This window comes from Cnephaeus nilssonii, assembly GCF_951640355.1.
Source record: "Cnephaeus nilssonii genome assembly, chromosome: 18".
Taxonomy (NCBI): Eukaryota; Metazoa; Chordata; class Mammalia; order Chiroptera; family Vespertilionidae; genus Cnephaeus; species Cnephaeus nilssonii.
The window spans coordinates 9521961-9594049 of record NC_137089.1 but is presented as its reverse complement, the minus strand read 5'-3'; the positions used below and the strand labels follow the sequence as shown (position 1 = coordinate 9594049).

The 72089-nt window shown below is 43.0% G+C and overlaps 1 protein-coding gene across 3 annotated transcripts; it reads left to right on the top strand.

Moving 5' to 3' along the window:
- Window positions 1–40305: 40305 nt before the first annotated feature.
- CFAP418 (cilia and flagella associated protein 418) lies at window positions 40306–64031 on the top strand. Of its 3 annotated transcripts, XM_079796090.1 has the most exons (8): window positions 40306–40550; window positions 42597–42684; window positions 46038–46102; window positions 46647–46712; window positions 51862–51957; window positions 55434–55569; window positions 60407–62284; window positions 62426–64031. In XM_079796090.1, the coding sequence occupies exons 1-7, from the start codon at window positions 40357–40359 to the stop codon at window positions 60425–60427; spliced, it is 666 nt and encodes a 221-aa protein (XP_079652216.1). In that variant the 5' UTR covers window positions 40306–40356; the 3' UTR covers window positions 60428–62284; window positions 62426–64031. The 3 variants fall into 3 exon arrangements, with proteins under 3 accessions (XP_079652216.1, XP_079652217.1, XP_079652215.1); XM_079796089.1 differs by lacking the exon at window positions 40306–40550 and adding an exon at window positions 40561–41844 and having other exon boundaries at window positions 60407–64031; XM_079796091.1 differs by lacking the exons at window positions 60407–62284; window positions 62426–64031 and having other exon boundaries at window positions 40310–40550; window positions 55434–60348.
- The last annotated feature ends 8058 nt before the right edge of the window (window positions 64032–72089 follow it).

Below are 72089 nucleotides of genomic sequence, written 5' to 3'. Positions count from 1 at the left end.
TGGCTCAGTGGTTGAACATCAATCTATGAACCAGGAGGTCATGGTTTGATTCCAGTCAGGGCACATGCCTGGGTTATGGGCTCGATCCCCAGTAGGGAGTGTGCAGGAGGCAGCCAATCAATGATTCTCTCACGTCTTTGATGTTTCTATCTCTCTCTCCCTGTCCCTTCCTCTCTGAAATCAACCAATCAATAAATAAATATAAATAAATAAATTATCCCTAGGTACCTTTTTTTAAAAACAATTGTAAATGGAATTGTTTTCTTAGTATCCCTTTCTGATAGTTCATTGTTGGTATATAAAAATGAAACTCATTTCTGGATATTTATTTTGTATCCTGCTACTTTACTGAATTCATTTATCAGGTCTAGTGCTTTTTTGGTGGACTCTTTAGGGTTCTCTGTATATAGTACCATGTCATCTGCAAATAATGACAGTTTTACTTCTTCCTTTCCAATTTGGATTCCTTTTTATTTCTTCTTATTGTCTGATTGCCGTAGCTAGGACTTCAAGTACTATGTTGAATAAGAGTGGTGAAAGCAAAGATCCCTGTCTTATTCCTGATCTTAAAAGTTTTTAGTTTTGCCCATTGAGTACGATGTTTGTCATATATGGGTTTGTCATATATGGCCATTATCACATTGAAGCATGTTCTTTCTCTTCCTACTTTGCTGATAGTTTTTTTTTATAAATTGGTGCTGGATTTTGTCTATTGATATGATCATGTGATGTTTATCCTTCATTTTTTATGTAGTGTATCACATTTATTGATTTGCAAATAGTGTACTAATCTTGCATCCCTGAAATAAATTCCACTTGTTCATGGTGTATAGGTTATTTAATGTATTGCTAGATGCAGTTTGCTACTGTTTTGTTGAGGATTTTAGCATCTATGTTCAACATGGACATTGGGCTATAATTGTCTTTCTTTGTAGTGTCTTTATCTGTTTGGGGGATTAGGGTAATGCTGGCTTCCTCTTGAATTGAAAACAGGATCTCAACGAGATATCTGTACACCCTAGTTCACTAGAGCATGATTCATAATAGCCAGGGTATGGAAACAACCTAAGTGTGTCCATCAAAGAATGAATGAATAAAGAAAATGTGTGTATATATACAATAGTATTTTATTCAGCCACGAGGAAGAAGGAAATCCTGATATTTGCACCAACGTGGATGGATCTTGAGGGCACTGTGCTAAGTGAAATAAGCCAGACACAGAAAGACAAGTACTGTGTTATCTCACTAATGTGTGGAATCTTAAAAAAAAAGCTGAACTCATAGAAACAGACCACAGCTACCAGGGTCTGGGAGAACAGGAGGTGAGGAAAGGAGGAGATATTGGCCAAAGGTCACAAACTTTCAGCTACAAAAATGAATACATTCTGGGTATCTACTGTACAGCACAGTGATTACAGTTAATAATAGTGTATTGTATACTTGAAAGTTGCTACTAAGAGTGGATCTTAAACGTTCTCACCACAAAGAAAGACATAGTGATTGTGTGATATGATGCACACAGTTAGCTAATGCTACTCACGGTAATCATCTAATCAGCACATTGGACACAAATATGAGAATGTTACATGTCAACTGTATCTCAAAGCTGGGGAAAATGAATTTTTAAAGAAATCAAAAGGAATAAAGGCTGCCTTTTTTTTATATCCCATCTATATGCCACCTCTGGATTTGCTTTTTCACAATCATCCTACCAGCTCAGAGAGAGGTAGGTATTGTCATCACCAAGACGAGCCAGCAAGCCCAGAGAGGTGAACACTTGAGGATCACATAGCAAGGATCTACCAAAGGTGAGATTTAAACCCAGATCATGTACTTTTTACCACATCGGGCTGCTGCCTTTCAAGAAAGGAGGAGTGTCCCATCTATGGTCAACAACCAGCCAGAAGTTGCTTTCAGGCCCTTGCCTGAACCTATGAGAGAGTTTAGAACAAAGAGCTACAGTTATTGCCTTTAAAATGTGTTAGATCATCTAAGATGACAAAATCATTTTATTATTCTCACATAAAAAGATCACTGTTTGCACAAGACTCTATTATTTAAACAGGCTTTTTGGCTCAGTGGTCTACAGTCATTTGGTTCACCTTTGAGTAATATCCTGATGTTAAATGGTAAGGAATGGGGCAAGATTTTCAAACAGTGCATGGAAAGTTTGAGTAATATTGTTCCTTGTCTCGGGATTTGGATCATCTTGACTTTCCTGCAATTTCTCATAGTCTTTTCGCAGTGATTCTCAGTGAGCTTCTGATTAAGTCATTTGGTGTTTACCACATCCCTACCACCCTATGGTCTCTGTGCAGCCCTTATGGCTAATACAAAATATATGTGGCTGCTTGCATGATTTCCTTTCCAAATCATGTCAGAGAGACAAGACTTGAAAGTTAAACAGACTAGAACTCCACTACACAGCTGGTGAGTATGTAAGTGGGTACCAACCCGCTTGGGAATGTTTGCTTAGCAGTGTGTACTAAAGCCAAACACATGTATGCCTAATGACCCAGCAGCTCCATTCCTGAGTATATCTCCAACACTAAATGACATATAGGAATGTTGCTAGGAGCTTTATCATCATAGCCCAATACTGGAAACAACCAAAATACTCATCAACATTAGAATGAGTATATAAATTATGGTATTGTGTACAATAGGACATGACACAAATGAAAAAGAAAAAACTATGAATACTCTCAACAAAACGGAAGAATATCACAGATATAATGTTGAGTGGAAGAAGCTATACATAAAATACTACATACCATATGATTCCACGTATATGAAGTTTAAAAAGAGCTTAAACGAATCTGTCATAATAAAAGTCCAAGTAGTGGCTATCTTTAGAGAGATATTACCAGCGAGCACAAGGGAATTTTCTGGAGTGTTGGAAATGATCCAGGTGGTCATTACATCGTTTTATATACACATGTGAAAATTAAACGATTTAACCAATGTGAAATTTAAGTGGTATGTGCAGATGTATTGCTATATGTAAGTTATACTGCAGTTTAAAAAATGAAGTTCAGTAAGTTGTAAGATTTAGCTAAGATATACCAGGAGGCAAAGTAAGATAAATTGCTAAGAATATTGTACAAACAAACTCTGAGAATACAAATGATGGCGAGGGACCTCTGTGGCCGGGGTGGGGCGTGGAGGCCTCCACCTGAAAGGTGAGCTGGAGTTCTGTCTGTTCGAACAGGTACTGTTTGCACTGGCGGACTCATTCCCTCTGGTTTCATTTTCACAAACCCCTTTCGATTCATTGGCCCCGGCCTTGGATCCCTCCTTGGAAATCGGGACTCAGTTCACGTGGAAGGCTTGAAAATCTACAAGTTCTGAACCATCTGCCTACTGTTCCTCAGATGTGTGTGTGCAGCTCAGTCCTGGGGGTAGAGGCAGTAAAATGCTGATTTCCAGGCTCCCAGTTTTCTGATTTGATGAGTCTAGCTGTGATGGAATCTGAAATTCTGCATTTTTGACATGCATATCTCGTGTGTGCGTGCGTGCGTGCGTGTGTGTTTTAAAGGTGGCCACACTTTGAGAAACATTTTGTGACTCTTGCAAACTGGCCCCAAGCCATTTTGACCCAATTCTGAAAACTCCTAATCAGTTCTGAACTTGCTTTAGTGAAACCAAGCTATATGATTGTCTAATCAGAAGAAACTGTGCTGCCAAAAGGCAAGACAAGACCGATGCTCCTGGTGGAAAGTTCTAGTTAGATGGGGAAGTAGGTGAAAGCTCTGCTTGCCTCCTCCCACAACTACATCGAAATCACAACTAAACTGCAGAACAATAATCACTGAGCACCACCTGAAGTCTAGCTGAGCAGAAGTCCTATAACTAAGGATATACAGAAGAAGCCACATTGAGACTGATAGGAGCGGTGGAGATTCTTTGACGTCAAGTGGACCTGAATTTTATTATCAACCCCAATATGTACTCTTTGTGTGACCTCAGTCGTAGGCTCCTCTTCTAAAACATGGACATAAAATCTTCTATCACACTGTAAATTAATAGAGGTTAAATTTCTAAAGGTACACAGTAAAGGACTTAACACGGTGCCCAGCACATGTGACTGTCCACCAATGATTAGTCTTCTTACCCACCTGGCTTTTCCATTCACATCTTTTCTCAGCCATCTTTCCAGCCTGAAATTATCACTTCCCACCATCTACTCCACATAATCTAGGACAGGGGAAGCCTAAATTCTCCTGTAAGGAACATGCCCTAGCAAACCCTACTCCGACCCCATTTTGTTTTCCACATACTTTGCACCATCTAGTCTGGACCAACTACAAACTCATGCCCATGATCTCTGAATACTCTCTTTCAGCCTTTATCCCAGAATCCAGGAATATGCACACAGTGACCTTGCAATAACTGCTTGGGTGATTTTAATTGGTGAGAGTGGGAAGCACTGGTGAAAATACTGCAGGGTAAACACACTACCTGCTAGAATACTTTTTTTTAATTTAGATATTTTAATAAACAATCTATACTTCATTCATGCTAGCCCAAACCTCAAGAGAAAATAAAATAGCCTTTTTACTAAATTACAAGAGTAAAGAACTATTAGGATAATTATCCCATAACAAATGCCAGAAATAAGTGGCTATCTTGACTTAATTTTATAATCACTTTCCAAAGTATATACTCTAGCCTTACAAAATACAGAGAAGAGGCATTAATATTGCTCAAATCTTCCTAATCCATGAACTCCTGGGTAGAAAGCCCTAGGTTTATCTATAATGGAAACTGTCAGTGGACATAAAAGAAATTCAATTTCTCTGGTTACGTTTTTCCTCTGCTACCAGTGAGCAACAGGGAATGTTAAACTCCTGAAGGAAACCCATAAAAAAAAATCCATAATCCAGAGAAAACAAAATCCAGCTAGTTAAACTATCACCAATAAGAAGTTTAAACAGAAACCATTTTCATTTGCTTGGAATCAAAACTCAATTTTTAAAAAAAAACTTCAAAACAAGAGTTTACTGTTTCTCAGACAGCTGCAGTTGAAAAAAAAAAAAACCCACAAAAACAGTGCTGGAAAGTGCTGTAGTTTACTCATACTGAGCAATTTCCAGGTGTAAAGGGGATACTGGAACAGAATAAAAATAAAACAAACATGAACCAAGAGTTTTTTAGGGTCATATTTACATCTGACTTTCTGGTGGGTAACGTTTTGCATGTAAATGCAGCATGTGGGACTCTGTAGTGCTTGTTTGAGAAAACCCTTATCCTGGGGACTGTTTCAGGCAGATTTCCCTCTGACAGGCTCCATACAGACTGCTAGCTCAGAGACCCGTGGGGGAAGGACCGGCTTGGTATTATTTGTCATTGTCCTTCTGTCTGAAGCAGCAGGCAGAGTTAAGAGCCTTTGATGGTGAGTGCCGCAGTTTAAGAGCAGAAGTGCCAGGCAGCTGTGTGTGCTGTGGAACAAGCAATAAAAAGAAAAAAGCAGGAAGAGAATTGCCAACTTCTTGCAACATGGAGCCATAACTGTCGGAGCCAACCTGGTCATTTTTCCATCCAGCCAACCCCGAGGTTGGCATCTGACATTAGTGTGGAGAATGACATCAGAGAGTCTCCAACCACCTGCTTAACTACTAACAAGTTTGCTCAAGAAGTGCCAGGGAAGCCAGAGAGGCAAAAAAAGAGTCAGGAGAGGGAACTGATGTTCAAAAGGCTCTCGCTTTTTGTTAAACAGACTACTACTTCAACCAACTGAATAAAGCCAGCCTTACAGAACAACATGAAAAAAAAAGAAAAAAAAAAAGCATTTTCATTTCGGAGTTAAAAGGGGAAAATAAGACCAGCAAATTTAGGTTCATGCAAATCAGCTCAAGTTTCTAATTTGCAAACCAAACAATCTGACTTTGGATGGTGTTACAGACTGAATGTTTGTTCCCCTCTAAAATTCATATATTGAAGGGCTAATCCTAGTGTAGCTGTATTTGAAGAAGGCAATAAGGTTAAATGAGGCCATAAGGGTGGGGCCCTGATCCAATAGGATTAGTGTCCTTGTAAGAGACACCAGAGAGCTAACTTTCTCTCTACACCCATGTGCAGAGGAAAGACCATGTTAGCTCAAAGCAACTGTCTTCAAGACAGGAAGAAAGTCCTCACCAGAAACCATCCCCTTCCAACCTTGATCTTGGAACTTATCAGCCTCCAAGCCTATGAGGAAACAAGTTTCTATTATTTAAGCCACACAGTCTATGGTATCTTGTTGTGGCAGCCTGAGCAGACAAAGACAGCTGGCTAACTCCAACCAAAGGAAATGAAAGGCTCACAGAACTGACTAGAGCATAACAGCCAGCCTGAAAACAGGCAGAATCCAAGTCAGTTCCAGAGAATAAGGAATCAGGAACTGAGCACTGACCAGGACACCACTACTGGGTTAAGGAAATTCCAACTGTTTTCTCATTTTTTCCATCGCTCACTCAGAATTCAAAGTCCCAGGATGATGTGCCTAGGCCATGCAGCACTCCTGGCTATTCCAGATAGGGAGAGAGCATGTCCTTCTCACTTCCATAACAGCCTGTTGACATGGTAGGTTAAGTGAGGGATAGAGAAGGTAGTAAAGTAATAGAGATGCAGTTCCTCTCCTCTATAACCTTGGAAAACAGCAAAACCTACAAACTACATATATATATAAAATAACCAGAGTAAAAGTAGCAATATATGAACAAGGAGGAAATTATTATAAACTAATTATACCAATGTCAATGTATGTGGAACAGTCCTAGATGACGGTCTTAAATCTGTCAGTTGACTTCAGGCAAGTAATGACTTTTCTGGGCCTTAATTTCCTAACCTATTCAGTGAGGCCAGGATTAAACAACCCGTAAGGTAGCTTCCAGCTCAGAGATCATGTCAGCCAATGCTTTTATTTTTTATTATTTTATTGTTGTTAATCCTCAACCGAGGATATTTTTTTCCATTGATTTTTAGAGAGAGTGGAAGGGAGGGTGAGAGATAGAGACAAAAAAAGACATCCATGTGAGAGAGACACATTGATTGGTTGCCTCCCACACATGCCCGGACTAGGGCGGGAATCAAGCCCGAAACCCAGGTACGTGCCCTTGACCAAAATGGAACCTGTGAGCCTTCAGTCTGCAGACGATGCTCTACTGAGAAAAAAACAGCTAGGGCTGCTAATGCTTTTCATCTACTGAGTAAACAGATTGTGCTATAAATCAGGGAAGGTTTCTGGAAAGGGGGTAAATTTTCAACCTGTTATAAGACTCTCCACAAATTTTATTACACAAGAGCAATAAAGTCTCCTATGCCCACCTAGAGGCCAAATCCAATTCTTGGAGTTCCGTTCAGAACTTAGCTTATTTGATTCTACTGTTGCCTTTGCACTGCTGACCAGTTTGCCTTTCTTGAAATTTCTTCCTCCTGATGTCCCCAAGACTCTCCTCTCCTGGTCCTCTTCTGCGCTCCGCCAATCCTCCTCGGGCTCCTCTCTGACTCCTCTTCTTCCACCCCTGCTTAACGCTACTGATTCCTGAGCTCTGCCCTTGGCTTTTCTCTTGTTCTTCTACATAGTCCACCTGGGCAATTTCAGCCACACCTACGGCTACAGATACCAAACTGCATAGTCTCTCGCCTTTATCTCTAATGGTGCTTCCTTTCCCAAGTACCAGATCCATACATCACCCACCATCTAGCAAGATAACGTGTTCTCAAATGCCTCATTGTAACAGATGCAAAACTGAGCTCATCAATTTCCATTCACAATCTTGCCCTCCTTCTAATTCATTGAATGAATAATGCCACAAGCTACCTAGGCACCTTGAAGCCATCAAAGCCTCCCCTGCACGTAACTGGTCCTTAAGTCCTGTCATTCCACATATCTCACAAATCCAGCCTCTCCTTTTCATCCTCACTGTCATATCCCAGCATTAAGCTCTCAGCATCTCTCCCTCTGTTTCCCCCTCACCCCTTCCTTGATCACTCGACCTCCTTGCTCACCCGTGTCAAACACACCAGAGAAATATTTCTAGCATAGTCATGATTTCCCATCACCTGCTCCATAGTCTTCATATGTTATTGAACACTGATGAAATAAAATCTGAATTCCTTTGCAGGTCAAACATCATGCATAGTATTCATGGCATGCCACACCAATGTCCCTGCCTTCTTTATAACTTGCTTCGCACTGTGCTGTGCTGTAGCTGCCTGATTGTGCCCATTTCATCTTTCTATGCCCAGTGCTTAACACAATGCCTGGACAAAGGAGCTCGAGAAAACACCAATTGAACGAACCAATACAAACGATGAATGAGCCAAATTTCCCCCTTTATACAATTAATTATTTTTTTAATATTTTATTGATTTTTTTACAGAGAGGAAGGGAGAGGGATAGAGGGTTAGAAACATTGATGAGAGAGAAACATCGATCAGTTGCCTCCTGCACACTCCCTACTGAGGATGTACCCGCAACCAAGGTACATGCCCTTGACCGGAACTGAACCTGGGACCCTTGAGTCCGAAGGCTGACGCTCTATCCACTGAGCCAAACTGGTTACGGCCAATTAATTATTTTTATTGCCCATACCTTTAATAATACCATGCTAAAATAACAAAAGTAAAGCTATATGCAATTCTCTTTCATCTTAGAGTTTTAAATTAGTAAGACCTAAGTGAGCATGTAATTCAATGGTTCTCACACCTGGGTGCACATTAGAATTAAGTGAAGAGATTTTTTTTTTAAAAAGCCATCTCCAATCCAGACCAATGAAATGAAAATTCAGCCTGTGTATTTACTGGGATTATTCGAGTGTTTTCATTGCAGGGTGGGGGTGGACAGGGGGGAGGAAAGACCAACATTCATTAAACATTATACTTAATGCAGAAAATATTATACATGTTAATTTATATACTCTTTAAAACAATCTATGAAGTTGAATCCTCTTTTTACTTATGAGGCACCTGAAACTTGGTGATTACGTCACTTGAATGGGTCAAATCCAGAGCTGTCTGTTTCCAAAGAAGCCTCCACGAAGACAGTGTAAAACATGACAGGACAGGGAGAAGTGATGGAGGGAAAGGACCTTGGATTTGAACAGCCCTGTGGATCTTGTGGAGACAGCCTACAGTCACCCTGACTTGAGTGTGTGAGAGTGAACAATCCATCTGGACTTCCTGGAGTTTTAAAAAATATATATGACCATTTGGCCTGTTCCAGGCAAGACTTATAGATGCTTGTGAAGGTTAATTTTAAGTGTCAGCTTGACAGTCTCACGAGGCTCCCAGATTAAACATTATTTTTTTGTTGTGTCTGTGAGGATGTATCCATATGAGATCAGTGTTTGAGTCAGTGGACTAAGTAAAGTAGATCATCCTCCCCAGTGTGGGTGGGCGTCATCAAATCCGTCCAGGGCCTGAATAGAACAAAAAGTGGAGGAGGGAGGAATCGGCCCCTTTTTATTCCTGCCTGGCTGCCTGCCTAAGCCGGGATAGTAACCTCCTCCTGCTCTTCAACAGGGACCTGCTTCACCAGCTTCCCTGCATCTCAGGCCTTTGGACTCAGACTGTAACCATACCACCAGCTTTCCTGGGTCTCCAGTGGGCAGGTGTCAGTGTGTGGGACTTCTCAGCCTCCATAATCGCGTGAGCCCATACCTTATCGTGGACATACACACATCCTTTTGTTTCTATTTCTCTGGAGAACTCTAATACAATGCTGAAATTGGAGAATGAAGGAGAAAAGGGGTATTTACATAGTCTCAAAGGGTATCCCAGAAGAGGCTTCCTTACCAAGCAGAGAGGGGTAGCTTTGCAGTGCGAAAGCCTACAGACACCACCGTGACTGAGTAAGCAGACTTACTCTCACCAGCCATCAGTAATGCGGCAGATTGATACCATGTACCCCGATATGGTGTCCTGAAAAAGACCACGGCATCATGTCTATGACATTCTCGCCAAAAATCTACCACTTTGATTATGAGGAAACATCAGACAAACTCAAAATGAGGGAGAATCTACAAAATTAACTACCCAATCCTCTTCAAAAGTATCAAGATCACAGAGGACTAAGGAAACATTCCAAATTAAAGGCAACTAAGGAGATACAACAAAACGCAGTGTCTAGTCCTTAATTGAATTCTGGGTCACAAAAGGACATCGGTAGGGCAGTTTGTGAAATCTGAATGAGGTGTGTAGATTAGATAATAGTATTATATTCATGTTAATTTTCTGCCTTTGGGGTTATATAAGATGTTGATATTTGGGGACTTTGGATTGAAGGGTATGTGGAAAGTCTCTGAACTATTTTTGAAACTTTACTGTGAGTCTGAAATTATTTTAAATAAAAGCGATTTTTTTAATTAAAAGATGTTTAAAGTGTGACATAAAGTTATGAAACTGGTTTTTATCCATGAATCTGAAGGCAACTCTGAAAGGAGGACCAAGTTATTTTGAGCATGATGGGTGTCATGTACCTCTCAGGGCCAGTACATTTTAATGAGATGAGACACTTTTGCTTGTATAAAAAGCCACACTTGTTACATTACCAGTCTTTTTTTATTATAATCCCATGTGTATTCTTCTTCTTCAAACCCTATTGAAAAATTTTTCACATCCACTTCACTAGGTACCATTTGATATATCAGAAGCTAAGTGACTGCCCTGGCTCACAGCCGAGGGGACAGCCGCGGCAGAGCAGGAAGCAGGTGGCAGGTGTCTGCTCCCTGTTCGGAGCTCCTTCCACTTGACACCTGCCTCTTGGTCTTATTTCCCTTCTGCAGAGCCCGCAAGACCCATGTCCCAAGGCATTTGAGAGAGACCAGAGGGGCTGAAGTGGTGGGATAAGTATGACAGACTCCACTTATGTGAATTACTTTGCTTAAAGGGTCATCAGAATCTCTCTAAAGTTAAAAGAACGTTACAGTTAAAGTATGTTAGTCAAATATTTTACATTCTGGGGAAGGAGAGAACCCTAATCCTTTCCCCCCAAGAGCTGTAATAAGAGTGATAACAAGTAATACTTTCAACAATAAAGATCAATATTTTTAAAAGAGTGATAATGCTTAGCATTTGTTGAGCAATTACTATGGCTATCATTGCTCCAAGTTATACGTTAGCTCATTTCATCTTGAAACGACCCTATATTGTAGATGTACTACCCTTCCAGTTTCACGGATGAGAAAACTAAGGAACTGAGAGTTTAAGCACCTTCCCCACAATCACACAGCTCAAAGATGAAGAGAGAACTCAGTGAGATCAAAATGGTCCAGGCTCTTTTTTTCTAGAATATTCAGGATGCGTTTGCCTCTTCTATAAACACTCTCAAAGTTCTCTATGTCTTTTTAAAACCCACATCCCCTTGAAAACACTGTCCCCATCACCACAGCCTCTTTTCAGATCATTAAGAGGACTCATTTCAACTACTGAAAGCTAGAGCATCCTTTTGTCCATTTGAACACTTGATAGTGTTCACTCTGCCCAAAGAATCACACCTGAGAGACTAAAAGGAGACAGAATTTTTTAAATTGTGTATGTGTGTGTGTGTGTGTGTGTGTGTGTGTATATATATATATATGCAGTCCCTACTCTTTTAAGTGCTTATAATCTCATCAAAGAAATCCAATTTTTACTATGGGGGGAGGGGTTGGAAATTACTTTCTTCTCTGTTCATAAGGATTTGGTGGAGTGTGAATTAATATATTTTATCAGCCACAATTAGATACCAATCCTACACTTGCCAATGGTCAAGATGCATAATTCAACATCCAGGTTTAAAAAGAAATCTTGATTTGCTTGTTTAAAATTATAGTAAAATTATAGGATGATATATAATTTGTATATATGCATAAAATATCTCCAGAAAGCCATGGGGAAGGGAAATTGGTGCCTGGTAGAAAAGGGTGCGAGACTTCTTCTCTTTAACCTCTTTGTACCTTTTTATTTGAATAACCTCAACATATCCCCAACTGAAATGTAAATAATGTTGTTTGAAATTTTAAAAGTCCCAGTTTCAAAATCTGCCTTGGATTTTAGTTTTAGCATCTGTGACTCTTAAAAATCTATGATTTGTGTTCTCTTTACTTTCCATGGGTACCTCAATTTCCCTTTCTTGACTAAAAGAACTACGTGTCCCTTCATTTGATTTTATAATAAACTCGCTGCTGGCTTTAAGTTCAATTGCCCGAGTTCACAGTATCCAATAAAGTCAGACACACAAGATAGCTGCTTTCTAAGGTTTTAAAACACTCAGCTTTCACGTCTCTGGCTCCCTCACAGCTTCCAATTCGGGCTGCCAGATCCTTCTTTCGGTGGCCTAGCCAAAGGCACCATGGTCCCAGCGTGGTTGTGTGTGAACCATTCTTCCAGGCGCAATCATTAGGGCCCGGTGCTTTATGTCCAAGTACTAGGTCAGAATGTACCCCATATCCTTCAAGCTAAAACTTCCTTCTTTAGCTAATCTATCCCAAGAGCAACTGAGATCTTAAATGTATACATAATCAGTCTCTCAGCATGTATTATTGTAGGTAAAAAGTGTACTATTGTCGCTAGAATGGGTGTATTATGTTCCATACTTCACGTTCCAATCACTTTTTGTGGGTATGGAGGTGGGATAGTGCGGGGAATCTCACCCTGCAGTGCCCCCTACTGGTCATTTTAAGAAGAGTTTGAGAATGGAAGGAATGGCAGTAACTTTCTAAATGGTGCTGAGAGAATAATCATGTGGCAGGGTTGAGGGGTTTTTTTCCCCACCTACCCTTCAGATTGGGTATCTTTTTGGTACATATGCCATCTGGTCACAAGCTTACAGAGTATACTGAGTCACACTGGTGACAACCCAGTGTTAATAGAAGGGAGAGGCCCTTCAAAATATAGGGAGAGATAGAAAAGAACCCCTTCAGAGAGAGAACAGAATGCCTCAAATCTTAAGAGCTCCTCCCTCCTTGTTCCCAGTCCAGACACGGTGGCCACAATGGGACATAAGGTCGGTTTTATCTGCGGAAAACGCTATACTGAAATTTTCCTTGGATTTTTCCCCACCTCATGAATTTTCCTTGTCTTTCAAGGAAATAATAGCTCTGAGTTTTTCATTTGAGTTTATGTGGTTCCCTTGAACAGATTGGCTTTGTCTAACAACAACTTGGTTTGGGGTTAGGTTGAACTGAGAGCTTTAAGACTGGTATTACACAAAGAGCCCAGAGTCCTGGGGTCCAGCACACTCTGGGCAGCCAGGGGCAGCAGCAGGACCCTGAAAAATTCTGTTCACAAGCTCAGGTCCCAGAAGTTCCACTGTAGTTGGCTCATGATACTGGAATAGAGTCTTTGTGAGACCCCACAAAGGATAGCTCATTTCATCTTCCATGCTAGGAAACAGGACTTGGGAAGAATAACCACCAGTGTTTGAATAGCACTTTACAAACCACATTCACATATGTTATTTCCTCATTGAATTCCTATAACCATCCCTACTTTAAAGATGAGAAAACCGAGATTCAGAGAGGTAACTTGTGCCTGGGATTAGGCATACTAGTAAGTGAATTTGAACCTCGCCTATCTGACTCCAGGGTACTGAGTCAAGATACCATTCAGAAAACTCAGCTTCCAGCTTTTCTGGGGAAACTCTGGAAATTCCAATGGATATAAATGTGGGGGAGGAATAAACTTTCCTCTACCCTCAAGGTTCTTCTGTCTAGTCTAATAATCAAATAGATATTAGACAAATTAGCAAGGAGAAATAACCAAATTTAATACATACATATGTATGGGAACCCCACAAGCATGAGAGGTTCAGAGATAGAAAGGGGGGTTAGGTATATAAGACATCCTGAGCTAGGGATGAGGTAATGCAGCTTGGGGCTTCAAAGGGTCATTGTAGAAGCATAAAAAGAACAGACATTTCATGAATAGAAGTTTGCCCTGCATACAGATAGTACTTAAAGGGAAGGGCTGAGGTTTCTCTTGAGCTTGAAGCTAAAATTGCCTTTAGCTCAAAGTAATTTGCATACTACTGAGGCACATCTTAGGGTGGCTCATTCTGAACCCCCACACAAAGAATTTGGCACTTTATTTCCTAGCTACTAATCCATAAATACAATATGCTAGCTAAATATTATAAGCTGAGCCCACCAGCCAATAAATGCCCCTTTGAGACTACCCTAAAAATACTGATTTTTTTTCTGTGTCTTCTTAAATTCCCTTAGAACTCTCTTCTTGAGAATTATCATCTTCAACTATTTACACACAATTAGAAGGTCCCTTTCACCTGGTCAAGCTCTGGACCTCTCATTCTTTTCACCTTTTCTTGAGCCTGCCCATCAGTCTCTGGACCATTTCATTTCACAGGCACATATGATGTCCAGGGTTCCACCATGTTTATCCACAACCCACAGGAAGCTGTCAGTTGTTCCTCAAAGCTGAGTTGGGCTTTTTCACACTAACAAATCCCAGCACACGTTGTCTTCATAACAAACTCATTGTACTAATTTAACATTATATGTGAATTTTAATCATTTAGGTCTGGGGTATAGCTTTCACATTTTCTCAAACAGAATGGCAGATTTCATTAAATCAAATTATTTGCCAGCTTACCCTTGGGGGAAAAAAGGGGAGGGGGGGACATTGTAATACTTTCAACAATAAAGATAAATTTTTAATAATATATATTTTTATTGATTTCAGAGAGGGAGAGAGAGAGAGAAACATCAATGATGAGAGAAAATCATTGATCGGCTGCCTCCTGCATGCCCCCAAACTGGGGATTACACCCACAACCCAGGCATGTGTCCTGACCAGAAATCATTCATAGGTCAACGCTCAACCACTGAGCCACACCAGCTTGGCAAAGATAATTTTTTTTAAAAAAAAGAACGAAGACAAGTCTTAAATCCATAGGACAGGCTCTGAGGAAGGGTAGGCTGCATAGCTGAAAGTGCTATGCCCAGGCAAAACTACTTCTCTTCAAGGGGTTCAGGCTCACTGAATCAGAATCAAAACCCTGTGATAAGTAATGTAATAGAAATCAGTATAAAGCAAAAGTCCAATTTGCTAACGGTGGCTCATTCTTATAACCTATAAAAAATGTTTGCTTTTGTTTTCGAGTGAATAACTATCCAACCCAGTTTCACCTTAACCACAAATTTAATAAGCATGTTTTGTATTTTTGTCCAAATCGTTACTAATATTTTGATACTCAAAATCAATGCTCTTTGGGTTTGACTGTTTAATTATTGTAGCAGGTTAAATGACGGCTCCCAAAAAGATATGTTCACATCCTAACCCTGGGAACCTGTGAATGTGATCTTATTTTGAAAAAGGGTCTTTGCAGATGTAATTAATGTAAGGATCTCAAGATCACTTTGGATTCCCTGGATGGGTAATGACAAGGATCCCTGTAAGAGACACCCAGGGGAGACACAGAGAGAAGACCATGTGAAGATGGGGGCAGAGATTGGATTTATACAGACACAAACCAAGAAACGCATGGATTCCCCCCAGAAACCAGAAGAGTTAAGGAAGTATTCTCCCCTCGAGTCTTTGGAGGAAGGTCAATCCTGCAGACACTTTGATTTCAGACTTCTGCCTCCAGAACTGTGAGAGAATAGATTTCGGTTGTTTTGAGCCACCAAGTTTGGATAATTTGTTATGAAAAATTATCACTGTTTAAACACTGCTGTGTGTCTCTTTGTATTTATTCATAGGAGTTAGATGTTGTGTGAAGGGGGCCATCAAAGGAGCATACAGACCACCAGGACACAGGGTTAAGGATCAAGTTCAAGAGGAGAACTGTGACTAACAGGGTTTTTTAACCTTTTGCACTCGGATGTCGAGTGACTCGACACGGTTAGCATTAGAATAAAGGAATCGAGAAAAAAGCAAGCGGTTAAGGGTTAAGATTCAACTGGAAATAATGGGAAATATGAATGGGGTGTAAGCAGGGAGGGGTGGTTTCTGAAGTCAGGGTGCCATTTAGACAGTTTCCAGAGTCCAGACACAAGATGAAAACTGTGTCAGAGGAAGAACCAATGGGAATTAATACACTAAGAATAAAGATTTTCAACCAGGTATCAAACATTAGAGCAGGAAAAGGTAATGCCTCTATCCAACCTGAGAATGCTGGAAGGAAAAGCTAGTTCAAATGGCAGCTTAACCAATGGCCGTTTGAACTCCTGAGGCCTGCACACCCCTCAGGTGGCTCACCTAGAGGTGTTGAACACGTCAGCAATTTAACTTCCCAGTCCCGTCAGAGAGATCCAGGGGTTGTTAAGTCCTCAGCGGTGAACAGGATGTAGTCACACAAAAATACTAATAAGATGCAAAAGGTATAAAGGAAACTCTCACCTGCTCAATTGTATTGTAGCAGCATGAGCTAATAATACTTTCAGGAGTTAATTTTTCCTCTTTAAAAAAAAATTCAAAGGTCTTTGTGGTAATGAGAGAGTTCTGTATCTTGATCATGGTGGTGTTTAAACATACTAGTAGCTACACATGTGATAAAATGCACAGAACTAGTCTCACACACACACACAAATGAGTGCATGTAAAACTGGTGAACTCTGAGGAAGTCTGTGGGTTGTACCTGTGGCGAGCTGGCACGGCCATGGCATACTCAGCCCCGGGGCGCCTTATGTGCCACGCCAGCTCAGCCAGGTTCAGTGACCCTGAGAGGGGGCGGTGAAGGATTGAGAAAAGACAGACAAGAGAATGAAAGCTGGGTCTGGGTGGGACACAGCTCCCGGATGGAGAGACAGCACCACGGACTACAAGCCGTGTCTTTATTTTATAGCCAGATGCCACGAGGCAAAGTAAGGGCGTGGTCAAGATGTTTACAACATTCTCGTTGGTGTCAATCCTACTCAATTACATGCACCTGATCCAGCTTTGTTTACTTGCAGCCTATATCACTTAGGCACGTGGGGCCACGTGTTCAGACCACAGGTTCAAGCTCACAACTACAGCTGTTGGCTATAACTGTGCTGGGAGGGCTCTGCCCTCCAAGCTGGGACTTGCACGTGGCCACGAGAGGACTGTGCCCTCTCATTAGTCCAAGGCTTGAACCTGTCCAAACTCTATAGCCGCTCTCCAAGTACCAATGTCAATTTCCTGTTTTGATATTGTACTCTAGCTCGGTAAGATGTTACCTCTGGGGGGGGGGTGGGACTGGGTAAAGGACTTCTCTGTTCTATTTTTACAACTTCCTATAAATCTGTAATTGTTTTAAAGTAAAACTTTTTTTAAACGAATTTGAGAGTAAGGAGTGTTATTGTGACTCTGATCCATCCAAGAGAGAGAGGGTCTGCCTATGGGACCGCTGTCAGAATTCGAAGCACATCCCTGGAAGAAGGAAGGCTGGCCCATGCAGCTTCCTCCGAGCCCTAGAAATCAAGTCTCCTTGGCAGCTCCCTTCCTCCTCCCGGGATGCCCATTCTAGAGACACACATAAAAAGCCGTGGCAAACACTGGATTCTGGCTCAGGAAACCCTTCCCGAATGCCTCCCCATCGCCTGTTTGGAGCCTTCCCACACATCACACATGGTTCTCGGTTCTCTTGGCTCCTCACTTTGGCTCCCTCTCTGCTTGTTGCTTAGGGTGGAGCTGGTAATGGTGCCCCAGACTCTTGGCACTGACTTAAGGCTTTGTGGGAAAAGACTTAGGCATCACCTCTCAGCTCCAAAAACTAATGTGTCTCTGAAAAACAAAGCTGGGAGTTCAGAGGGATCAATGATGCTTCCTGGTTCCTTAACCATCCAATCTGGTGAATTATTTTTAATGTCTTTGTTCTGGTTTATGCTCAGCGAGCAACAACTGATCCTGATTTGGTCTTTCAAGTGATTTGCTCACTGGAAGAGAGTGACCAGAGAAAATAACCAACATGTATTATCATAGCTATTACATTTCTCTTTGTAAATAAACCAATCTCCATTGAACGAATTGATTGGTTTACTGGTTCCAAACAGCCTCAGCAATCTTAGGAAAGAAGAACAAAGTTGGAGGGATCACAATACCGTATATCAAACAAGGCCATTGTAATAAAAAACAGCCTGGTACTGGCACTAGAACAGGCATATAGACCAATGGAATAAAATAGAGACTCCAGAAATCAACCCATGACAATATGGCCAATTAACAGTTGACAAAGGAGGCAAGAACATACAATGGAGTAAAGACAGTCTCTTCAACAAATGGTGTTGGGAACATTGGATAGGTACATGCAAAAAAAAAAAAAGAAAGAAACTAGACCATCAACTTACACTATACACTAGAATAAACTCCATGTGGATAAAATGCTTACATATAAGTCACAAAGCCATACAAATCCTAGAGGAAAACACAGGCAGTAAAATCTCAGACCTCTCATATAGCTGTATTTTCACGGATACATCTCCTAGGCCAGTGGTCGGCAAACTCATTAGTCAACAGAGCCAAATATCAACAGTACAACGATTGAAATTTCTTTTGAGAGCCAAATTTTTTAAACTTAAACTTCTTCTAACGCCACTTCTTCAAAATAGACTCGCCCAGGCCGTGGTATTTTGTGGAAGAGCCATACTCAAGGGGCCAAAGAGCCACATGTGGCTCGCGAGCCGCGGTTTGCCGACCACTAGAGCAAGAGAAACAAAAAAATAAGCTAATGGTACTACATCAAACTAAAAAGCTTGTGCACAGCAAAAGAAACCACCAACAAAATGAAAAGGCAGCCCACTGTGTGGAAGAATATATTCACTAATGATACATCTGATAAGGGGTTAATTTCCAAATTATACAAAGAACCTATACAACTCAACACCAGGAAGAGAAACAATCCAATTAAAAGATGGACAAAGGACGTTAATTGACACTTCTCCAAAGAGGACATACAGATGGCCAAGAGACGTTTTAAAATACTCAATATCACTAATCATCAGAGAGATGCAAACTTAAAACTACATTGAGTTAGCACCTCAGACCTGCCAGAACGGCTACTGCCAATAAATCAACAAACAAGTGTTGGAGAGGATATGGAGAAAAGGGAACCCTCATACACTCCTGGTGGGAGTGCAGACGGGTGCAGCCACTGTGGAAAACAGTATGACGGTTCCTCAAAAAATTGAAAACGGAACTGCTGTTCGACCCAGCAATCCCACTTCTGGGAACATATCCTAAGAATTCCGAAACACCAACCAGAAAGAATGTATGCACCCCTATGTTCACAGCAGCACAATTTATAATAGCTAAGATCTGGAAATAGCCCAGGGCCCATCAGTTGATGAGTGAATGAAAAAGCTGTGGTACATTTACACAACGGAATACTATGCAGCTGTATAAAAGAAGGGTCTCTTACCCTTTGTGACAGCGTGAGTGGACCTGGAGATTGTTATGCCAGGCGAATAAGCCGGTTAGAGAAAGACAAATATCACATGATCTCCCTTATATGTGGAATCTAATGAACAAAATATACTGAAGAACGAAATAGGCCCAGAGGTATAGATGCGTGGAACAGAAGGACAGATCTCAGAGGGAATGGGGGTGGAGGGAACGGGAAGTGGTTAACCAAAGAACATATGTGCATAATCCATGGACACAGACAATAGTGTGGGGAAGGCCTGAGATAGGGCAGGGGTGGCCTGGAGGGGGGCAGAGAAAGGGGGGAAAGGGGACATCTGTAGTGCTGTCACCAGTAAATAATTTTTTTAAAAATACCCACCATGCATCACTCCCCCTTTCATGAACCTTGCTACAGCCTCTACCAAGTGACTACACCCACAGGGTGTAGTGCCTGGGAGGCAGGCATGGCACACACTGGAAAGCAGCTTCCCAGAGGCATATCAGAAAAATCAGACTGAATGACATGCAACTCCCCACGCAGCCCTGCCAAGTGAGCACGTGGGGGGCCCAGCCCAGGGTAAAGCGGACGAGCTCCCCCCCCCCCCCGCCCCCTCCTGTTTCAGAGAGATGCGTGTGGAAGAAGTTCAAGGGGGATAAAACCTGTTTGGCGCACAGAAAAGATCTCATCACAAGAAAAACTATATGCACCTGAAAATTAGAAGTAATTATCATTAGTGAGAAATGGAATAATTAGTCTGTTTTTGCAGCGGAAACCCAGAGAGGTGTCACCTTTCTGCTCTGAGCTCCTATTGGACGCCCCTAAGGGAGAGCCGGGCCTTTCCCGTCCTTTATCCCAGGAAGCGTAGTGTCCTGATCAGGGGAGGGCCGCACTACCCGAGTTACATGGGGCTTCCGGGGGAGAAGGAGCAGGACGCTGAGTGAGAAAAACTCCCACAAAACCTTTTAAAGGGTGGAACACGTGGAACACACCGAAGAGAAGGCCTCATTGGTGTGGGGTTGGAGAGTATTTCCTCCTTTTACTTGTCCTGATTCAAACACTGAGGGATGCCATGCAGAAATGAGAAAGCAGGGGGTTGGGGGAGGGAGGGTGCTGGTGGAGCTCGTGTATGAAACATATGGAATAAGTTATTGGAAAAGTGGCTCTAACGGAGTTTATAGAAGCTGAGGAGGGGCAGTTATGCTTCTTTTGGAGACAGAGAAGATTGAGGGTGTGGTGAAAAAATAGCAAAACCTAATTAAGATAAACCAAAAGCAGAGGAGAAATTTGGGCCAGATGACCTTTCACCTTCCCTAGGATGATTTATGTACTTAGGCATAGCTAGACTGGGCTGGATTTCTGGGGGTGGATGTTGCCGGTGAACCTGCATGAACCTGGCATTTCTGCAGGAATTCTGGGCAGAGCGATAGTTCTACCGGCCGTGCTAACGTCAAGCACTCGTGGTGATGAGGTTTCATACTTACGTAGGACAAACCATTACTATATCTTAGACTTGTACACCTCACTCTGACAAGAGGAAAAGATGAGTGATAGGGAAAAGGCAGGAGGTAAGAAGAAAAGGACAAAAAAAAATCCGATTGTACAGAAATCTGAAGAAAAAAATGACTTACTTTTTTAATGCCCTAATCTAGTCTTTTATCTCTATTGTAGAATAGTTTCTCTATTTGTGACTTACGGGTATTAGAGGTGAAGAGAGACCCAACTGGGCCTAAAGACCCAATCAGATCTAACCAGTGCAGTGATGGGCAACCTTTTGAGCTTGGTGTGTCAAACTTCGCCAAAAAACTGAGCATAACTCGGGTAGTGTGTCACTTTGAGGAAAAAACATTATTTAGCAAATGTTTCATCCTCAGGAGCAGCAAATGTTTCATCCTCGTGTCATCAGAAATGGCTACGCGTGTCAGTGCTGACACACGTGTCATAGGTTCGCGATCACTGAACCAGTGGATTGCATAGTAGCTTGAGCCAAAGAGGGTGGGGCTGAATAAAGACGTGCGACAAATGTCAGCGTATCTAACTGATGAACTGTCACAGGGAAAGCAGAAGCCAGGATCCCAAGGAGATGAAATGTCTGATGGAGAAGTTTTACTGGTGTCAGGTATGGGTGGGGAGATTGGGAGGATGCAGCGTCTAAGGCCCAACATGTCAGCTGAAGGTTGACCCTGAAAGCTCTCCTAAAGGTTGAGATCCATGGAAGGGTTCGGAAATCAACATAGTCCATTCTGCTCCAGAATTTTAAAAATAAGACAGGGCAGTGCCCTCGGCGGCCCCGGCTCCGCCTCCCGCTTCCACAGTGTTTGGGGGCACAGCCCCAGGGCCCCCCTGCCTCCAGCTTCCAGCCCCTCCTGCTCTCCTCCATCTCCACCTTCACCACCACCTGCGGGCCCAGCCCGCACCCCGGGTTCCCCCCTTCACCCCTCATTGCCGAACCCCCAGGAGCTCCCCATCCGCCAGAATGACCCCCCGAGGGGAGGCTGCCCCCCGCCTGGCAGCGGCCTCTGGGCCCGCACCCACCTCTCTCGGGGCTTCGTCTCCACCGCGAAGTGCGGCTCGGAGGTCACGGGCCGCCCCGCGAGTTGGCGGAGGAGCAGCTGAGGGCGCGGAGCCTCTGAGAGACGGACACCAGCGGGGCGTCCTCCTCCAGGCCGGGCCGAGGCCTCCCCAGTGCGGGGGCCACACGCAGGGCCATGGAGCCGCCTGGCCTGGGAGAGGGGCCTGACCCAGGCCGTGGGGAGCTGCAGGCCCTGGGTCTCCCTGCAGGCCCTCAGCTCCGGGACTTCCTGCAGAACCACTTCCGGGGCGAGGAGGTGCAGCTCATCAAGAAGAGGGGCCACACCTGAGTCCCCTCCGCAGGCGGCCGGCCCCAAGCTGGGCTGGGGAGTATCTCTTGGAAAGGCTCAGGCATTCCTAGTCAAGAGCATGGCTACTGCCCAGCTGGCGTGGCTCAGTGGTTGAGCGTCGACCTATGAACCAGGAGGTCACAGTTTGATTCCCAGTCAGGGCACATGCCTGGGTTGCAGGCTCCATCCCCAGTGAGGGGTGTGCAGAAGGCAGCCAGTCAATGATTCTCTCTCATCATTGGTGTTTCTATCTCTCTCTCCCTCTCCCTTCCTCTCTCTGAAATAAAATTTTTTTAAGAGCATAGCTACCAATAGTCTGGGGAAACACAACACCTGTGCGTGCTTTTATTTCTTCTAAATTATAAGGGAAAGGGAATGATGGAGGAGGAGTAAGAGGAAAGGGAGGTACTGCAGACAAACCTCTGCTTTGAGAATTACCTTGGGCTGGTCCTTCTGCTAAGGTGGACAACAGATTTGCAGTTAGAAGTCTCCATTTGGCCACCCACCTAACAGATTTTGGGTGATCATTCAATTTCCATAAGCCCTGGTTTTTCCTCTGTAAATTAGCACCAAATACTTGGAGTAAACCCTGGTGAGTGCCACCAGCATCCATTCCCTTCTGATTTCCTAACACAGTGGTCGGCAAACTGCGGCTCGAGAGCCACGGTTTGCCACTCTGTTGACTAATGAGTTTGCCGACCACTGGCCTAGTCCTAGACCCTCGATTCCAATAATTACAGGCTGTTATTGTTCCTTGTGATTAAGCCCCTATCAGAACAGACCGCTCTTTCATCCACCCCCTCCATGTGACCCAGAGGATCCAGCTCCATGCCCAGCTCTAGGAGTGACCTGATTGGTCTGCCAATCACAGTAATCCTCGACTTCCTTGCCAGTAATTGTCTCAGGAGCCCAAGTCAGTCACTGTAGGTCACCACCCCACCCCTGTGAGATGGACACATTACCTAAAATGACTAATTAGGAGAAGAGAAGGACTTTTCTTCCATGGTTGGGTGAGAGATGTTTCTTCGTTTGAGCTAGACATGAATAATGAGATGGGTAGCCCCAGATGCTACTGACAGAATTCTTGCTATCATGAGGGAAAGTAGCTTTGGCTGGAGCTGATGCCCTAGATCAGTGGTCGGCAAACCTCGGCTCTCGAGCCGCTGTTTGCCGCTCTGTTGACTAATGAGTTTGCCAACCACTGCCCTAGATGACGGAGTAGAAAGAGAGAACTACCTGAGTCCTCACAAACTTGATGGGTTAACAATCCTAAAACCATTGCACTTCAGGGTTTAGAATTAAGACAATTATAACTTTCCTTATTGTTGGATGACATTGGAGTCAGGTTTTCTGTTGCTTGCTGCTGACTGTATCACAGTACAGCAAAGCTAATGTGAAGATTAAATTAGGTTGTTTATGTAAAAAAACATTTTGTAGACTGCAGAAGCTTTATAAAAATGACAGTTTTTGCAAAATCCTAAAGTTTCAACTAAGATAAAAGGGTTTTTCTGAGAAAAATTCTTAGCTATTTTAAGCCTCAGCTTCTTTCTTTTGGGACATATTTGTTCTGTCCCTTGACCTCTGAATAAGGATGGTAGTCTCTGCAACACCTAGTATATTATCAACACTTAATAAAATGTTGTGTTAACTACAAATTGTCACCAGATGTTCTTAAGGCTTTAGAACCTTCAGGTGAAACTGATTGCACAAAATAGTGGTTTAATTGTTACATCATCTATCTCAATAATGGCGAGCATCTGACTGTCTTAGGGCTGAAACCTCAAGTTAGGCTGCCGTTGCAGGGTTTAAAATGTAAATGCTCAATATGTGGTCCCTGAAGGCAGATTTGGGGAAGAGTCTACAATCAGCTTCTCTCTGCATCACCATCTTGAATTATTTTGTTTAAAGCTCAACATCCGAAACAAGATGTCAAACAAGAGGAGGTCAGAAAAGAACTTTCTGGCTAAAATAAAGTTTAGGAAGACAAGTACTCCCAGCAGTTGCAGACAGGCAACCAGAAACATCATCCATAAGAGGTTAATTAGAAGACAGGGTGACAAGACTGTTAAGAAGAGCTAGAAGGAATTGTCTGCTCCTCTGAAGGGTACCAGGAAAGGAACTGGCATCCTGCATCCGCAGACAATGATCCTCCCATGCAGCAGGTCTCAACCCTGTTTATAGATTGTAATCACCTGGGGAGGTTTTGTTTGTTTTGTTTATTTGTTTATTTGTTTATTTGTTTGTTTTTAGTACCTTTTCCCAATTAAATTACAATTCCTGGGGAGTAGGTGGGACTGAATGGATAGACCCGTGGTCGGCAAACTGCGGCTCTCGAGCCACATGCGGCTCTTTGGCCCCTTGAGTGTGGCTCTTCCACAAAATACCACGGCCTGGGCGAGTCTATTTTGAAGAAGTGGCGTTAGAAGAAGTTTAAGTTTAAAAAATTTGGCTCTCAAAAGAAATTTCAATCGTTGTACTGTTGATATTTGGCTCTGTTGACTAATGAGTTTGCCCACCACTGGTATAGACCAACTTCATTAACATCACCTAGAAACTTGTTAGAAATGCGGAATCTCAAGCCCCACTCAAGATACCCTCTCAACGCCTACTGAATCAGGATTTGCAGTTTAGCAGGATCTCCAGGTGATTCTTGTGCCCATTAAAGAACAGAGAAGCTTGTTTTTCCTCACATAATAGTTCCTGGGGGGGAATCCAGGGTAGCAGGGAAGCTGGACTCCATGCAGTCATCTGTAGATGCTGCCTTTATGTTTCTGTGTCATTTCTAGGACGTTGCTAACATGTGCCCGGCCAAAGCTGGATTGCTATGGCTTCAACCAGCAGAAGGAAACAGAGTGTTGGAGAAGAACCTTCTATTGTCTTAAGGCCTAAAACCGGAAGTGCTACATGATGTTTCCGCTCTGAATTTAATCACAGAGACACAGCTAACTGAAAGGATGTTGGCGAAAGCTAGCCTAGTCACATGTTCAGGAAAAAGGGAAGAACAAATTTTGGTGAACAAAGATCAGTCTCCATGCCAGACACATAGTTAAGTGCCCGTAAAATGATAGCTATTATTCCAGCTATTAACTAGATGTATGCTTCACTAGCTTAGAATACAAACATGCTTCATTTCTTTTACTCTTCTAGTGAATTGCTTGAGGCCCAAACACTTTACTAGCAAAAAGTCTGAACTTCCTTCCATGAGGCCTTTCCTACTCTTTCATTCATGGCCCAACATCCTAGGGCCTTTCTCATTTATAAAAAGTCAAACACACTTCCAAATTCGAGGTGATAGAAACAACTAGAAAATTCTATTAGCTCACCGGTACACTGCTTTGATGACTACGTATGCATATACCAAACACTGGTCCCACCCAATCCAATGACTAATTACTCCTGCCATGGGGAAGTCCTTGTTTGTCCCAGTCCACAGGTGAGCCTCCACTCATACTTTTATGTCAAATGCATCTGCTCCGTCACCATCCCTAGGCATGAAACTGTGACAGGCTAGCTGGGTGTAGAAAGGACCTGCCTCAACCATCTGCTATGAAGAAACTACCCTTCACCATGAGATCTTTACCTAGGTCACCAGGCCAGACATGACCATGGTGAATTCCAGTCTAGGGCCCTTGGTGTTCTTTCTTTCCGTTAAATTCCAGTCTAGTCCATCTCAATACATCAGTGTCTAATAATATTAACCCTCAAAAGAGAAGGGCCAAGGACTTTCATCCTTTCCCCTTAAGAGGCTCCGTGGCTCCTTGGCAAAATTACCAGTTCCTATTCAGGACCAGTTCTACATAACAAGAGCTATGGTGAGGGGGCTACCATTGTCAGATCATAAACAAAAATCTCTTAATAATATTACCCCGAGGGTAAGAGGTATCTACTGCCTTATATCTAACGGATGTACTCAAGTGATTTTTCCTATTATAATAAAAATCTGCTCTGAAGCTGTCTGCTGGATATTAAATAGGCTGACACCATTTAAAAAATCTCATCTCACCTCTCTTCAATACAAGTATCATTATCTCTGTTTACCATTCTAGAAATGGAGAGTTTAAGAGACTCCCTAGTCTCAATGACCACAGAGCCAGGATTCAAAATCTGGTCTTTCAGGCTAATATTAATATAATATCTAACTTTTATTAAACACTTTTTATTCATCATGTACTTTTAAAAAGTGTTTAAAAATAATTTACATACAGAAAAGCTCACAAATCACAAGTATACAGCTTGGTGAATTTTCACAAAATGAATACATACCCACAAAAAGAAACACACTTCCAGCTCCTCAGAAACACTTCTCATGGCTACTTGCTACTTTCTAATCATTCTCCCCAGCCAGGTAGTTATTATTCCAGTTTCTGGTTTTGCCTGTTTTTTAACTGTATTTAACGGAGTTATCGAGTATTCACTGGCTTCTTTCACTCTACGTTACGCCTGGGAGATTCATCCATGTTGTTGAATGTAACCCCTTCCACCTGCCTGCCTGCTTCCTCACTATCAGGAGACTAACCTCCATCTAGCATCCCTCCCCAGGGCTCAAGCAAAGCAGTCTTTGATGTGTGGGTTTGTTTTAAAGTAACTAACTCCTCTCTGCTTGGTCCAGTGATTTGTCTGTTACAAAGCAGCGCCCTGGCTTTGGAGAAAAAACATTAGGCAAGCCCAGAGAGCTGCAAGGCAGCAAGGATGGTCTTTTCCTCTTGGAGTCACTGTTAGAAACCAACCTGGGTCTCTCAGTAGCTCCGCAGTTCTGTTGCCTCCAACGTGGGCTTCCATTCAGCCTTCACAACATTCCTGCCATTTAAGTACTGCATTGTTAACTCCATTTTTTTAAAAGATGAAGAAACTGATAGTCAGAGAAGATAATGCCTTCACGTACACCCCACCCTCAGCTAGTAAATGGGGGAAGTGAGATTGAATACCAGGCCCATGTGATTTCTAAAGGCATGTGTTCAGCACCATTAAATCATGTTTCCTTTAAATTCAAAAAGCTAAAACATTTATTTTAATTTGTTATACCATAGAAAGTATGGAAAGCACACGTATTTACTAGTCACAATTTACAAATAAGGAGACTGGAAAGCACGAAGAATAAATGTCTCACCCAAGATCATAATACAGTAAGAGAGCTAAAACTAAATAAAACCAAGGCTAGCAAGGTCAAGTGACAAATAAGAATTTTAGTCTCACTGTGCTTAGGAGTGGGGATATTGGTCTAGATTTCAGTGAGAGGCCAGTGTGTAAATTCATTGCACCACTTTTTCTTTGCAACATGGACTTTTCAGCTTTTCCTGGCTGATTGAATTTGGCATTTTCCTTCACACTCGCATCTCATCTTCTCTGTGGACACAGGATGGTTGCTGGAGAATGTTAAGAGAGTACAGACAGATTCTACTCACAGTGGGGAACTGAAATAACTGGGGAATAATGTGAACTGGCAAGAGTAGTATAAACTCATGTACACTGATCTGGAAAGATCCCCCATAAACAAGAATTTAAGAATTAAGTTGTCTGGTTGAATAAATTTGCCTGCCAACTCCTTAGAAGTAATTATAAAATCAAATTAAAGCAAATTCTTACCCTCACCTCAGTTTTTGTGTTTTGTTTTTTCAGTGAAGAGGAGAGAAGAAGACAACCTTAAGATAAATAATGCCAACATGTAAAATATAGTATGGCACAATAAAGTCAACCAAAGGGTACTGGGCTCGATTCCAGTCAAGGGCACATACCTCGGTTGCAGGCTCCTCGTAGGCCTGGGCCCAGAGCTCATACAGGAGGCAACCAATCAATGTGTTTCTCTCACATCGATGGTTCTCTCTGACTTTCCCTCTCTCTTCCACTCTCCCTAAAAATCAGTGGAAAAATATCCTCAGGTGAGGATTAAACAAAAAAAAAAATCAACATGGTTTTCGCTCTTAGACCCAATTTCATGACCCACATTGTACGACCTTATGCAACTAACTTTACCTCTCTGTCCCTATTTCTTCAGTTGTGACATTAAAGTTATATAAATAGCTCAGAATATGGTAAATGTCCAATAAATTAGATTATAGACATGAGAACCCTATACCCAACAACACAATCATGCCCTGAGGCATGCTGAGACCTCAATGCCAGGCTGACAGGAGGATGGAAACCATGCCAGTATGGCTTAGCCTAAGAGAGCTGACCTGACCCTGGCTCTATTTGGGGGGAAGGAGTCCCTCAAGCAAAAGAACAGTATTTAAAGGCAAGCTTGGATCTGATCCAGCCTGACACTTATACCCAAGTGGCTGGAACTGGAGGCTTGGAAAGGCAGTAAGACGGTGTGAGCTATGGATATACTCATAGTCAAGTGGACGACAGAATCTGATTCCGGACACACTCATTCATGTTAAAACATATCCTTAGCCAGAACTAAGAGAGACAGGGTGCAGTCTCCCAGGAAGAGGGGTCAGCATGGGCCAGAAGTTTGTCAGGCCTCTTGTAATAAGCTAAGAAATGATGCCCAAAAAAAGATATCCCTGTCAAATCGCTGAATATTACATTATTTGGGAAAAGGGCCTTTGCAGGTGTGATTAATGGAGAAGTTTATCCTAGGTAATCAGGGTGGACCCTAAAAGCAATCACATGTATCTTTATTTAAATAAACTCAGAGAGAGAGAGAGAGAGAGAGAGAGAGAGAGAGAGAGAGAGAGAGAGACCTGCAAAGGAGAAGGCAACGTGAAGACTGAGGCAAAGATTAGAGTGATGAGGCTATAAGCCAAGGAATGCTAATAGCCACCAGAAGCTAGAGAATGTAAGGAATTGATTGTCCCTTGGAACTTCCAAAGGGAATGTGGTCCTGAGGACATCTTCATTTCAGGTTTCTGGCCCCCAGAACTGAAAGAATAAATTTCTGTTGTTTGAAGCCACAAAGTTTGGCAATTTGTTATTGGCAGCCCTTAGAAACTACAAGAGCCCTGGGCAAGGGTTTAGGGTTTGGACACAGTTTCAGCCCAAAAATACAGGTGGAGTTCAATCTAAAGGTAGAGTACAAGTTCATTGCAGGGGATCATGGGGAAGACAGCAGTGTGGCACTTTGCTCACTGGATACCAGATGGAGGCTCTCCAGACCAATCCTGATTTAACAATGATGCAGAAGAACAAGAAGAAAGAAAAAAAAAAGTACAGAGAGAGAGAACAAGAAAATCCTAGTTTGGCTCAGAGGCTGGCAGATCTCATCCTGCAGGTAGGATATTTCAATACCCACAATCGAGCAGGGCAAACAGGCACTGACACAGTAACTAGTGGCGTTCTGCCAATAAATGGTAATGTCTAGTAGAACCTGGCCACATGCAGTCGGAGATGATGTTGGTTTCAGAAGAAAAAAAACAAAAGGCCAGAAAATATGCTTTTCCACGGGCCGGGCACATGCCAGCACTGAGGGTGCAGAGGTGAGCCCACACCTTGCCCCCCCAGAGCTCATGGTCTTCTTTGACTCTCCTCTGTAGCCCCCACAGCCTCTCCTAGCTCTGAGACCTCCCTGTATGCTCAAAGGAGACTAATCATCCTTTAGCCAACTTTGCCTTGACTGACCATTTTGCAGCTTATTAGTTAAAACTATCATTTATACAGGCTTCCAGCTCACAAGTTAGAGAATCAGCCTCACTGTTAGAATACAATGGGGTTCCCTAGCTCCCAGATGCCGTATGATAGGATTTTAATATAGATGTTCTCAAAAGATGCACTTCCCCCTCCCTTTCTAGGTATAATAGGAGAAAAAAATATGCATCAGTTACAGTCCTTCTCCTCATATGTAATACTAGAGGCCCGGTGCACAAAATTCATGCACGGGGGGGGTCCCTCAGCCAAGCCTGCACCCTCTCACAATCCAGGACTGCTGGCTCCCAAACACTTGCCTGCCTGCCCACTTCATTGCCCCTAACCGTTTCTGCCTGCCAACCTGATCACTCCCTAACCACTCCCCTGCCAGCCTGATCAACACCTAACTGCTCCCCTGCTGGCCCCATTGCCCCTAACTGCCCTCCCCTGCCAGCCTGGTCACCCCTAACTGTCCTCCCCTGCAGGCCTGGTTGCCCCCAACTGCCCTCCCCTGCAGGCCTGGTCCCCCCCGACTGCCCTCCCTGCAGGCCTGGTTCCCCCAACTGCCCACCCCTGCAGGCCTGGTTGCCCACAACTGCCCTCCCTGCTGGCCTGGTCCCCCCAAACTGCCCTCCCCTGCTGGCCCAGTCACCCCTAACTGCCCTCCCTTGCAGGCCTGATCGCCCCTAACTGCCCTCCCCTGCAGGCCTGGTCCCCCACAACTGCCCTCCCTTGCAGGCCTGGTCTCCCCCAACTGCCCTCCTCTACCAGCCTGATCCTCCTAACTGCCCTCCCCTGCAGGCCTGGTCGCCCCTAACTGCCCTCCCCTGCAGGCCTGGTCCCCCCGCAACTGCCTTTCCCTGCAGGCCTGGTCACCCCCAACTGCCCTCCTCTGCTGGCCATCTTGTGGCGGCCATCTTGTGTCCACATGGGGGCAGCCATCTTTGACCACATGGGGGTGGCCATCTTGTGTGTTGGAGTGATGGTCAATTTGCATATTACTCTTTTATTAGATAGGATGAGGTAATATGAGGTCTAGACATAGTCCTAAACTATAGAGTGATGGGTAAAGGATTCCCATGAAGTGGCAATCTGATATTAAATTTATATCATTAATCTATGGCCACTAGAAATAGTTTTATCCAGAAAAACCAGCATGAAAATGAAATAAGACTATGTAATACATGGTTGCAATGAAAATCTCCTAATAATCAAAGAATTTCTCATTTGTTTCACTTCTCCGGCCATGATTGCTTCATCTGTAAAGTGTAAGAGACTTATTTATATGCAATCACTAAAGTCCTTTCCAGCCCCTAATATTCTTTGGGAAGTTCATTATAAGCCTTATCCTTCCACGGTTCGGAAGTTCGGAGAACTTTCAGGTTTCAGAAACCTACAGGCCAGGCCATAAAGATTGGTTGACGTGTGGAAAAGTGACTGAGGACACAGAGCAAACTTGTCTGCTTAAAACCCTGGATTCCTCCCTAAGAGACAATATGGCCAATCGGGGAAATGGAAGACTGATAGGCCATAAGCCTAAGCCCAGAGCTGTGGGACATATCCCATAGCCTCCGTAATTTGGTCCACACTTTGCTTTCATTATAACGCCTAGCTGAAATTCCTACACCCCCTCTCTCGTCCCCCAACTGATCCTTTTTTTTTTTCCTTAAAGCAGGTTTAACTTTCCGAAGGTTGAAAATCATAAAGCAAAAAAAAATAATATGGAACAAAAAGGAGGAAAGAGAGAACTGTACTCTTATAACTGTAGAACTGAAAGAAACATTTTCAAGTTCAAGTCTCAAGAAAAGGCTGGACTACTAACTCCCCAGAGAGTTGACTGGCTTGAGCGGCAGACATTAGCACTTGCCTGCTCAAGCTGATCCGTTTGCTGGCTGCGAGGTGGGTGGTGATCAAATATCCTTTTGGGTGGGGTCAAACATTGTATTACACTCTCGCAGCACATCTATGAATACTGGCCTTTTGAACAAATGACTGTAGTTCCCTAGGCCTCCGCTGAAGAGCCTGCCTCCCAAATACCAACTTTGAACCTAGCCCTACCATATGGACACCTGGGGTCAATGAAAAATCATGTCCAAGGGGCCCCAAAGCATGAGGAGGTCTGGCGAAAAGTGATGGGTTTTATGCAGGCTGCTGAAGAGAAATGCACTGAGGATAGAAAGACAAGGGAGTTGCATGCCTTTGGAACGTGTCTGTGGATCAAAATACACCCTAACAGATTCTTGGGAGAGCCCCTGGTGGCCATGTTAACCCTGGCATTGTTATCATTAAGAGGCCATGCTCATTTCTGGCACCTAACATCGGACACATTGACAGCAATGGGGTTGATGGAAGAGGAAAGAATCTGTTTTGCAGTTTTAAAAGGAACAAAAAAAAAAAAAAAAAACAGTTCTCAGATTTCTCAGGCCACTTGAAATCACGCCAGAGAAATACTTGATTTCAGCATTCTTAAGCTCTGCGATGATGCTGTAAGTGGTGTCCCCCACGTGTGATGATGTATTTCAGGGCCAGAGTTTTCTCAAGATGTTCCAAGCCTGCAGGCTCCTGATCCTTTTTCAAATTATGAAGACGCTAGTATCCCAGGGAGAGTTGTGATTAGTCTAAACTCTCCGCAGCTGTGAAAGATGGATGTACAAATTCCAATAAAGATGCCGCGTGCTCTGGACTGCATTTACCTACATGACATCGAGGCCTAATTCAGGGACCACTTGAAAGAACCAGAGCCTCCTCAGCGCTACTACTCCCTTTCTTCCACAGCATCCGCTGCCAGGGGGTGGGGGGGGGGGGGGGCTGCTCTGCTCTGGGAGGAGGCCTCCCCTCACACCGCCGTCACTGCCCAGCAGTGGGTGTTTCTTTAGAAGGTCTGCGGCGTGTGGGAGAAAAGCAGGGCTGGGAACATTAAACCCAAGTGGATGGGAATTCAAAGAGGCCTTGCAATTTATTATGGGAAGAGCCAGGAGGAGGATAGAACACCTTCTAACTGAAGGGGCTGGCCTGAAGCTGTGTCGGACCATAGAACCAGGTGTGTGGCCACCCCTGCCTCGTTCAGGTGCTAGCAGGAAGGCAGGCTCCGAGCACGCTTCCGTTCCTTGGGAGAACCAACAGGGCTTTGGTTTCTCGTTTGGACACCTTTCCCCTAAAATACTTCCTTGGAACACCAACTAAATGTACTAATGCATGCCACGCCCCTTTTGCCACACTGACTACAGTAATGTGTCCTCAGAAGACACCTGGCTGAACTCCTTTATGAAACATCTGCTGCTCAGCATGCTTTCCAAGACTGATAAAGAATTAGGGGACAAGCTTTCACACCACCGTTACACACAGTAACAATTACAGAGGTAATGAATAAGATTCCGCACTTTGAGAAACGAAAGGAAAATACCAAAAAATATGAATGCAGTCCTTACCCCTTCTCCGTGATTTCACTTTCCACCCTTTCAGTTACTTGCAGTCAACTGTGGTCTAAAAACATTAAATGGAAAATTTCAGAAGTAAACAATTCACAAGGTTTAAACTGCACACTGTTCCGAGTAGTATGATAAAATTTCATACCAATCTGCTCCCACCCACCCACACCCAGGGTGTGAAACATCCCTTTGTCCACCACATCCATGCTGTATACGCTACCCACCCATTAGTCCAGTGGTTCTCAACCTTTCTAATGCCGCGATCCTTTAATACAGTTCCTCATGTTGTGGTGACCCCCAACCATCAAATTATTTTCGTTGCTACTTCGTAACTGTAATTTTGCTACTGTTATGAATCGTAATGTAAATATCTGTGTTTTCCGATGGTCTTAGGCGACCCTGCTAGCGGTTCTCAACCTGTGAGTCGCGACCCACAGGCTGATAACCACTGCTGTAGAGTCTAAGACCATCGGAAAACACAGATATTTACATTACGATTCATTAACAGTAGCAAAATTACAGTTACGAAGTAGCAACGAAAATAATTTGATGGTTGGGGGTCACCACAACATGAGGAACTGTATTAAAGGTTCGTGGCATTTAAAAGGTTGAGAACCACTGCATTAGTCACTTAATTATCAGATGACTATCAAGGTATCCCAGTGCTCATGTTCAAGGAGCCCTTATTACTTAATAAGGCACAAAAGTAGTGGTGCTAGGAACTCTGATACACCAAAGAGAAGCCATAAAGTGCTTCCTTTAAGTAAAAATATAAAAGTTCTTGACTTAATAAGGTATTTTATCACCCCACATCATCACAAGACAAGTGAGTACAGTACAACAAAATATCTTCAGAGAGAGAACCACATTCACCTAACTTTTATTACAGCCTATCATTATAATTATTATAACTGATTCCTTATTACTTACTGTTGTTAATCTCTTGCTGTGCCTAATTTTTAAATAAACTTCATATAGATATGCATGCATAGGAAAAAACATAGTAGATATAGGGTCTGGTACTATCTGGTTTCAGGTATCCGCTGGAGTCTTGAACATATCCTCAAGGGACTGCTATAATACAGTGTTTTTAAATTGTCTTCTAATATGATTTCATGAATGCAGAATCTTCTAAAGCCATGTATACTTATCGTGTACATCCACTTACATTGTTCAGAGTCCTCCGAAGCACACTAGGTATAACTCCTGACATCTGGAGAATTTTAGTCGTGCACTATCATTTTACAATTTATCACACAAACACATATGTGATATGTGGCATTTCTCCTTGTAAACACAGGCTTTTCTCTCTCTAAGGCACAGCAGACACAGAACACAACTGAAGTGAAAAGTCTCAGTGGAGAGTTGAATGGGCTAGAAATGAAATTCTGAAAACACCAGCTTCTAGATGATCTATTAAAATGGGGGTGGGCCCTAGCCGGTTTGGCTCAGTGGATAGAGCGTCAGCCTACGGACTAAAGGGTCCCGGGTTCAATTCAGGTCAAGGGCACATACCTGGTTGCAGGGCTCATCCAAGGAGGCATCCAATCAATGTACTTCTCTCACATCGATATTTCTCTCTGTCTTTCCCTCTTTTCCACTCTCTCTAAACACCAATGGAAAAATATCCTCAGTTGGGGATTAAAAATAAAATAAAAATTTTAAAAATGGGGGTGGGAGTAGAAGAAAACCAGCTGCAATTGTTTTTCCTAATAGTCATACAAACAAAACACACAACTAAAAGCATTTCCTCTTTTATCTTTTCACAGTCCTTTATGCAAATCTTCTACATGCTAATAGATTCTTTCTCCTACAGTTAACCTTTGAACAACATGAGTTTGAACCAAATAAGTCCACTTAAATGGGGAATTTTTTTTTTTTCAATAAACACTTGTACTGTTTTCCATCCGGGTTTGGGAGTCTGCAGATACAAAGAGCCAACTCTGTACATTGACCTACCTCGCCATTTTATATTTGTAAACTTGAGCATCCACAAATTTTGGTATCTGAGGGGGTCCTGGAACAAACCCCCTGAGGACATCAAAGAACAACTAAGTTTGGGATGAGTCAAAGTTATAGAGGAAGGTCTTTCTTTTTTAATAATTTTCTTACTTTTCAATTACAGTTGGCATACAATATTGTATTAGTTTCAGGGATACAGTCCAGCGATTAGACATTTATATAACTTATGAAGTTATCACTCTGATAAATCTGGCATCCTATAGTTATCGCAATACTATTGATATATTATTTTACATCCTCATTGCTGGGTCCTTCCTTTGTCTCTTGTTATAGCCTTTGTTTTACAGTTTTGTCGGGTGTAAATATTGCTACTCCAGCTTTTTTGTCTGTTTGTTTCCATTTTCATGAAATAGCTGTTTAATCCCTTTACTTTTCAGTCTTGACTTCTTTAAAGTAAAGATTTACTTCTTTAAGTCTAGGGCTTATAGATAGCATATGTAGGGGTCTTGTTTTCTTATCCATTCAGCCACCCTGTGTCTTTTGACTGGAGCATTTAATCCACGTGCATTTAAAGTAATTGTTGATCGATTTGTATGCTTTGACATTTTATTATTCATATTTTTTAATCTTTTTCTTTTCTTCTTAAAGTCATCCCTTTTATATTTCTTGTAACACTGGTTTGGTGGTGATGAACTCCTTTAGCATTTTCTTGTCTGGGAGCTTTTTATCTATCCTTCAATTCTAAATGATAGTTTTGCTGGGTAGAGTAATATTGGTTGTAGACCCTTACTTTTCATCACTTTAAATATTTTATGCCAATCCTTTTGGGTCTGCAATGTTTCTGTAGAGAAATCAGCTGACCGTCTTATGGTCACTTCCTTGTAGGTAACTAACTGCTTTTCTCTTGCTGTTTTTAATATTCTCCCTTTGCCTTTAACCTTTGGCATTTTACTTATAATGTGTCTTAGTGTGGACCTTTTGGGTTCATCTTGTTTGGAACTCACTGTGCTTCCTGGGCTTGTGTGTTTATTTCATCAAGTGAGGTGAGTTTTCAGTCATTTTTTTCAAATATGTTTTCAAATTCTTTCTTTCTCTCTCTCTCTTGCACCCCCCATGATGCAAATATTAGTATGATGTTGTCCCAGAAGCACCTTAAACTGCCCCATTTTTTAAAAAATTCTTGCTGCTTTTTGCTGTCCTAATCGGGTGTTTTCTATTAGCTTATCTTCTAAATTGCTGCTTTGATGCTCTGCTTCATCTCTTAAGTCCCTCTAGTGTATTCTTCATTTCAGTTGTTGTACTCTTCATTTTTGACTGGTCCTTTTTTTCTGTTTTCTATCTTGATTTTTGTTTCCTATATGTTTGCTGAAGTTCTCACTGAGTTGACCTATTCTTCCTCTAGGTTCGTTGATCATCCTTATGACCAGCATTTTAAATTCTGCATCTGATAGATTGCTTGTCTCCATTTTGTTTAGTTCTTTTCTGGAGTTTTGTCTTATTCTTTCATTTGGGACATGTTTCTTTGTCTCCTAATTTAGTTTGTTTCTATGTATTAGGTGAGTTGCTACAATCTCCCAGTCTTGGTAGCATGGCCTTATGTAGATGTCTTGCGAGGCCCAGTGGTAGAGCCTCCCAGGTTAACCAAGCAGGGTGCTCCAGGTAGTTGAGCTTTGATTGCCATTGGCTCATCAATGGCAGAGATTGACCCCCAGGCCGATTGGTTGCAAGGACCAGCCATGACTATAGGGGACGAGCTGCTATGCAGAAGCTGAGCCTATGGAACAGAACTCACTTCAGCAGGGCTCTGGTGCCCACAGTCTGTCTTTTTTTTTTTGTTTCTTTGCTAAACCTCACCTGGGGACATTTTTTCCCCTTGATTTTTAGAGCAAGTAGAAGGGAAAAGGGGGGAGAGAAGAAAGAGAGAGAAAGATTGATGTGAGACAGACACATTGAGTGGTTGCCTTCTGCACACACAACCCAGAGTCAGGGATCAAACCAGTAACCCAAGTACCTGCCCTTGACCGAGAACCGAATCTATGACCCTTCAGTTCACAGGCTGATGTTCTAACCACTGAGCACCATTGGCAGGGCCCAAGTCTGTCCTTTGAGTGTCTCACTCATGGAGGTGGTTGGGTGGTGCTCCAACATGGTCTAATGCTGGCTCCAGGGCATCCAGGAGGTGCAGGCCAAGGTCAGCCATTGCCTATGCCCTTCCTGGGGCATAAACAAAGTGATCTGTAGATGGTTACCACTCCGGCTGGCCTTGGATGCGTCTGGTAGAGGCCAAGCTGCAAACCAAGGCTGGCTGCCGCTAGGGGCTGTCCTGAGGCCACATAGCAAGAGGTACGGGGCACACTGAGGCCAGATGTTGCTTGTCTGAGGTTTGTGAACCTTTGGAAGATTTTAAGAAAGTTCACAGCAAAAGCCAAGATGGGCTATTTGTATGAAATAACCACTGGGAGTAGCTTGGGTGGGCCCAAAAATTGGGTGGGATGGGGTCTCAGGGAACCATCAGGATAGGGCAAACAGTGTTAGCCAGGTTGATGGAGACTCTGATATGGCCCTCACCTGTGCAGATAGAGGGAGGGCTCAGTAAAGGAACAATGGCCTCTGCCAGCACTTCTGTCTGAGGGAAAGCTGCCCCTCCAGCCCTTGCCCTGGAACCAGACAATTCAGTTCCCCTCCATATTTCCCTGGTGCTTTTTGAGCTGCTGCCCAGGTGCTGGAGCTCAGGGCAAGGGAGTTTGTCAGCAAGTGAGTCTGTGCGTGGGCCCTTTAAGAAGAACACCTGGGACTCCAGCAATCCTCCTTCTCACTCAACTGCAATCTACTCTGGTTTTCACCACCAGAAGTTATGGGGACCTCTCTTCCTGGCACTGGAACCCTAGGTTGGGAGTCTCGTGTGAGGCTGGGACCCCTCACTCAGGGGCAACCTCCACAGCTGAGCGGAACCTGCTCATTCCACATCTCAGCCTTTCCAACCAGTGTCCATGTGACTTCTACATATCCTTAGTTACAGAACTTCTGTTCAGCTAGACTTCAGGTGGTTCTCAACGGTGGTGGTTCTGCAGTTTCGTTGTAATTTTGAAGTTGTCACGGGAGGACGCAAGTACAACATTTACCTTCTCCACCATCTTCACCAAAAGCTGCCAAAAAATTATAGAGGATTTCCCACTGCGTAGAGGTCTGCACCCCTAATCCCTGTGCTGTTCAACAGTCAAATACTGACATATACCATCTCAGATTTCATCTTTTCTAGAGAAAAATCAAATCATTAACTTAAGCCCATTAAACTGGATGGCAACTATTCATTACTCCCCCTGGAACCAGGTTGGAAGGGCAACTTCAGTATCAAGTGGCTTATTCCTGTCTTTCTGCTGGGGGACAATTCCAAATACACTCACATGGCAAGGCAACTTGAGGGGGAGGGGGGGAGAAACACTTTGAAAAATTGAGTGGGCAATCATACAATATGCCAGGACGCTGGTCGCTCAAACAAAGCTGCAGGGAGAATAACCAGAGCAGCCCTGCGTGCAAGGGGAGTTTTGCCTTGCTTGGAATATTCAGGGTGGTCGATGGTAACATACGTGGCATGCCGGTACATGTTTCACAATCAGCTTTGAGGAAGAAAAAGCCATATTTTGTTGTATTTGCAAGTTCCTTAGTGTAAATGCACCCAGGAAGGCTAATTTCAAGTTACCCAAGTACATCACTGAATGGAAACTTAAGAAGAGATTCACAATAGCAAACCATTGCACAGTATTTCATATACAATAGATGTAAATGCCCTCAAGCATAAATTATAGTAAATGTAATGAAGTAAATTAGACCATGGTGATTTTTGAGTATTATTTTTGTTTTCATAGTTAATTTTATTATGCTTATGTAATTTAATTTTAATAATGTTTGCATTAGCAACTGGCACCCAAATTTGGGGAAAATGTAACAGTGGGATCTAATAAGCAGGTACCTTTCGCTCCAGCCCACTGCCGCAAGTTGCTGTTCGGGGTCATTAAAGTTGTTTTGAACAAACAACAAACCCAATAAATGAAGCTACTAAATCATCTGGATCAAACTATCTCGTTTCCAAGGGTGCCAATCTCTTTGCTACCCCACTTTAGAAATATTTAAAGTTCAGGTCACATTTGTGTCGTATTTATAGGAGTACCATTAAGTGACAATACCTTAACATTTGCTATCACCCATTACTCTTTTCAAAGTAGTGCTTTTATGGAACGGTGGGACATAACGAATTCATATCGGTGGGGAAATAGCATTTTAATACCCTAGTGGATGAAAAAAGAATTGTGGGAGCTGTTTGGTTAAGAGCGAGGTTGGGGGATGAAGCTGGGAGCAACGCCAGGAAGCTCAAAGGCTGGTCAGCCGCCCCAACGTTCCGGGTTCCCTCCTGGAAACGGCTCCATCGCTGTGCAAGCAAGTGGACAGCAGTGCTGGGATCTCCTCCCTCTCTCCTGTTTTCTAACTCTTAACTTTACAGTTTGACTAGAATTCAGTTTTTTCTGATGGCGGGGGGAAAAGTTTGGAGGGGAGATGCTCTAAGCGTCCCTTCAAAACGCTAAAATGATTAGAGCCAGAACATTCAAATATTCTCTTTAACAACGTTTTCTTCCTTGATCCGAATGTTACTGTAGCAGACACGTGCATAGGTTCCATATAGATTTCACTGCTAAAATTAGCAGAGGTAGTCGTGGCCGAGTGGTTAAGGCGATGGACTAGAAATCCATTGGGGTCTCCCCGCGCAGGTTCGAATCCTGCCGACTACGGGAACCGAACTTTTGCTACCGATATACTTGCTTGTTTTCCTTTCGGAGAGTTTTCCATTTTTCCCCGCAGATGATTTAAGGGCTGGGAGAACGGCTGGAGTACCACAGGGACCCCGCGGTAAGCCCGGAGGAGGAGCGGACGAAGGAGCTCGGGAGTCGTGTGAGTGTAGTGACAACCTGGACCCAGGAGGGGGAGACGCGACCGAAACGCGCCAGACACAACCTGGAACGAGCGAAAGCAAAGCGTCGCGAGGTCGCGCAGGAAGGGAGAGCTCGGATCTCAATCCACGGGAACCCCGGCGACGTCCGACGCGCGGACACGGAACTTAGTTCCGCGCGAGCGAGCGCGTCCGCGCCCCGCCAGCGCCGCCTCGGGAACACGCGCGCATGCGCAGAGGAGGGAGCGGGGGGGGGGAGGGCGCGCGCACGCGCGGCGCGTTCTCGCGTTGCCCCTGGAAACCGCTGGGCTGATGCCCCGAGGTGAGCGGAGAAAGACACAGCCTTTCAAGATGGCGAAGGACCTGGACGAGCTCTTGGATGAGGTTGAGTCCAAGTTTTGCAGACCAGACCCGCTGAGACTGGGCAGGGCCGAGCGACCCAAAGGCTACGGCGGCGGCATCCTCAGCCACGACCGGAACCGAGCCGAGGCGGAGGAGAAGCTCAGGTTACCGGGCGGGAGGAGAGGGGTGGGCTCTTCTGGGGAAGCCTGCTCCGAGCCCTGCAGCCTCCCTCCCAGCTCGTCTCCCCGTTCGGGCCACGGTTCTCAGTCCCCACCCCTGGGGCCGCGCACTCCCAGCTCCGTGGGCGTGAGGTTTCGGGCACCGCGGGCCCGGGCCTGACTCCGCCCCCGGCACGTCCCGGAGAGCTGGCCCCGCCCCGGGGGCCCGCGCCCTCCCGGAACCCAGTCCGCGCGTCCTCGTGGAGGTGGGGGGAGAGGGGGCCGCTCGGGGCCCTCGGTGACCCCCGGTGACCCCCGGTGAGGGGCCCGCCCGGAGAACTGAAGCCTGTTGCCTCTGACCCCATCCCCCAAGCAGAGTAATCCTGGCAACAATTGTTGCCAAAAAAATAATAATAATAATCATTCCGTTCTGTAGTCCTGAGCTGATTTTTGTTTTGCTTTGGCTCGGAGCATTTGGGGAAAGATTTTAAGTCGTTTTGGGTTTTGATCCGAAAAAACGACCGTTCGAATTGGCCGATCTTTTCCTTCTGTGTGGTCCTAAAAGGAGGGCTTCCTTCTTCGTCTCGTGTCCCGACCTCAACCCAAAAAAAAACAAAAAACACAAATTTTGTGTCTGAATGAGATGGCCCTTCCGAGGGAGCCGCTGCCGCTGCAGGAACCCTTGCTAGGCTCGGTTGGAAACGCCGGTGGGAGCACACAGCTGTGGGACCCCCCGAGGAAGGCGCTCCTGCTCATTCGTGGCTGCGTCTGTGGTTTGGTTTTGCTGTGCATGTGCGTGGTTCCCACAGGTATTTCCCCACTTCGTTGTTAGCGAATTTACCAGGCTTGCCTCTAATGACATGTATCCGTTTACAAAGAAATTCACCCTCAGAAGACAGATACATTGAAAAGATTCTAAAGTTCGGAAACGTTAAGTTCTAAAAAGTAGTTGAGTGCTAAGCAGCATTCTAAAAAAATAATAAGGGTAGTGCCCACAAAATGGACTGCGTCGAATGGGCTGACGTTCATGTGATTGGATGCTTCTGCAGGTGTCGCTCATTCATTTGTATATTATCATACACACGCCGGAGAGCCTTCTGTACTCATTCCCAGCACCTCTACCTTCCCTACCCCACAGCAGCATCGCCTTGCGATGTCTTTCATTCTTTTTATTCGTTCCTTCAGGGAATGGAGAGAATTTATCAGAGAGCCTTCCAGTGCCTGTTTGTCTTAGGAGAACTAGGTGCAGAGTGGTAGGATGTCTTGCATCAGGCTGCTTAAAATGGAAAGGGCTGCTAAGGTGGGTGCTCTCCAAACACAGGTCCTTTTATGCCTGTAAGACTGCTAAAATCCATCCATAATGCCTCCAGCACCCCATCTCACCTTACTACCACATCAGCTCTTTCAGTAATACATTTATAAAAGCTGTAGCAAACCAGAACAGTTTTCATGTGTTAACATTTCTTTTCATTTGACAATGTCGTTGTAAAGGTTAATTATGCAACAGCAGCCAAGGCCCTAAACCTAATACCAAATACAATCCCTACCGGATCTATAATGTCAAACATTAAAAAAACCTTCCTGAGCCAAAATTGATATTTAAAAGCTAGGAACTGATTTATATTATGAATTTATTAACAGGAGACTCCCTGTCCATTGTGTAGTGAAGTAGCCTGTATCTTTTCCTTATGAGTTAAAATACTGAAATTGTCTCTTTAAATGATAGCTCTGCAAATAATAAAATAAATGACCATGCTACATCTGGATACCGGGAACAGCTGCTCTTTAAATAAGCAGTTGATGTTTAAAAGTACATGCCCAGCTTTTTCTTGAATATAATGTATAGCTTTAAATGTCTTAAGTATGTAAATTTGTAACTGACAGCTTACATTTTTTGTCAACAAACAGGTTGTGTCCATAGAGAAAAAAATTAGTGTCGCATTTATCCTTCTGTTATCAACTCTAATAATAGACTTTATTTAAATAAAACTCTTCTGTTACTGGCTGACTTTATACGCTCTTAAGCTTCAGCTGTTTTGTTTTATTTTTCAGATCAACAGAAAGATTTAAAAAAGAAGATGATCTTGACAGTCTTATTAATGAAATATTTGAAGATCCCAACTTTGATAAAAAATCCTTTGTAAGTCAAGTGTTATAAATATGCAATAATTTTTTCATTTTTAAGACGTTTAAAATAGTCTGAAAACTTACGGAATGCACAAGTATCTATAGTTCTTTGCATTCTGAGAAATACTGTCATCTAAATAAATTATTCCACGTAGAGTTGTAGAAGAAATAAAATATTAGAAACTCTCAGTGTGTTTTTTGCTATTCATTTCTCAGCAAGAATGCGAAATTAGAAAAGCTGCTAGAACAAAAGGCAACTCATAGTTGAAGTTGGTTACCTGTATATAGTCTCTATAAGAACACTTTTCTGAAAGACCGAAAACAAACAGCTTTCATATAGGAATGTGCTTAGCATCTCAGATGCAATGCCATTGCTGTTATTCCATAACCCATGAGTAAATTGTTAATATTTTAAATATTTACCAGTAAATGCTTGTGTATCTACATTAGCTTTATGAAAAGCGTATAAAATAATATAACAACCAACCTTGAAGAGGAATTACTAGGTTATGAGGTGTGCTCATTTTCAATTTTTTTATATACTGTTCATACTGAACATATATTAATGTTTTGCCATATTTGCTTTGCTTTAATTTTTTAAGTTATAAGTAAAGTTTAAAAACTCCGAATCGTACTTATTGCCTTCCTACCCAGAGGTAACCACCAACCTTTCTATCCATACTTGTATACTTTTATTACATAGGTATTAACCGTAAGTCATTTTCATTGCTGAATATACCTTGTTAAGTAATTCTACCACAGTTTACCCACTGCCCTGGTAATGGACATTTAAATTATGCCCAATTGTTGCTCTTACAAACAATGCCTCTTCAGATATCTTTGCATTCTTTTTTTATTCACGTACAGGAGTTTCTCTAGGATGTATAAACCTTGAAGAGGAATTGCTAGGTTATAAGGTGTGCTCATTTTCAAATTTTTTACCCATTGCCAAAGTGTTTTCCAAAGTGCTGTGTCAGTTTTATTCTTCTTACCAGTAGTGTATGAGCATTTATATACTTTAATTTTTACCATGTTGGTCATTATAAAATATATTGGTTAGATTTTTTAAAAATATTTTTTTATTGATTTCAGAGAGGAAGGGAGAGAGAGATAGAAACATCAATGATGAGAGAGAATCATCCCCAGTGGGGGGTGTGCCTGCACACCCCCCACTGGGGATGAAGCCCGCAACCCAGGCATATGCCCTGACCAGAATCAAACCTGCGACCCTTCAGTCTGCAGGCAACGCTCTATCCACTGAGCCAAGCCGGCTAGGGCATATTTGTTAGATTTTAAATAAAGAGACCAAATGAAAGTCTAAGTTACAAGGACCACAAAGAAAAAAAAAATCTAAAAAGATAAATATAATACCAAAGTTTTTTTAAGGGTAGGGAAGATTAAAGCAAGACAGTGGACTGAAAATCACTAGGCAGTGCTGGTGTTAAGGCTATGGACATGGCCAACTACGTTTTTGTCAACCAGACAAAGAATAAACTGGCTAGTATAGACTTTATCTTTATTTCTCTAACATTTTCAATTAATCCGAGGTAATTAATAAGCTGATGGTCTCATTGATTTACATGTCAACCCAATAGCAATGGTGTTGAATAGTCTGTGAACAAGAATGTATCATAAATGCCAAATAGCTATGCTGATTTAATTAATAGTAGAAAAAATAAACTACATAATGTTCTTGTTGGGATTCATTGATCACCTGAGCAATTAATTATTAAATACTTACAGAGTACATATCTGTATGTGAGGCACTATTTCTTCAGGGCATTTCAAAAGCAGAAGGAACTATGTCTCTGGCTTGGCTTTAAGATATACAAATCTGAGCCCTGGCCAGTGTGTTCAGTTAGAGCGTCACCTCAAGCACCAAAATCTTGTAGGTTTAATCCCCGGTCCCAGTTGGAGTGCATGTGGGAAGCATCCAATCAATGTGTCTATCATCAATGATTCTTTCTCTCTCTCCTCTCTCTCTCTCTCTCTCTCTCTCTCTCTCTCTCTCTCTCTCTCTCTCTCTTTCTCTCTCTTCCTCTTCCTCTCTCCCTCCCTTCCACTCTCTCTAAAAATCAATGAAAAAATTATCCTTGAGTGAGGATTAACAAAAAAAGGTATACAAATCTGAAATAAAAGTAACTCTTACAATCATGAGTAAATAAACTTTTATGTTCTTCTGCATGCTGCTTTTTTAAGTGGTTATATCCAGTTTTCCAGCCTGCAAGGGAGAAAGAAACCCAAATAAACATCTGAAGGAGAGCAGGTCTATGTAACACTGACTGGATAAGGAAAAGAAGTGTCTGAACGGCCCATCCATGCCCACCTCGTCCTCAGGGGCCAGGTCATGCTCCTGAGAGCACTGCTCCTTCCCCCGCCGCTGGCCCATTCGGCTGTTTCTGAACTGCGCTTGGGCCCACACAGAAGAGCCCAGAAACCACAGCAAACGTCACAGCTCGCCAGCTCCAGGTCACCAGCATGAACCTGGATGGTACATGACACATTTGGAGAAACAGGAGGAGACTCATGCACATGATTATTTTTGAGACATGCGCCCCAAATTTCCCCAGTTCTGTTTAACATCAAATAGAAGAGTTAAAAGAAATAGTGAAATGAAATATTTTTGCCTCCATTAAATTTCCTCACCTACTAGGTCAAATGAAGCCATGTTGCTGCATAGTTTAAATTGCCTTTTCTCCATCTCACTTCCTCTCCTTGGCGGTGGTCTTAGTATGTGGGTTTATGTTGTTTGGTACGATATACCAGTTAACACTTAATAAATGCCCGCTAATGATGACGATGTTATATAACCATATGGGAACTACTGTATGGTTGTGGCTAGGTAGGTCTACAGTCTCCTCAAATGCCTATTGGTTGATACCTTTCCACTTGATCAAAATTAATATTCCTGAAGTTACCCAGGAGTTTAGTTAGTTTATTTTTAGTTCAGGTGAGTACTATTCACAGCCTTTAAAAAGGAGTCTGAGGTGTGTGTGTTTTTCTCAATTGAATTTTTCCAGGATGAGGTTTTAAATAGAAGGTCCTTCATATTAAATCATTGAACTTTACTATTAATTGAAGAATTATAAAGTGACTCTAAATCTTAGCATGCTAATAATGGCAGTATATCAATTTCCTAGACTAAAAGCAGAGTAATTTGCAAATTCCTCAGGGAGGTCAACTTCCCTTTTGCCTTTAAGAAAAAGGTTTTGATCATTGTTTTTATTTCAGAAACTTTAAAATGATACAAATTTTTTATTTTAAGTCATTTAAAAAATATTCTTGTTACAAAGTAAAGAATATTAGTTTTCATGTTACAATTATCTAAGTTACTCTTGGCCTTTCATTGTTTTGTTTTTTTAACAGAAATTAAAATCTAAATCTTCAGGTAACACATCTGTCAGAGCTTCCATTCAAGGCCTCAGTAAAAGGTAAGTTGAGATTGCTTTGGTAAGTTACACACACTAGTGAGCAAACACTATGAGCATAGTCTAGTAGATTTTATTACCTTAAACAACAGTGACATTGAACAACAAAGCACTGGTTGGCTTTCAGGAGAAAGACCAATAGCAATATCTTTAGTGTTCCTATGGTCTGTGACCCCTTAGTATAAAGGAACTTGAATGAGAGATTATTGCTATTGTAAATAATTTTCTGCCAGGTGAAAAAAAAAAGTGTGAACAGTTTCTTGAAATTAATGTTCTGTTATATTCTTCAGTATTTACTTTGTCCCTTACATTATTTGGCAAACACATTTTTCTGTGACTCATTTTAACTCTTTGAGTGTTCCTGCATATACAGGTTATATCCAATAAAGCAGTGATCCCGGAATAAATACCTCTTCTTTAAAATGGTTGGCTTGCTCCGGAAAATATACAATTTGATTATAAGGCTGTAGAGTTAACAAAGCCAGACTAACGTCTCACATTTCTTCCTTGTAATTTTCTTTCTCTCCCGTTTGTTGACCGTGTCTAGTTGCAGCCCCGTGTACCTTGGTGGAAGCACTACTCCGTGCGGAATTGGAACAGCTACTTCACAGAGGTGGGATGTCAGAAATATACTTTCTTACGAGGTTTCCCAATTTATACCCTGTTTTTAAAACAGTAATCTTGGCATCGATCTGTTTCATAATCAGAAGTGTGTTTTCTTAGCCAATCCAAGAGCACTTTACTGAAATCTTAGTTGTTTTTGGGTGATCGCCGTTGAAAGCTGTGATGGTGGTGACGCCTTTCTCTGCGCCCCACGTGAAGGGCCTGGACATGCCAGTCCCCGCTTGGCTCCCACAGGACACCGGGAGAGGGAGCGTCCGCCGTGCGTTTTCCTTCTGGGCAGAGGAAGCCAGGTGGTGAGACACGCGAAGCAGCGCAGGCCCGCAGCTTCATGACGTTCTCCCCACACTGACTTGGCCAAACAGCCAGCATGAGAAGCCGCACGCAATGAGCTTTGTCTAGATGAGGAGAGGGACTTTACACAAATAACTCCAAAAATAGCTATTTAATCTTCACATGCTCTGTAATGTGAAGGGGAGGTACAGAATACTGTAAGCATAGATCATTGGCACCCCGATTAATATGAAGGGTTAGAAAATTCTTCCCTAAGCAGGTAACATTGAATCAGCCTCGGATATGAAAAATGAGTAGAAGTAAAGAGGGGGGACCGTTGGGGCCAGAGGGTATGCCGTGTTAGATGATCCCTGAGCTGGGAAGAGTGTTGGAGGAGCAAAGAGCAGCTGGGGAGCTGCAGCGCAGGGAGTGGGGGAAGAATGGCTCCTGATGGGGCTGGAGAGGTCGTCGAGGGAGATTTGGTTTGTTGGCGGTCCGTAGTCCTCTGAAGATTTGAGAAAAAGTTGGTCATGGATGCAGTGAGAGCAAGTGGTGGTTGGTTGGTTGGTTTTTAGCAGAGAGTCACCTAATCATATTTGTGTTTCTAAAGAAAGTTATTTTAGCTGCTGAATAGAAAATGGATTGGAAGGTGAGAGGCAAGACAGGAGAGGCCAGTCAGCAGGCAGTATTTCACAGTGGTCCAGGAGAGAGATGATAATGGTAGCTGTGAGCCGAGTGGTGGCAGTGGCTCTAGGGAAAAGGTGTCACATTTGAGCTGTTTAGAATCTAGAATTGACAAAATTCGGTGAATTTAATGGCTAAGAGAACACTGTTAGGAATGACTCCCAAGTAATGTGCCTTGCCCAGGGTCACATAAAGTGTTACAAAACAAGGACTCAAATGTGTAATTGAGTCCTGCTCCATTATGCTTTCTAGTAAACCAGTTTGTAGAAGGCCAGGTGATATATGTAAGAGGGGAGAACCGTGGCTGATTTACAACTGCAGCTGCTGTTCTTTTCCATCTGTCCAAATATCAAGAATCCCTAGTCTACTGTGTAGATCTGACAGGATTTTACTGAAAACCACAGGGTTTGGGCAGAAGACTATATTGGGCTGTATTTGGAAAATTCCCATCATAAACATCTTTAAAATAATGAACATCCTCTTGATTGGCTGGACAAAGGGACAAAACTGTTGATGACCCTTCCTATTCAATTGCCTCTACATTTTAGAAAAAGAAGAGTGACTATCTTTCATTGGAATCATTACATTATTTTTTAATATATTTTTTTTTATTTCAGAGAGGAAGGGAGAGGGGGAAAGATAGAAACATCAGTGACGGAAAAGAATCATTGATTGGCTGCCTCCTGCGCGCGCACACACACACACACACACACACACACACACACACACACAGGGAATCGAGCCTGCAACCCAGGCATGTGCCCTGACTGGGAATCGAAGGTGACCTCCTGGTTCATAGGTTGACGCTCCACCACTGAGCCACGCCGGTCGGGCCATTCCTTTATTTTAGGTATGCTCTAGTTAGACGTAGTTATAGACGATAAATATTTTTAAGCCCTGAATATAAGCACTGATTTACATGTCCAGGGCATAAGTGAAATTGAGTCTATTCTGCCTGTTTTCCATGTGTTTTATTTGTTTGATTTCTGGGTAGAGTTCTGGTTTAGAAGTAATACTCAATGATTTTAGAGTGTAAAGATTTGAGTTTTTACCCCGTTGGTGGGGAAGGGAAAAAGAGTAGTAGCAGGAAGCGTAGTGGCATTAGTAAGGTATAGATAAGACTAAGGCGTTATTTTCAAGCCAAATCGAATTTTACTCCTAATTATTTTTTAAACTACTTGCAAGGTCGACTTATTGCATAGACTGGTACTAATTATGATCTAACAAAGTGAATCGTAGCAGCAGAATGATTTCTGAGCTGCAAGTGAGTTTTATTTTTCTCAAAGGACAGTGTTTGTAGGAAACTGTGGTAGTGTGAATAGATTTGAATAAACTACTAAATTTTAAATTAAATTAAAAAGCTGTATGTAACATTATGGTTGAGATTTTACACATACAAAACGTCAGGAAATTCAAAATTATAGTTCCCACAACAGCAATAATTCAGCCAAATTGCACATATGTATTAAGGCATTAAAGTTAACACTCTGTGCAATCATGTAATAAACTACATATGCATAAGAAAGCACGTTATGGCAGCTTTGGGAACCATCATTTTGCATTTCCTGACTTTGTACATTCAAAATCCAAGTTCAAATGTGTACGAATATAATTGTGTTGAATTTCCATATGTACAAGTACAACTTCATAAATTGCTCACAGTTTAAAAGAAAATATGGACTTATGAAACTTGTATAGATTTTGAATGTTTAGTTACTGTTATGATTAAACATAATTTTAGACATAGAAAGCATTTATTCTCAAAGGAATCTGTAAGCCAAAAAAAAATGCAATTTTGAAGTTACCATATTTGAATTTCAAGGAAAATAAGTGAAAAATATTTGGCTTTTACTTTATTATTTTTTAATTACAGAAGGATTGTATCCTTATTATAAAAACAAACTTGAAAAATGTATAAAGAGAAGGATAATAATCTCCTTCCCTCCCTCCATTCCCACCATTCCTGAGACAGCCAGTGTGGGCTTGATAATAGTATATTACTGTCTACATTTTTTCCATGTTCTTATTACCTTATAAACACCTGTATAGGAATTTTTTGTTGTTGTTTTCACAAAAATAGGATTATGCTATATATGTTACTGTGCACCTTGTTTTCTACATCTTTCTAGGTCAGTGGAAAAATTAATTCTCTTTATCAGCTGCCTAATATTCCATAGAATAAACATACTGTATGTTATTCATTGTTTTTCCCTTTTAGGTAGGTATCCAAGTGGTATCTTGTTTTTTGCCACTTCTACAATACTATAGTAGAAATTCTTGAGATATATGCTTATGTTGATGCTTTTATTCATATGCAATGGCTCCCCAAAAATGGAATTGCTAGTGCAACAGCAAAGGATAATTTTAACTTTAAAATAATCCCAAAGGTTAAAGCAGTTCACATACCCACCAGAAATATCTGAGGAACTTGGTTAAAAATGTATTTGGTTGTTGCTTTAAATTTTAATTATTTGTTAGATTTTACCTTTTAAACAAACAGGCACTGTTATAAGCACTTTAACAATATTAACTCATTAGGTCCTCATTGTAATTCTAAAAGATGTATAAAAATTATTAGTATCCCCATTTTACATACAGGGAAACAGTTACAGAGAGAAGTTGAGTTACTTGGCTGTAGTTGCACAGCTAGAAAGTAGAATCAGTAGTTGAACCTGGGCAATTTGTGTTCACAGTTTACGCTCTTACCTACCATTCTACAATACCTGTATTAGTGAGATTGGCTATATTTTTAAGCTTTGTCTTTGTCATTTGTAAACACTCTGAATAGTATAAGTAAGTATTGGACCTTGTGCTGGAAATGTTTTCTTCCACTATTTTTCACTTTGTTTTGGGTTTGTTTGTTTTTTGTGTGTTTGTTTGTTTGTTTTTTGAAAATTTCTATAAGGGTTTATTTGAGCTTAACTGATGACATTCCTGGGAAGCAAGATGTCAAATGCTCCTGTTCTTGGCATCTTAAAAACTCTTATTTCCTTTTAATTTTTAGGTGATCAAATGTATCTATATTGATTCTAGTTTTTAAATATTTCAAGCAATATTCTTTAAAGTAAGTCACAATTATTATACAAATCAAATTGTTTGCAGCAGCCATTCATAAGTTTTGTCATATATTATCATCTTATTCCTAAAGTTACATGTAGTATGTGAGTTTTAAGAATTGCGTGTCATTTGAATTCCTCAGATATTCACTAAGCGTAGTTCTAGCAGTTCCGCCCTCTTCCCTGCATTATCGCTTTGCTCTTCACTGCTTCTTTGCTTTTTCCCTTCTTTCTCTTAACCCCACTTCCGTTTAAATGGCTCAGGTACACCTTCTCAGACAGGCCTTTGCAGTCCACTCTATTTAAAATTGCAGCCCACTCCCTCCACTACTCTGTTTGTTTTTTCCTGCTCTACTATTTCATTTGAAGCATTTTTTATCTTCTAACATTGTGATGAGTGCTGTTTATTTCTTTTCTCATTAGAATCTATGCTCCATGAGGACAAAGTCTTACTAGCACATAGTAGGCTTTCAGTAAATACAGAATGGAGCAAATTAGGTTTACAATTGTTTATGTGAAAAATAATAAATACAATACTTAGTAAATAATAATATAAAAATAAACAGTTTCGTGTACTCACAACTATAAACCTACTTTTGCCTGTTTTGTGTGTGTTTTTAATGGGTGGATGAATGCATTAATGCCAACCACTGAGGAAACAGAAACAAATAAGATACTGTCCCAGCACTTAAGTAGCTTAAGGGGGAGACATTCATTTCAATACAATGTGGCAAATTCTGTGATAAAGGCATTCTTGAAAATTTTATTAGGAAAGGAAGCAACTTAAAGAAGTTAAGTGAAGACTTCCCTCAAGCACAATTTGAAAACCATTGAACTAAAAGATCTACACATCCGTTTCCTTTCTTTTCTATCTGTACAATATACATGTGTGCATAAATGTATCCATGTATAAGATCTTAGTAAAATAGGTACGCGTAGAAATTGAACCTGGAATTTTAGGTATATAATCATTCCTTTGTATAAAAATTTACAATCAGTTTAATCTTTACTTTTTTGTTGTTAACTCAGTAATTTGTAATATATGGTATATCCTATGAATAAATCACCATATTTTTATATTTATACATACCAATAATCTTTAATGTACAGTTCTTTTTCTCTAAACAGATCATGTGATCATCTGCGTTGTACAGCGTGTGATTTCTGGGTAGTAAGCTACGATGACTATATGTGGGACAAATCATGCGATTATCTGTTTTTCAGGTATGCTTCTAAAGAATCTCACTGTGAAAATGTATCAAGTATAACTTTATATTTCTATTTTGCTGTAATGTCTCTTGTGGACTTGGCCAGATCGTGTGGCCTCTACCTCTTCAATATTCCTCTCACCATCTCCTTTTTTCCATCTGTCTGCTGTCAGCCTAGGTAAGACATGTTGCTTCTGGACAGTAATCTAGATATTGCCTTCTTGCCCAGCCCGTGTGGCTCAGTGCTTGAGCATCAACTTAAGAACCAGGAGGTCACGGTTCACTTCCTGGTCAGGAGGGGAATTTGATATGCCCAGGTTGCGGGCTTGATCCCCAAGAGACAGCCGATCAATGATTCTCTCTCATCATTGATATTTCTACCTCTCTCACGTTCTCACTTCCTCTCTGAAATCAATAAAAATAAATATATATATTTTTAAAAAGAATATAGATATAGCCTTCTCACTGACTTTTCTGCCTTCAGTATCTTCTTTCAGACCACCTTTTCCTTGCTGAGAATTAAAGCATAACTAAGAATGTGCCATTCTCCTACCCAGAACCCTTTTGCTTACAGAATTATGTCCGAATTCCTTAGTATGGCACCCAAGGCCCTCCAAGATCTAGCCCCTATCCATCACCCAGCTTTGTCTTTCCACAGTATAAGATTTTAGCTACATCAGATTCCTCAATACTCCCATTCCCCATTACTTTGTGCAAGCTCTCCACCTCCTGGGACACCTTACCATTTTATCTAAATCTTAGGTTGGCACATGTCTGCCTCTCTCCTTGCGGTCAGGATAGGCTTACTCATACTTTTGCAATTTAGACATCTTTATACACTACTAACTACCTAATGTTTTTAAGATGTTATAAGTTATAAAAATATGCTTAAACTACGCATTCACTTTTTTAAATAAAAATTAAGAGTTAAAAATTAATAGTGCACATATCATTCATTTTTGGCTTCCCTAACCTGTGCCTAGACAAAGACTGTCTATTCGGATACAAGTAATCATAAGACATTGTAGCATTCTCCCGTAGCAGAAAGAAAAGGGGGAGTTTTCCAGACCTCTTCCCACATCCATTCTCATGTAAATCCCTAGGAGTCTCCTCTAATGTAATAATTTTTAAATTTTTTCACATCAAGAACTGAACTATTTTGAAAATCTTAACGAAAATTTTGCATCTTCTTCACACACCAAAGTAAATGGAAATGTACAAATATACAGAAAAAGTATAATTTAAGAGGTTTCACATTCCTCAATCCAAGTAAAGCCTAGTGACCTCCCAAAATCCCAGGTCAGGTTAGCCTACCTTTCATCCCATTATTGGAAAAGTTAACTTCATTTCAGGTCTGTTTGCCTTTTCTGACTTTTCTAACTCCTCTGCTAGTTACTACTACTCGTTCATCTACAGCGTGATTAATAATTCCCACATGCCACCAAGATGCACCAGCAATTTTTACAGAATAATAGAATGCATGCAATATCGAAACAGGTGAGCACAGGCATTAAGTGAGCTTTTCGATGATTTAGTTGGTACTTGAACTTGCAGTGTCTCAGTTAAGAACTCTAGATCTGTGGTAGCCTGGCTTTGCTTGCTTGTTTGATTGTTTTGTTAATGAGAAAGAGCAGCTTTATTTTTACCCAGGGTCAGGCACAGGCACTGCCAATCCTTGTCAGATGCGGGGGTGAGGGAATGTGAGGTTTGGGGCATTAAAGCGGAAGACCGTCTGCAGAGAGCTCGGAACCCTCCCGGGAACATCCCCGCTCAAACCAGGAAAGCGGGAACGGGGTGGCTGGGAAAGGCCACAGACAGCAGGGCTCGTTGTTGGCTCTTTGGGGTTCCGTTTCCTCGGACATGGTTTGTCCCAGCGTCAGATTCCAGGGCAGCAGCAGCCCCCAGAACTGCGGCCGCAGCCAGAGCCCCCAGACTGCTGCCCACGCCCTTGGTCACAGGCGTCAGAGCTCTGGCACTCCTAAAACCCCTAGTTAAGGAGTCAGTCACTTTCTGGCCTGAGGGGCTCAGCTGATTGGAGCATCATCCTGTGCACCTAAAGGTCGAGGGTTCGATTCTTGGTCAGGGAACATATTCAGGTTGCAGGTTCGATCCCCGATCAGGTTGGTACAGTAGGCAACCAATTGATGTCTCTCTCTCACATCTATGTTTCTCTCTCTGTCTCTCTCCCTCACTCCCTCCCTCTCTTTTCCTCTCTCTCTAAAAATCAATTTTAAAAAACATTTTTTTAAAAATTCAATCAGGTATCAGATGTTAAATTTGTCAAAATACATTGCAGATTGAATAAAAAACTTTTTTTCTTCATTTAACTTTTTAGTTTTCATTAAACACGTAGTTTTGTGAATTTTTTTTTTTCTTTCTGACAAAACTTACATGATTCATTTCTTCCCCTGGCTCACTATAACCTTAGCTAAGACTTTGCTGGTCAGAGTCTCAGTTTCTTGAATCAGACAGTTGACCTGGAAAATCTCTCAGGTTTTGTGAGGTTCTAACCTTTAAAATTTGCCTGGATTTTGTACAATACAGGACTGAATGTGGTGTCCACTGGCCACCAGAGGGCACTTTGTAGCCTGCCTTCTCCTGCAGTGACATAAAAAGATGGGACTATATCTCTTTTTTTAATATTTATACTGTGTTTCATCATTTTACTTCGCATTTATCATTTTATTTTGAATGTTTCTATTTTTCTTCGGCCATAGAATAGTTAGATAAATTCAGTACATGGATTATCTTGAAAATCATAATTGACTTTCAATTAATTAAACATAAATTAACTTCTCTAGTCTTTTTTTATAATAACATCAATCAGATGGTTATCATTTTCATGATGGTCCTGCCAATTGATTTAATTATTTTAACATTGTCACTTAATGTAGGTTAGGTATTATTTTATTGCTGACACTATAAGTAAATAAGATATCATTAAAAAATGAAAGATCTATCAGTTCCAACACAGAAATAACAGGCACTTTTTCTCTAGTAATGAAAAATTTCTGTACTTAACCCATCAGAAGCGCATTATTTTTATGCCTCCTATATCCCCTCCATTTGCCATGTTGCCGGCTTTTAGCATTTGGTGTAGTAAGTATCTGAGGTAGGAGATGACCACCACCCTTTGCACTCTGTTCTCACTTGATCTGAGCCACGAGTCAGAGAAGCGATTCACCGTATTCTCGTATCATGTCATCTCTGATAAAACAAATCATAATTTCTCAGCTTTTATTAGGTCATTATGTTCTAAACAGCCTTAATAAACAGGCCTAGAGAAATGCCATTGAAAAGTACTAGTTACTGAGGAAATACCCTCAGAAAGAACAGGGAATCACATCTGCTGTTGTTTGTGTGAAGGGAACCAAGGTTTGTTGAATGTTCAGTTGTTAATAAAAATGGGAAAAATAAAGCAACTAGAAATTTTTTTAAGTCATTAAGCACTGGAAAAGCCACTGTTCTAAAACATTCATGTTTTACTAATAGGAACAACATGCCAGAATTCCACAAATTAAAAACAAAGTTGGTAAAGAAGAAAGGAGCGCGGGCGTATGCCTGCCAGTGCAGCTGGAGAACTATTGGAGAACTGACTGACCTGCAGACGGACCATCAGCTGCGTTGGGTTTGTGGTAAACACTAAGAATGCAGACTTTTGCCCTGGCCGGGTGGCTCAGTTGATTGGAGCATCATGCCATAACCCGAAAGGTTGCGGATTTGATTCCCAGTCAGGGCACCTAGGTTGTGGGTTGGGTTCGATCCCCGGTCGGGCTGTGTACAGGAAGCATCCAATCAGTGTTTCTCCTCTCATCAATGTCTCCTTTCTCTCTCTTCCCGCCCACCTTCCTCTCTCTCTAAAAACCAATTAAAAATATATATATATATCCTTGGGTGAGGATTAAATAAATAAATAATACAGATTTTTCACATTCAGACAAATATATCCATGAGAGCAGTCTCTATTAATCATCATAATATTTAAGTAAAGGTACATAGCAGTATCATGCCCTTGGGAAAAGACAATAAATTTCATTTAATGACTATACAAATTTTCAAAGACAAATAGACTTAAGAAGACAATGTGCTTTAACGTTTTGGAATTATCCCTTTTTGATATAATGGACATTTCATTTTGTAAGCAAAGAAACAAGTTCTTCAGATTCTTCTTTGCCAGCCTCTCTTCTATTTAATGAAAGTTTAATTTAGCAGTTTTATACCAATCTATAGCCATTTATCAGTAACTGCAGTGTTACTGACTGCTAATACACTTGGTGTAAATATTCCTCATTCAGAGCATTTAAATGGGATAAAGGCGGCCAGTGCAGAGAGGTCATTGAGGAATATATACATCCCCTGGTCCAGTCAGAGCTGTTGTTGCAAAGGATCGTAATTTAGATGTGGCAGAAACCATGTAAGCAGTGACTAATTGAGGAGTTTTCAGGAGTATAGGTAAACTGTAAATGAATACACTGCCTACATCTGATCTTACCTCACCAACTTAAAGTGATATTATGTACAATAATGGTATGTATTTTAGGTTTTAGCTTCTTTCTCCTCCTTTTGTTTGTGTGTATATATATATATAAAAAGTTACTTGGTTTTTTATTTTAGCAAATACGCATTTATATATTTTTTAAGATATTGATGCACCTAAAATTCCAAGGAAAGATCCAAATATGGACAGGTCATTGTTGGTTTTTTCATTACTTTCTAGCTTTTAATTCCTAAAACTCTATAATCAAGTAAAATGCACAGCAAGTAAGATATTTTCTCAGGCAGCCTGTTGGTTTTTCTGGTAGGATCAGAGTGACATACTGTTTATTAGATGAGTATGAAAAGAGAGAGCATAGCTTGTTGGGCTCCTTCTTGACATTACTGAGACTTGGACAACCTACAATAGCACATTTAGGAAATCAGTTACCTCAAAATTACCAGCTCCCAGCCACCATCAAGAGATTCGGAGAGCTTTCTAATCGGCCAAAACCTCTTTACTGCATGTGTCTAATATATGATTCGATTGTTGATACAAGGCATGCTGAAAAAGAGTAATTAAAGCAAAGTTATGATCTTCTTAGTCTTGTGCTTAATCCAGCCATCCTACTTAAGCAAAGAAGAAAAGCTTTCTGGTCATTAAAAGCCTTCTCCTAGCCATGACACATTTGCACATGAGTAAAACTCAGTAAATCTAGTGTTGCAACCGATCAAATCTGGTGGCAGAAACTGGCATTTTTGTATTAATATGTTTATAGATCTTATCTTTCAATAAAAATGTTTTACTCTCTAAAATGTTATATCACTGTAATGTATCCAGAAACAGAGGGATTTGGATTGAAGTCACCTATTTCAAAAAAATAGCACAGCAACAAGATTCACACATTCAGAACCCCACTTTAGTTATAATGGTGATGTTTGCTTTGTATGCAAAAGAACAAATTTACTAGATTATTAATTTTAAAATATACTTTATTACATAACTGTCCTATAACTTGGATATATTACCCATGTTTGGAATTTTGTTTGTTTATTTATTCCTCACTCGAGGACATGCTTAGAGAAGGTGAAACATCGATGTGAGAGAGAAACATTGATCTGTTGCCTTCCATATGTGCCCCAACCGAGGATCAAACCCGCAATGCAGGTTTGTGCCCTGACCAGGAATTGAACCGGCAACGTTTCGGTGCACAGGACGATCAACTGAGCCACTCTGGCCAGGCTGTCTGGCATTTTATAACATAGTAATTGTAATAATTCCCCAATGTCAGAAATATATATGTGACTTCACATTTTGTTTGCAATTTACTTTATAAGCTTTTTAATATTGTACAATTTTAATCTAAAATATAGAATGTTATTTTATATACAAAGGGATAAATTATTACCAGTTATAATTTAAGCCAAAATGCAGTTACTTTAGTATCAATGTAAACAAAAAGCATAGTTTCTGGTGAACTATAATTTTAAAATGCAAAATCTATAAAATTTAAAAGATGTTTTGCCCGTTTGTTTTCAATGTTCATAATTTTTTACCTTTAGCAAGTATTTATTTTTTGTCAAGCCAGGTAGCTACTTTATTTGAACTGTATTATATTCTCTGGCCCCTATCCTACCAAGAAATGAATAAATAATAGCTTTATTCTGTATTTAGTAACATTTTTGTTGTGTAGTAAAACTTTCATATTGGGATTAATTTGAAATAACTTTGATAATGTCTTTTAAAATGTCAACAAAAAAGTTTCCAACCATCCAATTGAACAGATAATTTACTTATTTACATTGGCGAGGAGAAGCATACCGAGAGAGAGAGAGAGAGAGAGAGAGAGAGAGAGAGAGAGAGAGAGAGAGAGAGTTGGTGTGTGCGTGAGCGTGTATAACAAAATGTGGGTATTTAAAGGAGCCAGGTCCAAGTGCTGGAAGAACAAGCCATGTTGAGATGGTGGTGTAGCATCCTTCTTTTCTTGAGTGAAAGAAGATGTCGTCAGACTATGATTTTGAATTGCTTTTCCTCCTTCATTTACTGACCTGTTATTTAAAAATAAGAACTAAAAGGTCTTTGTATCTAATCAGTACTCTGATGAAGCTTAGCAGTCACTTTCAAATGTTGGTTTTCCTCAAATGTTATGTCTTAACAAAATCTCTATCAGCTAACATACTACCCCTATTAATCAGCTTAACCTATTATTATTTAGATTTGTTCTTGAGCTCTGGTCAGTGTGGCTAAGTGGTTAGAGCACCGGCCCGCCTGCTCACCAAAGGATCGCAGGTTCAATTCCCAGTCAAGGGCATGTACCTGGGTTGCAAGTTCGATCCCCTAGATGTGTCTCTCTCACATTGATGTTTCTCTCTCCCTCCCTCCATCTATCCCTCCCTTGCACTCTCTCTAAAACTCAATGGGAAAAAAAATCCTCAAATGAGGATTACAAAAAAAAAAAAATAGTTCTTGAAGGGAAGAAAATATTCAAACTATACAGTCTCTTTAGAGTTAACATACTTATTTGTGTATATGACACCATTTTGTGCTCTCTTTTCAAAGATTGCATGGGATATATAGATATAGATATACATGTAGTTGATAAATTTATTTTCAGACTTCCCCAAATGCCTTGAGATAATGGGTGACAATATGAAGTGTTGCAAAATCAGCGGTGAAAGTCACATCCCTTGGGAAATTACTTAACTTTTTGGTTTCATTTGCCCAAATGAAATGGTGACAACCTTTTTGTAGCTTAAGTATTATGACAACATGTTTATTTTTTCATTCCCTAAATATTCCTTATAAGAAAAGCAGCTATGCTATTGTTTTTATTTTATAACTAGTAAATGTAAATGTGGCCAGCTTTATCTTTATATAAATTGAAGCTACAACTTTCAAAAACAAACCAAAAATCCACTCACCCTGGTCTCTTCCTGTCTGGTTTAAAACAAATTGTTCATCATGAAGGCGTGCCGGGCCTTTCACAGTATCTTTTCAGCTTTATCTGTCTCTGCTTCTCTCTTTCAACCAAACCTATATCCTACCCACAGTCCCTTAGATATACCTCACGTTTTACTGTCTTGATATGTCTTCTCTTCCTTATCTTATCCTATCTAAGTTTGACTCATTTTTCAAAGCCTATATCTTGTACACCAATGTTTTTCAGAGTGTTATCCACTCTCAGGGGAATCCCCAAGAGTCTTGGGGAGGGGGGAGGCCATATGGTCAAACCTGTTTTAGTAACATTAAGATATTAAAGCTGCTGGCACCTTACGTAACATGATCCAAAGCAGCGGCACCATGCATTTGCAATAGAAAAAAACAATTTCACTTAAAAGTATCCTTGATAAAGGCAGTAAAAACTATTAATTTTATTAATCTCAGCCTTCAAGAACATATCTTTTTAATATTCTGTTATGACTGTATGGGGAGCACACAAAAAGAACTTGCGCTAAACAACTCTTCATGGAATCCAGTTTTGCTTGAAAGAAAACTGACAGATAAACTGTGGTCATTCAGAATATTGAATATTTGCCACACATTTTCTCAAAAATGAACTGAGTGAGTCACCTCCAGGAAAATAACTGACAGTATTTGTTGGCAATGATAAAATTCGAGTCCTCAAGCAAAAATTAGAATTTTAGAAAATTTGTATTCACCAGTGACACCTTCCTCATACTTAAAGACTTTCCTAAGACTAGTGGTGATATGAACAAGTAAAATCTTTGATACTATATCATGAAACATGACAATATTTGGGAGATCTGTATAATTCAGCAAACCAATATCACCAAATGACCAATGCATGATATTACAAAACTGTTCATTTAAAGTGCAAGATAGACCAATGGATTTTAATGTAGCAGAATACTAAAAGTTCATTGATGTGATTTCCGTTTCCACCTTGCACTTAACTTTTAAGAAACTAGCACTTAGAAAGTTTTGAGGTAGTCATGCAGAATAGTCACGTGAGGCCCAATTTTCTTCTTAGGCTTCAACCAAAACGTCTTAAGAGAGTGAATGCAGCAGCAGATGTGCAAATCCAGCTGTCTTCTATCAAGCCAGAGATTAAAGAGATGGGCAGAAATGTGGAACAAATGTCACCCTTCTCACTATATTTGTTTTGGGAAATACAGATATTTTTACAAAATTCAGCAACACATCATGGGTTTATTTTTTTAATTAATAGTATTTAATGTTCTTAGTTTTAATTTCTAATACAATAAATATCCTATATAATAAAAGGCTAATATGCAAATTGTCCCCTCGACCAGGAGTTCGACCAGGGGGTGGGGGCGCCCAGCCAACTGCCTGCAGCCCTTCCCCCCATCCGGCCAGCCCCGCCCCCAGTTGGCCCACTCCCACTCCGAATGGGGCGGGCCAGCTGGACCCCACCCATGCACAAATTCATGCACCAGGCCTCTAGGCAATAGATAAAACTACAAAAAAAACACAAGCTAGTTGGGGTTCATAATAATTTTTAAGAGTGAAAAAGGGGCCTGAGACCAAAAAGGTTGAGAACTGTTGTACCCTATCTAGACTACCCTCCCTTCCCACAACCTACCCCAGCCAAACGATGTAATTTCTCCTCCTCCCATTTGCTTTTGAATTTTCTATTTCTTATACCGTACCTTGTATTATAATTATTTGTGTGCTTATTTTATTCTTCTTGGACATTAGATATCAGACTCTTTACTGTCTGGGACTGTTGTGCTGCTGACTTCCTGGATCATTGTGAGTAAGCCACTGTGTTTGCAGGCTGATCTACAAAATGAGAGTTGGATTTAATGACGTAAGTTTTCTTCTGTCTTGCAATGGTATGAATACTGTTCCTTTTAAAATACTTTATAGACCCAGTGTTACACTAGCCATACATCGGGACAAGGGGAGATACATGTTGTAGGGAAGAGCTCAGATTCTGGGGTCAAAGAGATGTGAGTTTCAAAAGGATAGGATCCAGGCTGGTGTGTCTCAGTGGTTGAAGATCGACCTATGAACCAGGAGGTCATGGATCGATTCCCAGTCATGGCACATGTCAGGGTTGCAGGCTCCATGCCTAGTGAGGGGAGGGGGCATGCAGGAGGCAGTTGATTGATGATGTTCCTCTCTCGTCGATGTTTCTATCTCTATCTCTCATCCTCTCTAAAAATAATAATAATTTTAAAAAATTAAAATGTTTACCTTAAGAACAACTTTCTGCCATGATTCTAGATAGGTCTTCCCTTTCAGCTTTCTTCCTATTTTGATGTAAACATCTTTAGATCCTCCAAGCTTCATCTTATCCATTTAAAGGGAGCTTCAAAGCACAAGTGCATTTCGCTTACAGTGCCCGCCTGCGCTGTGCTGGGTTTGTGGCCCTGGGGCCCAAAGGCACTAGTCATCAGACAGGAGAACTCATGGTTTCCCAGGGAGTGGCAGTTATCGGTCTTTTATGTTAAGTGGCTTTGATTCTGGTCAATACCAAACATCAAAATACAGACATCTACAGGCCGAGCCAGTACATTTAGGCTATTTCACAACCTAGTGAAATTCAACACTGGACATTCCCCATTTGCTCATCATTGATTGTAACATCACCAGAATGGAAACCGCTAGCCTGTGTGTCAATACTTGTGCTAGAAACATACATTGCTTCCAGAGGGGAGAAAGGAAAGCTTAAACTTCCCCTTTTTTAGTCTAAAATTCTTACTGCAATTTCAGGTCAGGTCACACGTTCTGAGCCCAACCTCGGCCATCACTGAGGCCTGGGGGGCCCAGCCACAGAAGGCTATCCTGCAGGAGCCTTTACAGGGCTAAGCTAGTGACCATGAAGATAAAGAGACCAGTTTGGCTCCAGGGACTTGGGGACTTGAAAAGACGCAACATTCTGGTGAGACTAATAAATTGGGACTCTAACCCATAGGGGGCAGGCGTGTACTGAGGACCCGGTCTCATTTCCTTCTTGGGCTTTGGTCTTGGGAAAGCACCCGGAACACTTTTCTAAACCATCATCCGCTCTGATTTTCATCAGAATCTGCCTGCTGTTTTTATCGGAATGAAAATAGAAATCGCCCCTCGTCGAAACCACCGTGTCTAAAAGGATAGGCCCAGGCACTAGGTGGGTCTGACCCAGGAAATTCACTCAAAAGCACTTGTCATCTTGCGCTTGTGGAAGGAAATGGAAACGTGCTAACTGCTTCGCTTCAAAAACCAAATCTTGAAGCACTTCTGGGATTCAGAGTTAACGAGGAGCAAGGAAATAATCCTCACCTACAACGAAAGGTGGGACCTCAGGTGACAGGCTTGGCAGAGGGGGCTGGGAAGTTCCTGACACCAATTATCTGGGTGTCAGGAGTCTTGGAAATTATCAAGTCCAGCCAGGGGCACGTGGGTCCCAAGAAAGAGGACTTTTGATGCTTTGCCTGCACTTTGGCCTAATCCTTCTTCCTCTCAACTTGACCAGTGTGTGACCTGCCCAGGCCAGATCTCTCCAGATTCTCCCCTAGGTTCTTCATCCCTTTTTTCACCTCCCCCTTCTTCAACCAAGACAAACCATCCTGTTAAGTCTATCAGGGTGTCCCCCACTGAAAACAACTCCCCCACCGAAAAAGGAACTGATAAGTGCCCTCCACCAGCTGTTAAGAGCTGATAATAGCTCCTAGTGGCTCTGCGCTCTCACGGATCTTCTTTTTTAACTTAATTTTTGAAAAGACAATATATTCATGGGGCTCAAAATTCAAACAATATAGAAATTCTCATTCCTACGCCTGTATGCCTTCCATGGAGCCATTCGCATCCCAACTCTGTGGAAGTGGCCATTTTAGTTAGTTTTTGTGTATCCTTTCAGAGTTACTTTATACTCATACAAGCAAATACAGATTACATAATTTCAGAGAAGTCTCAAGAGTTCTCGAGACTCTCTTAATCCTGCTCCCAGTAGGACTTCAGGCACTGAAAACCTCACTGAGCAGCAGGCCTTTCCCACGGCCCCTTCGTCATGACTTATAGTGGCTGCCCTCTTGTAGCTGAAGTTCCCTGCTCCATAAAAAGTTGGTTCCAATGGGATTCCGTCACAAGATCATCACCCAGGAAGAACCACAACCCGCTGCCTCAGTTCCAGGTCTCAAACGAAGAAGTCATGGGGTTGGAGAAGCTCTGAGGCCCCTCTTTTCATTGATTGAGTCACTTGTTGATCACTCCTATGGGGCCAGTCACTGAGCCAGGCCCTGAGGCCACAGATAAATTCCCTGCGTTCATGGCGAAAGGAAGACAACATAAGCCAAGGCTGTCATTTAGAGTATTTCAGTTGCAACTGACAGCAGATCCAGCCCAAACAGGTCTATGTGTCAGAAGGGACTGATTGGTTCTATTAAGGGAAATGTGCAAGGATAGAGTTGGCTTTAGATACAGCTTGATTGAGCGCTTAAGTGATGTCACTAGGAGCCATCTCTTGGTTCTGCTCACTCTGGGTTGGTTTTCAGGCTACTGTCAAAGAACAAAACTCAGCCATGCCAGTTTGAAGATCTAATTGGCTTACAACCAGAAAGGCTCTGAGGGGTCATACAAAATGGAAGGTGTTTATAGGAAGAAAGGTAGAACAAGGGAGCTATTAGCAAAGAGTAGAAAGGATTATTTTTAGGCCAAGACAGTTTTATTGGGGAGTGGGGGTGGGGATGGAGGGGGGGTGCAGGGTTTTATCATGCAGAGTGCCTCTCTTCCTATGGGAGGGATGGAGAGGGCCCACATTGAACACCTCATTGGTGTTGACCAGAATATTCCAGACTGGTTGTTTAAGATTCCATTTCTGGTGTATTCCAAAACTGCAATTAGGCCATGAGCCTTTAGCACAAGTGACGCCATACTGGGTCTGTGGTTTTCTCTTTGAACACTCTGAATGGTGGCCCAAGCAACCTCAGGCTCATACCATCACCACTTTAGGTCAGTGGAAGTGAGAGAGTCAGTGATCTCAGACTTAAACACACGTTCGCCCCACCCATCAATTACAAGTGAGGTGAACGTTTGAAAGGGGAACTGCAATGTGCAAAGAAGGAAACTGGCCTGGGTGAGGTGTCGGGGACATGCTCCCTAACGAAGAAGCAGACCTCAGTCAGGTGAAGGCTGTCGGTTGTATTCATGGAAGGAGAAACTGGCAGGAGAAGGCCCAGAGGCAAGAGAGAACAAAACCCTTTTGAGGAACTTAAAGCTCTACAATCTGATTGGAGCACAGAGAACAGGTGTGGGGGAGAGAGGGCGACCAGGGGGAGTGACATGAGTGAGGCAGGCAGCTCGGATGGGACGGGAGCCTATAGGATGGACCTGTCACCTTGAACCCAAGCCAGAGTCCACTGTGAACCCGACACCTAGCTGTTCTCTGTGGGCTGAGTGTTCAGACATGTCACCCACATGGTTGCTGGGGCCCCAGTGCTGCATGCATATGAGGATCAAACCTGACCAGTAGGTCACTTCCCTACTTGAAACACGAACACAGTCGCATATTCAACATGGCCGTTGAGGCCCTGCCTGCTCTCCGGGCTCCTATCTCTCCCCACCTTGGCTTCTCCCTGGCTGCTGGTCCCACTCCCCCAATTCGGAGGGGAGTCAGGACAGGCGTGGGCACAAGCTGCGAGCCTGTCCCTAGGACCTGTGCTCAGGCTGTACTCACCGGGGCTGCCTCTCCCCCAGACACCCACCTGGACACCTACCCTGTGGACTGTGACAGAGGGCGAGTGAGCAGTGACCTTCTGGGGCGAGGAGAGAGCAGCAGAGCAGGGGCCACAGGACCAAGAACAATGGTCCTAAGCACTACCTCTGGGCTCCGACAGCTGCTGGAGGCTGATCCAGACTCCACCTTGAACTCCTGCTGAAAATTTTTTGTAACTTCTTGGGAGGGAGCTCTGGCAAATGCGCCGTCTTCAGGGCCACATGTATAGGAAGGTGGACAAAGCGGTAAAAGAGAGGGCCAGGACTGTATCTATTTAATGCTCTTCCCTGCCCTGGGTTCTCGGTAGAATTTTCTCCCCACTTCCTCTCTGGTTTCTGGTCTCTTTCTGACATATGTAAGATGCCCCGTTTACATGTGTGTTTTTAATTATAAGTTGCCTCCATTACTCTCTGGAAGTAGACTAATAAATGAGAGAAGACTGTCGTGAAAACGGGGTTGGTTTTTGTCATTGCACCGAGGGGCCATGGGTGTAACGAGTTTGCTGGAGACCAACCAGGTCCTCCCAGTTGTAGGGCATTTCCTTGTCACCCTGAGCTGTCAGAGGGGAAACAGCCCCCACGGGTGGACGGTCAGCTGCCCCTGTCTAGTTAGTTGCTCGTTAATGTACAAAGTACAATCTCCTGCTGCCAGCCAGAGCGTAACTACAGCTGCGCGTGCACATCTGTGTTTGGCTAACAGAACGGCCAGCTCATGCCAATCATCTCTTTTATGCAAAAGGACAGAGAACGTGCATAGAGCCTCACAGGGGCTCCAGTGTTCTCGGATGTGGTTTATCTGCAGGAATTGCCATCTGCATTTTCTCGTTTGTCAGCTAGAAAATTACCCTCCTTCGGGCCTACTCTTAGAACTGACTGGAGCGATCAACCCCGAACCCCCTGGAGGCAGAATCCCAGACTGCCTGAGCGAGCGCACCGCTCTCCGTTCAGCTTTCGTTCAGCTTTGCACAATGGGTGAATCTCGATTTTCTATTTCTCGACCTTAGAACAATGGAAAGCCCGCGCAGAGCGGCTCGCTGGCCAGAGCTAGGGCTCCCAGACCTGTGAGAGGCCCTCCCAGCCGAGGAGAAGGCCCGTGCAGGACCCAGACCTGGCAGTGCCCGGAGCACCCCTAGGACATCAACCCTATTGCTCGGCACCCATTTTCCTCTTTTCTGCCCATTTTTCTCTTTCCTCCAGAGTATCTCCGGGCACATTACAGAGATGGCTTAGAGCTCTTTAAAGCAGGACCTAGTCCGTGTGAATGCCGTGTGACCATTGTTTCTACAAGGCTCAGGAGCGGAACCAGCCCTCCTTCCTCTCCCCCCCCCCCCCGCCCCCAGCTGAGCAGGGTGGGCAGACAGCATGGCTCTGGCCTTCCCCATGGCCCCAGCCCAGAGCAGCTGCCTCTCACTGCTCATGGGCCAGGCTTCCCGCCTCCTGCGAGGCTCTTTCCCAACAAAGAAACCGAGTCCAGCAAAGAGCCCCAACAGCCACTGTCCCCACACAGTGGGAGGCCAGGTCTGGAACAGCCATCTTCCTTGCTAGGCCCCACACCACTCAAGGCCTCTTTAAAAACAAGCCCCAGCCCTGGCCCTGGCCAGTGTAGCTCGGTAGGTTGGGGCGTCATCCTATACACCGAAAGGTTGTGGATTTGATTCCTGGTCAGGGCACATACCCGGGTTGCAGGTTCAATCCCTGGTCAGGGTGGGGTGCATATAGGGCAGTGGTCGGCAAACTCATTAGTCAACAGAGCCAAATATCAACAGTACGACGATTGAAATTTCTTTTGAGAGCCAAATTTTTTAAACTTCTTCTAATGCCACTTCTTCAAAATAGACTCGCCCAGGCCGTGGTATTTTGTGGAAGAGCCACACTCAAGGGGCCAAAGAGCCGCATGTGGCTCGCGAGCCGCAGTTTGCCAACCACGGGTATAGGCGACAACAGATCTATGTTTCTCTCACACTGATCTCTCCCTATCTTTCTTTTTCTCTCAGTCTCTCCCTCCCTCCCTCCCTTTACACCAGGCGTCCTCAAACTACGGCCCGCGGGCCACATGCAGGTGTTCTTGCCGTTTTGTTTTTTTACTTCAAAATAAGATATGTGCAGTGTGCATAGGAACTTGTTCATAGTTTTTTTTAAACTATAGTCCGGCCCTCCAACCGTCTGAGGGACAGTGAACTGGCCCCCTGTTTAAAAAGTTTGAGGACCCCTGCTTTACACTTTCTCTAAAAATCAATGGGAAAAATATTCTGGGGTGAGGATTAACAAAAAAAAACAACAGCAAAAAACATCCTCAGGTGAGGGTTTAAAAAACAAAAAATGAAGAGCCAAGCCCTAGATGACTCACCTCCCACAAGCCCAGCCCCTCCGAGGTGTTTTGCTGGATACAAGGCCTTCCACTCCCGAGACCGCTCTGCCCCCCTCCCCGCTCCCCGCAATAGCTGTCACTGGAGGCTGTACACCAGCAATGGCCTCCTCCACTTGAGAAGATCTGCCCGGGGACAGGGAGCAGCGCAGGGCGGTGGGGCGGCTGGAGGGAAGCCGGGACAGAGAGAGCGAAGAGCGGTATCGACAGGGATGCTGAGGTCTCCAAGACGACGGTCAAATGAGAGGGAAACAAGCACCCAAGTCCGCAGAGCCTGAGAGGACGAACCCGAGTGGAGGGGGAGGGCAGCGATGAAGAGGGCAGGGAAGGGTGTGGGGAAGTGTGAGTTGCCACCCAATAGCCATCCGCCCCTTCTTCCTCAGCAATAAGTTTTAGGTTTTCACTGGAACCATGGCCACCGGATTTTTATTTATTTTTTAAATATATTTTATTGATTTTTTTACAGAGAGGAAGGGAGAGGGAGAGAGAGTTAGAAACATCGATGAGAGAGAAACATCCATCAGCTGCCTCCTGCACACCCCCCACTGGGGATGTGCCTGCAACCAAGGTACATGCCCTTGACCGGAATTGAACCTGGGACCCCCGAGTCCGCAGGCCGACGCTCTATCCACTGAGCCAAACCGGTCAGGGCAAGGCCACCGGATTTCTAAAACTCACATTGCCGGGCAGAGCTGGCAGCTCGGACGGAGGGGCCGAGGGACTGCTCGCTGGTACCTCCGGACGCCCGTGTCCCTCCCCCTGCGGCCGACGTGGAAGGCCATCGTGCTGACCGGAGCTGGAGCTGCGTCTTGGGGCCTGAGGATCAGGGTCCCATCCTAAGAATGGCAGACAGTGATCGGGGAGAAGCCCAGGTCCCTGAGGACTTCAGGAACCTCATTTCCCTGCTCTCGGCTGTCTGATTCTGAGACATCTTTAACTTAAAAAAAATAAAATCTGGTGTGTTCGAGGTTGCTATTTCAGGTTTTCTGTCAGCAGAGGAACTAATCCTGAGCATTGCAGATGGTGTGGGAGGGTGGCACCCAGCTCAGAGGGGGGGGGGGGGGGGGGGGGAGCACCTACTGCCTCTCAACAGCTACGAGAGGCTGCGAGAATGTCAACTGTGGGTTCCAGGCCCGAGGGGAATGGGGGGGGGGAGGGTGTGAGAGCAAACCACCTCCACTCACAAGGGCTCCAGGCCATTATGGTCCTTCGCACAGGTGAGAAGGTAGAGAGAGGTTCTGCAAGGAGCTGGTGGCCGTGCAAAGGGTGTGGTCAGTGGAAGAGAGTTCCTACGAGGCAAACTGAAAGGCTTGAGAAGGCGCTCAGTGAGAAGAGGAGATGAAAGCCATCCGATCAGAGCGTTCTATGGGCAACCACAAGGGAGGCCCGTACTTAGACAGAGGTCAACCTGGAGAGCCAAGGGTCTAACCAGGCCCACATTTTTCAGTGGAGCTGAGCCAACTTCCTGCTCGGCTTGTGGGGTTTGGGGAGACTCTGCTCATTTCCCGCAGCTGCCTCCTGCCGGTAGAGGCGAGAGGAGGCCCGCCCAGGGTGGGGAGGGCAGGCACAGAGGCTGTTCCTCTGCAGCCACAGCCACCCTGGCGTGCCAGAGGGGGGGGGCCGCCCCCCACTGAGAGCTCCCGACGGCGGGGGGGGGGGGGGGGACACCGTATTCTCAGGCTCAGGTTTCCACTTTCTTTTAACTGTGTGTTTCTAACCCCCTTTCCATATTGACTTCAGAGGACTCTGCATCTCCATTGTGAAGAGCAGACCCTTACACAGAGCTGAAAATGTAGATTGTGGGTCTTGAAGAGAACCGTTTCCTAGGAAGAAGCCTGCCAGGACTCCAAGGGAAACCAGCACAAAACCAGACTGAGGGACGGGAACTCGGGGCTGTCATTCCAAAGGGGCAGCTACAGGGATCAGAGGCTGCAGAGAGCCGTGTCCCTCCCTGAGTGAAAGGCAGGGATCACCCTTGAGAAAGGAGCGGCATTCCTGACATTTTGGGCAGAACCTTAACTAGGTCCATAGTGCAGACCCAGAGCAAAGTCCGAAGGCTGGTGATAGGAACGTAACACAGGGTTGGGTCCATTAACCACCAGGGATTCTTGCTGATGATGCACTCGAGCTGCCTTGAATCTCCACCCCCCCTCCCCCACCTCCATCCACCCAGGATGATACTTGGGCAGTGGGCTCCAGTGGAGTGGGGCTGGATTTGGGGGTGAGATCATGATTTCCAACTGTGGGGAGAGCAGGCGAGCAGAGGCTAAACATCAGACAGACCCTGACAAATGGCGCAGGAGCCTGCAACCACAGCCACTGCCCCAAACTCACATTCCTCTTCTCTCTATTAACCCCGAACAGAGGAACCTCAGCCTGCTGCAAGTGCCGGCCGACCAACTCATGAGCATGGTGCCTACAGAGCATCAACTGCCTCTTGCAGGAAGACCTTGGACTCTAGAGGGTATTTTGTATTAGAACTAGAGGCCCGATGCACAAAACTCATGCAAGAGTAGGTCTTCCCTCCTCTGGCTGCTGGCACCGGCTTCCCTCTGGCACCCAGGACCCGGGCTTCTCTCGAAGCCCCAGCTTCGTCTGGAAGGACGTCAGGTCTAATTAGCATATGATGCTTTTATTATTATAGATCACTTGGTGCCTTATAAACAAAACCAAAACAAAGCTGATGTTCAGGCCACACCCCAAACCCATAAAATCAGTATCTCCTGGGGCGGGAATCAGGCCAGTGGGATTGTAGAGGTCTCCAGATGTTTCCAATGTGCAACCAAGGTTTGAACCTGAGGCTGAACTCTGGCTTGGCCTTGTACCAGCTGTGTGATTTGGGGCAATTCCCTCAAACTGTACTTCCGTTTCCTCCCTTGTGCAATGCAGATTCGACTAGCGCTATTTTATAGCGTTCTTACGGGTTGAACGTGCTTAGGCAGTGCCTGGTATGTAACTCTTCCAGTGCTAAATGCTAGCTACTAATATCAATGGTAGTCAGGATTCAGTTTGAAATCCAAACCTAAAAAATGGCCTGCCTCTTTGGCTTTTTGGGGATTTGTCAAATCTCACCCTTTTCATCGGAGCATGATTTGTGGGGGTGGGGATGGGTCAGGTTCTGTGGTTAATGCCAGGGGTCTTGATCCAACATCTAGAAGGGTTCAGGAATCTGGAGAAGCGCTGTGTGTAAATTAAATAAGATTCCAGAGACGAAACATAATTTTGGAAGGCATTTGGGGGGCCAGAGGAGCTTGGCTGAAGAAACCAAGTTCCCTCTTGTCTCAGGACCTCTTGCTTTTTATTAACACAATTTGTCCTAAGGCAAGGTAGATATACACTTCAAAGGCCAGGGTGTAGTACACAGAATCCATTATCAGATTGGAAGAATTACCTCTGGCTGTTCAGGAGGAGGCAATAACATGTAGATTAAGATGCCCTGAGCTGTCTGGCAGCAAGCAATCAATTTATGCATCCTTTTCTGGTTTAGGGAAATGCCCTCAGCCATTTCCAGTTGATTCAGCCCTGCTGACATGTTGGAATTGGCTTCTGGCATGTGGTGTTGATGGGTGATCACAAGTATTTCTACAGGATAGGGCAGGAGAGAAACCAAGCCCCATACAGGCTGGTCATTCTGCCTTTTTTGTTGTTGTTGTTAATCCTCACCCGAGGATATTTTTCCATTGATTTTCAGGGACAGTGGAAAAGAGAGGGAAAGACAGAGAGAAACATCGATGTGAGAGAAATACTTCAATTGGTTGCCTCCTGCATGTGCCCCAACCAGGGCCTGGGCCGGTGAAAAGCCTGCAATCAAGGTAAGTGCCCTTGATGGAAATCGAACCCAGGACCCTTTGGTCCGCAGGCCGACGCTCTCTCCACTGAGCCAAACCGGTCAGGGCGGTCATTATATCTTAAAGTTAGAAACTACCTTTCCAGGGAATCATCTATATTTCAGCATTAATTCTTCTCTTTTGGGGGTGGGTAGGTGGGCGTACCAGTTTTTTTGAGATCTGATTCACATGGTGTACGATTCATTCGTTTAACGTGTACAACTCCGTGGTTTTTAGTACCTTTGCAGAGTAGCCAATTCTCATTGTTTCCCTAAATTCCCTTGCAGGCCCCGGTTGAGTTCCTACCGTATCTGACGTTCTTGGTCCGGCCTTGGAAGAGCGCTGTTAATCCGGCACTGATCCAGTCCGTATTGCAACATGCTTGGTACGCCTGGCTCCTCCACACGTGACCATGTGAGCATGATCCCGCTCCAAGTGGGATCTTCAAGTCCCTGTTACAGAAGTCATGTCAGAAAAGCTCAAATCCCAGCAGCAGGGGGTTCAGCGGGCAGGGCTGCCCGGCCCCAGACAGGAGATCGAATGGGGGACCGGTCCTGAGAGAGAGATGGGGCAGGGGAGGAGCGAGAGTCTTAGCCTCGCCCTAGCTCAGCCCCCCCCCCCCCCCCCCCCCCCCCCCCGGCCCCAGGCTGGCGAGGCAGGCCCTTCCTCGTCTCAAGCACATGGGAAAGGGTTCGTCCTCCGCTTCCTGCTGAAGGGCCAGGCTGGGAACAGGTTCTTACGGTGTCCTGGGAAAAGCATTTTAGGGACACTTGCAAGGGAGGAGCTGAGCAACAGTGTCAAGA

Excerpts from the sequence above, each read along its gene's own strand:
- CFAP418 (XM_079796089.1), top strand. The coding sequence starts at position 41,582 with ATGCTTCTGCAGGTGTCGCTCATTCATTTGTATATTATCATACACACG. Across the intron at positions 42,685-46,037 it reads ACTTTGATAAAAAATCCTTT|AAATTAAAATCTAAATCTTC; the intron begins GTAAGTCAAGTG and ends TTTTTTTAACAG. Across the intron at positions 46,713-51,861 it reads GGAACAGCTACTTCACAGAG|ATCATGTGATCATCTGCGTT; the intron begins GTGGGATGTCAG and ends TTCTCTAAACAG.